At 38.0% G+C, this 72,089-nt stretch overlaps 1 protein-coding gene and 1 long non-coding RNA gene across 2 annotated transcripts; both read right to left on the reverse strand.

Annotated features, from left to right (window-relative positions):
- Positions 1 to 4,955: 4,955 nt before the first annotated feature.
- LOC140145352 (uncharacterized) lies at positions 4,956 to 16,010 on the reverse strand. The gene is made up of 3 exons (XR_011858025.1): positions 15,796 to 16,010; positions 7,013 to 7,191; positions 4,956 to 5,616 (listed from the first exon to the last, which is right to left on the reverse strand). It is a non-coding gene; the product is annotated as an uncharacterized lncRNA (long non-coding RNA).
- A 14,877-nt stretch (positions 16,011 to 30,887) lies between these two features.
- Positions 30,888 to 34,275, reverse strand: LOC140145353 (uncharacterized). Its single transcript, XM_072167104.1, has 2 exons — positions 33,710 to 34,275; positions 30,888 to 32,202 (listed from the first exon to the last, which is right to left on the reverse strand). The coding sequence occupies exons 1-2, from the start codon at positions 34,273 to 34,275 to the stop codon at positions 30,888 to 30,890; spliced, it is 1,881 nt and encodes a 626-aa protein (XP_072023205.1).
- Between the last annotated feature and the right edge of the window lie 37,814 nt (positions 34,276 to 72,089).

Genomic DNA, 72,089 nt, shown 5'->3' on the forward strand with positions numbered 1-72,089 from the left:
AGATTCTGGTGTATTTAGTGGTGGGTCATTTTTAATTAGACTGGGCTGGTAGGTAATAATTCTGAAACATGCATGGAATGGAACTAAAAGTGACCAACTGACTGCTATTTTAGAGTCTGAGTTAGGGCTTAGGTTACAGGTAAGGGTGACATTTAGGGTAAGGTTTATGGATTAAAACTAAGTTGCTGTATTTATTGACTAATAACCCTTCAGTTGATAGCACTTTACACTGCATGATCAGCAGTGTGTCTGCTATCTTCAGTAGATCAGCACTCTCCATCATCCTAGGCTATTTAAGGCACTTAATTTAATGCCCATGTGACCCATCCTGTCTACAAGCTGTAATGTCAGCACCCATCTGGCCACGGGGGCATTAAATTAAGTGCCTGCATTTAAATAGCTTAAGATGACTGTAATATCTAATATCTTCAGTAGATAGTACTTTGTGTCTGCTATCTTCAGTAGATAACACCATACACTGTAACTTATCGGTGGTATATCTGTTATCTTCAGTTGATAGCACTTCATACTGCATGATCAGCAGTGTGTCTGTTATCTTCAGTAGATAGCACCATACGGTACACTGTTATCTTCAGTTGATAGCACTTTACACTGCACGATCAGCAGTGTGTCTGTTATCTTCAGTAGATAGCACTATACGGTATGTAATCAGTGGTATATCTGTTATCTTCAGTTGATAGTAGTTTACACTGCATGATCAGCAGTGTGCCTGTTATCTTCAGTAGATAACACCATACACTGTAATCAGTGGTATATACGTTATCTTCAGTTGATAGCACTTTACACCGCATGCTGATCAGTGTGTCTGTTATCTTCAGTAGATAGCACTATACACTGTGTAATCATAGGTCTGTCTAAATATGAAATTACCCACTAATAAATGCAACAGAATCCATTTCACATGGGTCCATCTCCCAAAAGCTTGCAAAAAACATCAAATGTCACAGAATATCCAAGTAGTTGTGCTTCTGTGAGATTTTGGTCCTCAATTATGCTCCAGGAACAGCTGCTGAGTGCTCCAGGAAGAGCTGCTCAGAGCATGAATAATCTGGAGTAATATTCTAAGTCCAACATGCTCCAGGAGCATGTTTTGAATGCACAATGCTCAAGGAGCATGTCCAACATAATATGCTCCTGGAGCAGTGTGCATTCAAAACATGCTCTTGGAGCATGTTGGACTTTGAATATTACTCCAGATTATTCGCAACTGCTCTTGGAGCATAATTTTAGGCCAAAATCTCAAAGAGATTTTGGTCCTAAATTATGCTCCAGGAAGAGCTGCACGGAGCATGAATAATCTGGAGTAATATTCTAAGTCCAACATGCTCCAGGAGCATGTTTTGAATGCACAATGCTCAGGAGCATGTCCAACATGCTCCAGCAGCATGTTTGAATGCACACTGCTCCAGGAGCATATAATATGCTCCTGGAGCAGTGTGTATTCAAACATGCTCTTGGAGCATGTTGGACTTAGAATATTACTCCATTGGGCCAAAATCTCACAGGAGCGTGGAACAGTGCCTAATTTGCATGAATCAAAGGCTGTTTATGCAGGGGTAACATTTCTGAGTTGGTCAAATTTCGTTAGAAACCATGTCAATGTAGTCCTTGTCATAAGGATAATTTTAGGTTGACCTATCTCAGATGTACTGTTATAGTGGAAAAGGTCAAATGTCAAAATTTGGATTCCACAGGGGGAACACACATTTAAAAATTCTCTCACGCTGATTTTAATAAAAATGGTCTCAGATTGCTCTACTTGCAAAAACAGTTAGAAAAAAAAAGAAGTTTACCATATCTCTGGTGCTTTGTTACCTTAGTAACATGGGCAAAAAAGATCAAAATCAATTGAGTCCTGCATGTTGATATTGACCTATTTTGACCTATTGATACCTATAGAACAAAACATCCAAAACAATGTATTGGATGAAAAAAGGAGCATTTTTCAATTGTGGACACCAGTGGACCTCAAAATTTGACCTTTTTGCCTATAACTCGGGAACTGTATGTCGGAGACAGATCAAACTATACTTTTTCTGAAACCTTTTGATGAGAACAATACATTGATATCGGGTTTAACAAGATTTAACTAACTTCTAAATTCCAATTGTGTATCCAGAACTCAAAATGTTGTGTATGTAATAAATAAAATAATTCCCAAAATTTACTTATGCTTGTTTGTATTTGGTAGTTTTTTTGATAACTATGTACTATATCCATGTAGGCCTATACCTATGTATAAGGCTGTATCAAAATGATTATTACCCAAGTTTCAAGTACAAGTATGTACAAGACTGCAACACAAAATAACCCAATTGTGGATCAATATATAAACTTTTGTCATTTCAAGAGAATTCTATTTTGCAAATATCACAAATATTTGTGTATCAATCATTTTGATACAGCCTGTAGTATAGCCTCCCACATATAGTAGTTTTTTTTGCCAGAAATTGTTTCTTGCTCATCCCAATTTAGCCCTCCCCATGGCACATAAATACTGTAAAAGTGGACATTTTTACAGAACATTAATATTTGTGCTTTTCCCGCCCGCTTAACACACATGCCACGTAAATAATAAATGCTCGAATAATTATGTTCATTCATGTATAGGACTGCGAGAAAACTCACAAATTTAAAAAAGCCGCTATCCCAAGGTATTTCAAAACTGTCAAAGCACAAACACTACATGAGCTTTAATAGATTGCGTGAAAGTTCCCACATATGTCAAAGTTTACGTCACAGACCAGAAGTTTGTGGAATTTGGTAAATACGATAATAAATATCTGTTGTGCAACAAATTTAGATAAACAATTTTCTGACCATGGGTAGCAGAATGGTCGACTGTAGATCTGTTGGATAATGCTTTTTCAATAGGAAATGAACTTTACTGCTTGGATGATGTCACGATGAGGTCAGCATTTATTCCATATTGAAAAGCGTGTTCCGACAGATCTGCAGTCGACCAGCCTCAGCCTTGTAGTGATGGCTGGCAAAAGGAAATGGGGAAATGGTGCTTTATTGATACGCTTATGTACATGTATGATGAGGCAAAATAAATTCACACCAAAAAGCAGGTTATTGTTCAGGAAATTAATTCATTATTTAATAAATATAAAGTTTGTTGTACAAAAAATTATTGATCAGGATAGACTTCTTTAGAAAATATAAAGTTTGTTGTACAAAAAATTATTGATCAGGATAGACTTTCCCAATCAATCAATCAATTTTAATCAAACAGCAATACTGTTTCAAAAAGGTGCCCGTTTTACCACTAAAATTTTTGATTAATCAATATCTGATCATGATACAAGATACACCTTAGCTATATATCATTCAATCTGATCCACTCAAACCTATTGTTGCAATTTTATTGACACACTTTTTGTAAATTTGGGACCCCCCCCCCCCTTATAAATCATAACCCCCTAGGTTAACAGCCTGAGACTCCATCACTAGTTCCTATTCTAGAAAAATATAGCCCTTTTTGCTAAATGAAACATACCTAAATCCTAATCCTTTACTTAGTTCTAATGAAAGTCAAATTTTAATATTTTGGTCAATTTTTGGCAATAAGGGCCAAAATAATGCATGTTTATGGCATTTTTCATAGGCTGTGACAATCCGAAACCCAAAGACTTGTACTAAGACTAATTGCATTCTTTTTTTTAGAAAACAGATTTTCTGTTCTTTACCATAACCAAATAATCAACATTAACTTAAAATATTTTAATTATGAGCTCACTCTTAGTCTGTATTAAAGATTTTGAATACTTAGACTCCACCATGTCTTTAGAATTTGTGACTAAAATTGACAGAAAATATGGACAATTGCATGTTTTGGGCTAATTTCCCCTCAAATTGCCACAAAAAAGATTGACTTTATTGTTAGAACTAACTAAAGGATTAAAACAGGGGAATAACCAAACTATAGCAAAAATTGATAAATGGGGACAAAATTTTGGGGTTTGGGGACCATAAATAATCCTGGCTACACCTCTGGATTTATTAGGATTTAGCAATGTTTCAATTGGCAAAGATCTTGTCTTTAATTCAAAAAAATTAGTGTTGTATTTTTCTGGAATCTGGAGTAATTGCAACAGAATCCAATCCATTTCACATGCATCCATCCCCTAAAAGCTAGCTCACATAAAAAAATTAAAAAGTCTATGAAATTCCCAAGTAGTACCTACTTTGCATAAATCCAGTATGGTCACTTGTGCAGTGGTGAAATAAACTGAAATTTAAAGTTTTTTTTTAGAGTTCTAGGTAAAAAGGTGGAAAGTCATATTGCACACATACGTGATAGACACGCATACACCCACCCCTACACAGACATAAAATGTGTCTGAAGTTTGTAAAAATTAAATAAATAGATACATCAAAGTAAAGATAATTTGCATAGTTTTGTAACATAGATATACTAGGTCATGATGAGAGGAATACATTGGTATTTTTTTTTTTTTTTTGTATGACCAACATTGAAATGAAATTACACCCTCCTAATTTTTGTGTGAGCAAGATGCATGCATGGGAAATTATACATATCAAGGGTTCAGAACCAGAAAACCGTGAATGTGTCCCGCAACAGTGGCGTAGATTTCTTTTTGACGTGGGGGGAATTTGTCTTGAAGTATAGTGAATCCAGCAGTCCAGCACCTTTTGGCGACAAAAGAAGTTTATGGTACAAATGCGCGTGAACATTTTTGGCATATTGAAGCTAAACTGGTGACATGTGGTATAAAAGTGGAATACATGCACGCGAAACGCGCAAAAATTAGGGTTTAGGTTAAAATTACCAAATATGAGGTTAATTAACTCTCAGAAGTAGGCCTACTTTACCTTACCATAACGTAGGGGGGGGGGGGATTTGAACCCTTGCCCCCCATGAGAAAGGTAATTTACCTTTCTCATGGGGGCAGGGTTCAAATCCCCACCCCCCTAGTTATGCCACTGATCTTCTAGTGTTCTGGTGACTTGTGCTCATTTTGTGGAAGCAGGTGACTGTGGGTTAAGGCTTTCTGGCTCTCAAAATATGTCCTTTACCTAAGGCAGTCGGTGCCCCAGCCCTGCCTCTACATTATAAAATTATCTATCTGTGTTTGTGTGTGTTTTCTTCACTTTTGAGAAATTGCCTTGGTGCCCTTCTCAAATTTTCAACAGTTGCCATGATGCCCTCTTGAAATATTACAAAGTGCTTTGCTGCCTTGCCTTTTCAGTGAACATCTAAGGCAATTATCAACTTGCCCTAAAAAGTTGCCGTGCCCCTTCAGATCCTTAATTCGAGGGCTTAGGGCTGATGTCTCAGTTCCTGGGGGCAGGGTAGTTCAATTGGTTATTACTATGGAGGGTCAGTCACATCAGCGAACTGGACCAGGTCCCGGCACCAGGTCTACTTCATCAGCATCAGAAGCTTCCACGTCATTGATGGCCGACATAATCATAAGGTCCTGCATTTTAAGTCATCCTGGCTGATGTTGAAAAGAATGCAGCAAACAACAATGTATCACATGCACTCTCTAATACCACAAGCAGGGAAATTTTCTCTTGAGCTGATCAATCAGAACTCAGGTGGATATCCATGGTGGATCTATGACTCTGAAAAACAGAGAGAGAGAGAAAGAGAGAGGGGGGATTATAACCTATTTACAAAAGGTGTTGACATTTTCAGTATAACATTGGCACACACCATAAACAAGTTGACCAAGTACTGCATTTTTTGATTCACATCAAGCTTCTCAAAATAGGTCAAGTTAAAAATACCATTGAGGCCTATTGACCTGCACCTATTGCAACACATGGAAAGTGAAATATCCTAGATTTATTCATTAAATTGTTAAATCCTATCTTTATTTGAATTGTTGTATGAAAACAAACATTTTGATACACCTTTTGTCCAAATCAGAGCACTCTGATATTTTTGACCCCTTAGACCAAAAATGTGACCTTTGACTTTCTCTGCTATAACCTAGGAAGGGTACATCCTGTCAAACTAATAACTACTAGTATACATCATCAGATCGAGCAAGAAAGAGCTTGGAAGTTGGAAGTAGTACTACTGTCGCTGTAAAAAGCGGTCGTATATTTTTTAATTTGCTTGCAATGCAAGGATAACAATAAACAAAAAGTCATTAAATAAAAACATATATCATAGGCGATTAGGCGTAGATCCCGGGGGTGATAAATCCCCCCAATATTTTGCCTGGGGAATTGTCCATACAATCATCCCCCCAATGTTGACACCTGTTCTGATCAAATTAACCTCATATTTGACCATTTTAGCCCCCACAGTGCACATTTCTTCGCACTACTCAAATTTATTCCATTTTTGTACCATATTTCAACAGTTAAGCTTCAAAATGGCATGAAATTTTTCACTATCCGGATATAAATTCCATTTACGGATTAGTGATTACCCAAATTTAAGTTATTTATTTTTTTCGGGTTTGTAGTGGCCCTGGACCTAGAGCTAAATGCTAGGATAATTCATTGTTGACTTATTCATTCATTGAATTTGTATCAATTTTGAAATCATTAATAGAGTATGACATATGAGTACAAATTTATTCAAATGACATAGGCCTACATTTTTTTTTAAATAAGTCAGCCATGAAAATTGGATGATCCTAGCATTTAATTAGCTCTAGGTCCAGGGACACTACAAAGCCGAAAAAATAAATAACTTAAAAAATATGTTTGATACGGGTACCAGGTTACCCGCCGAAATTCACCTCAGGTACCCGAATACGTCATTACCCGATAGGTCACAGCCTTAAATTTCATTGTATTTGGTTTATTTTAAGGAGATAAGATTCATTCATTCATTCATTCATTCCGTTTACTGTTCAAATGAGTGATTCCCAGGCCTCCCTCAAGTAACTCCATGACACATCATACAGTGCTACAGACAAACTTGAGCAGAAAATATGACACAGGCATGCTTGTCTTCACACCCCCCCCCCCCCCCCCAAAAAACCATAAATAAATATATTACCTGTTGCATGTATTCTTTCTCTGCTTCTGTTTTGAACAGAAGTCATCATCCTTGATTTAAAGCATAGCAAGAAGTCCCTGCAGATGTTCATTCTCAACAGCTCAACTGAAATACAATGTACTGTCATCATGCTGGTTCTGGTTGACCATGATTATGCCTGTCGTTGATGATACTGTTACCTGTATTCATGAAATTTACAGGAAATTGAATATTAAATACATGGTAGTACACTCTGCACTGAATCCCTTTCAACAAAGAAAACAAGCTAAGGCACCGTTCACAAACACTTGTAAGGGGGGCTGATGCAAAAAGGGCCCCTGAAAATTGTTGACCCTCCTAAGGGGGGCCCTGAAAAAAATTACCACAAATTTTCCTGGAAAAATCTAGTTTATATGCTTTTCTATGGGGTTGACCCATAATTTTCATGTCAAAAAAGGGGGGCCTGAAATGTTTGAGGTCTGTAAAGGGGGGCCCAAATATTTTTCATGATGACATTTTTTTTTTTTCAGGCCCCCCCTTACAAGTGTTTGTGAACGGTCCCTAAAGATCGTCCAATTCACAAGATTTTTATCCCACAAAAAATACTTTGCAAATGTTGCTATCCGAGCCCTGAAGTGCATGAACTTACTTATTATTTTACACCCTGTATCACCTCTTTAGTTACTCATTGCATAGCTAACTAACTACAGACCACTTGACATCACTGTTTATCAACAAAGTCTATCGATATGCCCGAATGAGCCGCTACACTGTTCAATGGCTTTCCTGTACTATATGAAATGTGGCGGGCGATTTAAAAATGCAGGTGCCCTTAGCAGACTACGATGCGTACGCACACTGCAGGGCAAAGAACAATTGAAATTGCCATAATGCGCGCGCATACTGCCGGGCAATGACGTCAGATGCCAAGTGGTCTATACAATTTATTAAAGCTCATAGTGTAACCTGTAACAAAATTAGATTTCTTTTGAGTTGTTTCATTCAATACAAGTACTAAATAGCAAATGCAATAAATTATCAATTTCAAGTAAAACCAGGGTTTTTCATGATATCACACTATATTTTTCCTTACACACCCTGAATATCAACTTCCATTTTGCACAGTTGCATTGCTTGGAACATAAGCTTTCCAAATATGTATACTTTTGCTGTAAATGGGTCTGTAGTTTTAAAGATTTCAATAACTTTTTCTCATAAAATGAAATGAAACAAAAATAGAAGTAGGAGTATCAAAATTTAGTGAGGCCAAAGTAAATTGTTTGGTTGCCCTTTTTATGATTTTTTTGAAAATTCAGTTTGATCATTTTTGTGCAAATTTCTCGAAGTTGGTCGACATTTAAAAAAAATAAAAAAACGGCTCCTAGATATTTTTATCTAGTTTTAAAAATTAACAAAACAAAAAATTTTTTTGCCCAAGAATTGTTTTGTTACGTTGCACGAAAAAGAAGTGGACCAAAAACCATTATTTTGGGGATTTTGGGCCAAAAATGGCATTTTGGCCCAAATTTGACCTCACGTATAAACTTATCAAGTCTTTGCCATTCTAAATATGTATACTTTATATACTTCAGACCAACAATTAAGCAGTTATGAGACCAACCTTAAGGAAAAAAATGGTGTGTTTTTGGACTGAATTTAAATGTAAATACTTTGTGGTTTTTTTTATCAAATATGCATTTAATAGATAAAATGAGTGAATAACAATTATAAAATGTCCTTAGTACTGTCCAAATTTAAGGTTGATGCTTCTAAAAGAGTGATTGAAAAAAAAGCCCAAGCAAAATTTTTTGGGTCGGTCTCTGGAGTCTGAGGGCAACCTAACATTTTTTTTGCCTGATGAATCAAAAATTATGACCACCTCAAGACACATGGCAGTGATCGACATATGTGCATATTTGGAATTGCACATGAATTTAAACTCACTGAGTGTAGGGCCTACATGCCCGCATTCAGGTGTGACTTGTCGGCATGCTTGCGGCCTAACCGCATAAAAGCATTGACAATTGACATCACTACCAAACTTGAGGTGAACCAAATTTTACTATGCTGAGACTAGAGCTTGTCTGTGCATACAGACCATGTAGTTGTAGCGACTGTCTATTTTAGTGCAGATTTCACATCACCAAATAATGTCTCTTGTGGGATTCCATCCTGATCTGCGGTGTTTTTACATAAATCAATATTAAAAACCAAAAAAATTGTGCAGATTTTGGGAAAAATTTGTGCCAGGTAATAAATGTAGGCTTGAATCTAAGCATCTGCCAAGATTGGAAAAGATTCTGGGCTTTTATTCAGATTTTTCATGTATTTCTTAAACCGGCTGCTTCTATAGTGGGAATTCCAATTGAATGAACGCAGCTTTTAATAGCATGACGAATATTTGCGTACACTCCGCGATATACGCCAGCGTGTGCAACTGTGCGTGAGCAACGAGGAAGTGAATCTAACCATGCCAACGCACTCGTGATTGGTTAGCATTGTATCCAAGGTTGTGCGTTCGCGTTGTAGTTTGAAATACGCGATATATGATCGCGGTTGGATCGAGTACAGCTATTGAAAGCTGCGTTCATTCAATTGGAATTCCCACTATAGGTAAAATCACAAGTGCTTCTATTTTGAAAATTGGGTGAAAAAAGTGTATTGCATTTGTGGTCCGGTAGCTCGAAAATTCAATGGTCACCAATATATTTAATTTAGTTTGTTTACTTGCTTGTTTGTTTGTTAGTCAGGAAAACATCACTTTGAAAAATTGAGTCGCTTCGTAAGGTAGGTAGAGGCATTTGAATAGAGGCCATTTTGTACACAAAGTATAGGGAAATTTATTCAAGGGAGAGTACGTGTGTGAGCCTATACGGAAGACGTTTTGATTCAGCAAGTTAGACCTGTGGCAAACAAGTTTTGATTAGCACTTGCATATTGACTGATGATGTGTTTTTGATTGTAATTCATATAATTTATAGCTAAAATTGCAGAAAAAAGCAACATTTACTAGGCTACCAGTGCTAAGGTGAGTTATGGCCCGAAATTGGAGACTTGGAGAAATATCAGTATAGAGGCACTGTTAGGTCAATGCATGAACAGGTAAGCTTACCTTTTGTGGGTGTGTGTGTGTAGGGTAGGCTAAGCTTAATTATGACAGGCAGCCAAATTGGAGATGGAGTAAACATCGGTATGGTGGCCCTGTTATGTAACTGCCTGGATTGGGGGGGGGGGCTAGGCTAAGCTTATGATTTCACCAACATGATCAAAGACCCATGTAATTCAACACTTGTATAATTCGTGCATTTGCCTTTGTGGTCATGTTTTCCCTGCTGCTTCTGTCATATCTGTGTGTCTGTCTTGCTGTCTGTCATAAGTTTAGCCTGCCTACCCCCCCTACACACACACAAAGGTAAGTTTACCTGATCCAAGGCCCGTGTCATGAGCTCCAGCAGCCTTTATGTTTGTTTGTTTGCGTGCATTACCAAATTAACTTCATGTCTCAGACATTATAGGCCTACAGATTGGGATCAACATTGTCAAAATAAATTGATTTTAATTTGTTCCATTACATGTGCTATCTACAGTAGATAGCACATTATTTGAATTTGGCGCCAAGTTGAATTTGGCCCCAAAAATGTCAACTTGTGATCGGTCACTCAAAGTGAAGTTATATAATGTTAATTAGTATTAAAACTCTTAGGAAATTATAAAATCAAACATCTTGAGGTCCGTGAAGATTTCACATCACCAAATAATGTCTCTTGTGGGATTCCGTCCTGATCTGCGGTGTTTTTACATAAATCAATATTAAAAACCACAAAAATTGTGCAGATTTTGGGAAAAATTTGTGCCAGGTAATAAATGTAGGCTTGAATCTAAGCATCTGCCAAGATTGGAAAAGATTCTGGGCTTTTATTCAGATTTTTCATGTATTTCTTAAACCGGCTGCTTCTAGGTAAAATCACAAGTGCTTCTATTTTGAAAATTGGGTGAAAAAAGTGTATTGCATTCGTGGTCCGGTAGCTCGAAAATTCAATGGTCACCAATATATTTAATTTAGTTTGTTTACTTGCTTGTTTGTTTGTCAGTCAGGAAAACATCACTTTGAAAAATTGAGTCACTTCGTAAGGTAGGTAGAGGCATTTGAATAGAGGCCATTTTGTACACAAAGTATAGGGAAATTTATTACTATTGTGCACCCTGCATAGACTGTAGACAATGGTAGAGCTAAGTTCTATGCAGTGTATGGCTATTAGCAAATCTCAATCGATTATCATGGCCCCTGATCATGGTTCTTTCGGTATAGTAGCGATACTACCCAACACTTCAGGTAAAGCCAAACGAACAGGAATGGTTGTGCACATGCGGTTGCTTTAAGGGGTACTACACCCCTGGCCAATTTTGTGCCTATTTTTGCATTTTTCTCAAAAATTATAGCTCATTGGTGACAAGTAAGATATGTATATTATAGGGCAAGGACTACACCTACTGTACTGAAAATTAAGCAAGTAGTTATTGATTTATTGATCAAATATTGGTTTTCCCTCATTTTTTACTGTAACTCCACAACTGTTGTCTGTGCTGAAATAAAATGTCCATTGCAGTAGTTGTAGTCCTTGCCCTATAATATACATATCTTACTTGTCCCCAATGCGCTATAATTTTTGAGAAAAATGCAAAAATAGGCACAAAATTGGGCAGGGGTGTAGTACCCCTTAAAGCAATGTGTGATTTGCATCAAAAATTAAATAAATTCCTATATCTAAATGTCAGTTTTCATTGAATAGCTACTGATCACATTGACCCCTTTTAATTTCGAGCCAAACAAATGAGGTAAAACGGAGAGAGCGCAAATGAGGTAAAACGCCTACAGTGCGTGAATTTAGCTCACCCTATAATTATCATCATTATCGGGAGCTTCACACAGCTGATGGGATTCAAACAAGACATATTAAAGACAAATAGCAGGGCTTGCCGTTTAGATTTTAAAGGCGAGTGGTTATCACTCGCTAGCACTTGGGTATAAAAATAAAATAGAGCTTCGGTCTTAATACGGTATTTATGTATTTATGTTGAAAGCGCGCTAAAATGTGTGACTTTTTCCGCTTAGAGAGGGCACAGACTCGATATAATGCTGAAATGGCTGATTCGATGGCTGATTTTGAGAGATTTGCAGCGAGTGATATTTAGTGTCTATGGCGAGTGGAAAATCGCTCACTAGAAATCGAGTTTGGGCGAGCGGTGGCGAGCGAGAGTGATCGCTCACCTCAAACGGCAAGGCCTGAATAGTGATATACGACAGCGTTCAAGCTTTGACTTGCGTTTGGCGGACAGAATGGTGGAAACTTAAAGTGAAAGATATCCTACTTAAAGGAACATTTTCTAGGGTGACATTTTGTGCAGAAACTGAATCTGACATAAAAAATGCATAATTATCAACTTGAAAATTTCCCCCATAGCAATGTACAGGCATATTTCTGCCCGAAGTCCCCAATTTGGAGCAAAAATTGGAGCAAAAAAAATAAGTCCTTCAAAATGGGGATACTCAGGGCTAAACAAAAAACATGTTGCTCTAGAGGGAGGCATTGGTAAGGGCAACATGTCTTTTGTTTAGCCTCAAACCTCCCAATTTTGAAGGACTTATTTTTTTTGCAAAATCTGTGACTTTTTTCATGCCCTCAAAATCCTTAGGGGTGGGGGTAGCATTTTCTGTAGATCTAGCTTACTTGTTTGTTATATCACCATTTAGCTAATGAAATACTGAGCAAATAAACACTTAAAGCATCCCTATAGCTCATACCATTGTAGAGATATGGCGTTTTCAAATTGAAAATGATGCGAATATTGTGTATTTTTCTAAATCAATTGTCACCCGAACCCTCAAGTTTCTACCCCTGCTACAAAAATAAAGAAATATATGGATCCCATTCAATGCTTTTAATATTTTGTACCCTTGATACACAATTAGAATAGAAAATTAGGCACTATTTGATAGTTTTCATGTTCATATACTCACAGGAAATCTGCAAGTCAAAATTTTTGTCACCCCAAAATGGCCATTTTCGGCCAAAATCGGACCAAAAAATGATTTTTTTCTCAAAATCTATAAAAGATAGGGAGTTTTAAGTGCCAAAATCTGAAACTAGATGACATTTTACCCTTGGAAACATATAAACATTCAAGAATTTTGGTTCTTTTCACCCCTAAATACTTTTTTCACACGTGTGTCTGCCAAACGTAAGTCAAATCTTGAATGCTGTCATACACACAGTTTATGCGTCAAGTTGACGTACAGCGCCTACAATAATGTATAATCTTGCCAATCGTATTATTTATATCATGATTATTGATGGAGCTACACGCAGCTGATGGGATGTACAAACAAGACGTTCTACCAAGGTATATGCATACAGTTTAACATCACTTATTCAATGATTCAATATACACACGCAGGAGACGTATTTATTCAGTACTCGATCGATGAGCTCAGAATAAAACCGGGGCGACCCCAGGGGCGTAGCAAGAGCATCAGGGGCCCATGGACAAGGAGCAGTACGGGCCCTTTTAACCAGGGCGGGATTTAGCCTCATGCTTATGGGGCCCTGGGCCAGGCCACACTCACGTGCTGAGGAAGGCATCATGCACTCAAGTCAGTGGCCAAGTTTTGGTTTAACTAAAGGGGACTAACATATTTTGTTCAATTCAATTTCAGACTATTTTTGCCCCAGATCAACATAAATTTTGCAATTTGAATGCGCGCGAAGCGTGGAAAATTGTACAATTTTGCCTTATTTTGACCAAAAACATGCTGTTATTGGGGTTAAAAGAAAGATACACAGGGCAATTTTGGGGCCTCCAAAATTTGGGGGCCCAAAATTGCCCTGGACCCGGGCCCATCTGGCCCAATGGTATAAAAATCCGGCCCTACTCTCTATTATCAGCCCTTACTTAATTTTCGCTTTTGTGCTCGGGGCCCCTGAACCCTCGGGCCCATGGACTTCGTCCACCCTGTCCCCCCGCTTGCTACGCGCCTGGGCGACCCGGTTTAAATAAATGATAAATTTTAATGTAATTAAAGCACTCAAGTTCAGGCTTTATAGTCGTTCACAGGGCATGTACACCAATGGCCATTAGAATGGTGCAAAAAGTAGTAATTCAAAAAAAATTGAGGGCGTTGCTGTGGAGCAAATCTCACATTATGGCTTTAATACCTGTAGTGTATAGTTGGTTGCTTGATTCTTGAATTCTTTGGAGTCTTGTATTGTGGTGATGTGGTAGGGTAGTTTGTTCCAATCTTTAACTGTTCTTGGCCATAACGAATAATTATAGCAATCCTTGTTTAGGCCGTGTAAAATTAATATTTTGGTTCTAGTCCCCTTTCCTCCTCTTTTTTTGGGATTTGTCAGATTTTTTTTTTTTTTTTTTATAGATTTTTCAATTTTTTTAGACTTTGGAATGATTTATGAAATTTTCATACATATAAATAAGTTTATTAGAGAACAAGCATCACTTCCAAGTCTTTTTGTGAAACAATAGGGGGTTTATCCCTCAAAATATAAAAATTGAAAAAAAAAAAAAAGGGCCTCATCGTTTCCTCGAGCACTGTTGGAGAAGACCGAAAACTACTGACAATGCTAATTTTACATTGAAAAAAAAAAAAAACAAAAAAACACCTCCCTCCCTCATCAATTCATGAAAATCCTCTGGACGAGAACCAAAACATTAATTTTATACGGCCTTATCAACCAGCAGGGGCAGGAGACCCTCTCTAGTCTTGTGGAGGATGGTTAACCCACTGACATGACTGAACCTATTGGCTGTTCTACAATCTTTCAAAAATCACCAATCCTGAATCCTAGTATAGTAGATCTTTTTATTTTGTAGTCATTCATAATCATTACAACTTTTATTATTTCCTTTGTGAAAATGTATACTTTCATAATACTAATCATCATTGCATTGCGGCAGTCATATACATGTGACATGATGTACAGTCGGACATGACGGACTATTCTGTGCTGTGCCTGTACGTACTATGGGGTGAGTTCGCAACGCAAACTTAAAAAACCGGGCAAAACAGACACGTCATTTATCGGTATGACATTTTCGTATTGGTGCTGCCCTATTTAAGTTTGCACTGAAGTGCCATCTCAATTTTGGTGCGCCGAATTTTTATTTATTCTGGATAAATAAAAAAGTATTAATTACAATTTCAAGCATAGTTGTTTAGGCAAGAAGTACAAGAAGCTGCGTACTTAATATTATGATAAACATGCAACTATTTAAGCCACAGGAGCCTTGTATTTTTTAGTGCAAACTCTAATTGAAATCATGCAATGACGTTGCACTAGCTTTTTGTATACAGATCATCCCATACCGTACTAGCAGAGCTAAGTACGGTATGCCCGGGTTCCTCGTACTACTATGGGGTAGGCCTACTGACTGTACTACCATGCATAATGCATGGTATGCCAGGCGGCTTGGGCCCATGCATGCCAGGATCTGTGATGCATAGACGCCAGCCACTACCATGACTACTTGTAGAATAGTGAATGCCGTCGATTTCGCCGCGCATGGCTTGTTGCATTTCCATTATCATGTTATATTTATCACTTATTTATTTGTAAGCTTACATCGGGATGCACTGATGTATTGTACTGACATTTGACAGTGTCCCTGAATAATTTCATGATTTTATTCAGTTCGGTGAAATTTACTCAGTTGATTATTTGTATGTACTATCAGTCCCGGGTATCAGTCCCCCAGTGAATTAATCTGGAATATACATGATTATTACTCACAAAATTAAGAAAACATCATCCGATCTCCGGTTGTTCACGATCGCATCTCACTTGTAAACAAAGTGAAACTCCCACCTGCTCCCATTTCCGGCAAGAAATTGTAAAAATCGCGGGTGAAAGTGCGTTCGAATTTCGAGGTCACGCAAATCACACAAATTATTGAGAGGTCATCGGTGTGACATTGTCGTCAGAATTGAAAGGTGATAATGCGGGTCTCTGATTGGTCAATCGGCGAGTGTTGCACACCCTTCTCTATTTAATATGCGGAAATAAACACTACTTATGAATAATATATCATTTATCGATCATGAATATGCATGTTATCATGATCCGATTGCATCGTATCGTGTTTTGGGCGTTTACTACGTGTATATAGTGTCGCGAAAATCAGAAAAGTGGTGGCGTTTCGGAAGGATATTTTTCTCAGGGGGAGAGGGGCAAGTAAATGAATACCATTATAAAACGATCATTTACGGTGGAATTAACAATATTCAGTTTGTTGTGTCTTTTAATTATAAATTTATTAAAACATCAGAAAGAGTAAAAAAATCAGACAGATTCACACATAATATTTGTTAAAAACGTATTTTATTTCACACATTGTACAAATATCACAAACAATACAAGAATGCCTACAGCTCTTGATCAGTCTACAAGCCACCAGCAGAAGACTTCAAGCCCCCTCTCTTCACTTCTAACACTGACACCAAGCCATGTATCTTCATCGGCAATTTCAACAGCCACAGCCCTCAATGGGGTTACAAAGAAACCAACAACGATGGAGCTGCAGTTGAGGAATGGATAGACAAACACCAGCTGAGCCTTATTCATGATTCCAAAACGATTGTATTGGATCCAGTTCCCCAAACACAACACCGGCCAATTGGTATCCACGTTAACACCGTAATCTCACCAAACATAGTGCCTTTTCAGCGACGCTTCAATTACTAGAAAGCAGACTGGAACGGATTCACAAAAGAGCTAGACCAGAAGGTGAAGAGAATTACTCCAACTCCAGACAACTATGACACCTTTGCCCAACTAGTTTCCAAGACTGCTCGTAGACATATACCAAGAGGCTGCAGGGTGGAATACATACCAGGCCTTTCCAAGGAATGTGCAGAAGAATACCAATAGTATGTAACCCTGTTTGAAGCTGACCCTTTCGCCGAGGATTGGAAACAACAGCAAAGGGTGCGACAGTTATGGAATCCATCTCCAAAGAGCGTAATAAGACCTGGCATACCCTCATAGAGTCAGCAGACATGACCCGCAACAGCAAGAAGGCATGATCCACCATCCGCAAACTTCAAGGTGACCCTACAACAGCTCCACAGCAGCCCAAAGTCACACCCAACCAGGTTGCCCACAACTGCTCCTGAATGGAAGAAGTGGCAAGAAACATAAGACCAAATACAGCGGAGACCCCGGCTTCACCAAGCCCTTTACTATGCAGCAGATGGAAGCAGGAATCGTCAAACTCCAACCAGGGAAAGCAATTGGCCTTGACAACATCACAACTGAGCAGCTGAAGAACTTTGGTCCAGAGGCAAAGAAATGGCTTTTACAGCTCTACAACACCTGTCGTCGCAGCCACAGACTCCCTAAGATCTGGAAGAAGTCTCACATCATCGGTCTGCTGAAGTCAGGGAAAGATCCATCCATCCCAAAGAGTTATCGACCAATATCGCTTCTCAGCCATACCTACAATCTATTCGAACGCCTCCTGCTCAACAGACTGGGACCTGTGGTAGACGAGCAACTCATCCCAGAACAAGCAGGTTTCCGTCCTGGCAAATCAACAACAAGCCAAGTTCTCAACCTTACCCAGCAAATTGAGGATGGATTTGAGGATGGATTGGTAACCGGGGTTGTTTTCGTCGACCTCTCAGCAGCTTACGATACCGTACCGTCAATCATAGATGTCTCCTCAGCAAAATCCTGGAGCTAACCAAAGATATCCACCTGACGGAGCTCATCGAATGCATGCTTGACAACAGGATGTTCTTTGTTCAGCTTGGAGACAAGACCGGTGGCGAAGACACAGGAACGGACTACCCCAAGGCAGTGTTCTCGCACCTCTCCTGTTCAATATATACACCAATGATCAACCGAGAAGTGAAGACACCCAACGCTTCATATATGCAGACGATCTTGGCATCAGTGTACAACACACCGACTTCACTGTTGTGGAACAGAGACTCTCCAAAGCCCTGGTTGAGCTCACGCCATACTATGAGGAAAACTACTTCCGTGCCAACCCATCCAAGACACAGGTGTGTGCTTTCCACCTCCGCAACCGTGAAGCTAAACGTAAACTGAAGGTGACCTGGTCTGGAACCACACTAGAGCACTGTGAAACACCCGTATATCTGGGAGTCACTCTCGACCGTACACTCTCATACAAGAGCCACATTGAGAAGACAAGGAGCAAAGTTTGTTCACGAAACAACATTTTGAACAAGCTCACTGGATCCAGATGGGGAGCCCGACCAGACACTCTCAGATCAACAGCCTTGGCTTTATGCTACTCTAGTGCTGAATATGCCTGTCCAGTGTGGGGAAGATCAACTCATGCCAAGAAGGTGGACCCAGCACTCAACTCATGCTGTCGACTTATCACTGGATGCCTCCAATCAACACCAACGGAGAGTCTCTAAACCTTAGCTGATATAGCCCCTCCAGATGTACGCCGACAAGTGACCAGCATGCAAGAGCGTGAGCGTCAGACCACTGATATGAAGCACCCCATGTTCAACCAGACTGCTGCACCCAAACGCCTTAGATCCAGAGGAAGCTTCCTAAGCAAAGTTCATCCTCTTGGGACAGTCTCCAAGGAAGCGGAAAGACTCACCCTGTGGAAAGAGAGATCTCCCAATTCACCAGCTATGGGACTACAACCCAGTGAGCAGCTACCACCTGGAGCTGATTCCACATGGCCTGAGTGGCGGTGTCTCAACAGACTAAGATCAGGGGTCGGAAGGTGCAAGGTCGCTTGTCAGAAATGGGGATACCTACCAGAAGGACAAAACACTACCTGTGAGTGTGGAACGGTTCCACAGACTATGGAACACCTGTTGGTCTGTCCACAGATGGGGCAACATTGCACACATGAGGACCTATAGCTGAATTCAACGATTCTGCTCGTCACTGCGTCAGCTATTGGCTCGGGCGCATTTGACCCTGCGCTTGGACACGCTAAGAAGAAGTATGACTGCATAGTCCAATAAAAAGTAACTATTTCAGGTTCAAAGGTCCACTTTTAGGTACTGAACATGACTGCGTGTGTGCAGATTAACCGGCCATTTTGGATTGTCAAAATGGCCGCCATATTGGTATTTAAATAAAAATTCCTTTAAAAAGGAATGGGGCGCCCAATGTGAGCTTGGACGTGATATGGTGAATTCCATGGCATGGTGTTTAGATTTGGTCCCGGGGATTTGGTATCATAATGATTTTTTCTAGGGAATTTCAATTTTGGGGCATATTGTAGTGATGATATTGCTTTGGATATTGAATATTGTTGAATTTCGTTATGCAGGGGGTATATGAAGGATAGTATAGAAGACACAAATAAGTAAGCTCCCCCTGGCAAAATATCTATGTTGACCAAAAGAAAAGTTTTTATGAATGTATAACGTCTGTGATACATATACATCATAACGTCTGTGATACATATAGCCTACATCATCTACTTGCTAATACACTGAAAATCTAATAGAGATGAAGGATAAAAACAATTACAGAACATTCATTCTTCATAAAAGTAGCTATATGGGTATACAATGTTTACAAGATAAGAACGTTAATGTTTTGTACATGAACGTAATCTTTGATACATAGTTGTTAACACACTGAAAATCTGACTAGAGATTTACAATTTGATGATATCCAAAAGAATACTTACTAACTTAGCATTGAAGAATTAAAAAAATTACAGAACTTTCATTTGTTAACATACACGTAACAATGATTAACAATCACAAATACAAACGTAACGTTTTGTTAATAAACATAACACCCTCGACACATCTAGGATCCGCATAATTTGTTGATTAATGTCATAAACAGTCACAAAAGATTTATGGTCTGATCATTTTATCATTTTGGGGGGGACCCGATATTGCATTTGGAAGAACCAGGCTTTTCAATTACTATAAAAACTGCTGGGTACCAAACTTTTTGATACAGCTTGTATAGTAATTTGTTCTAATTTCCATGCAAAAGGAGCCAGTTGCTTCATCCTTAAAACAAATAGGCTACACCATAATTTCCAATTACCCCATGCAGATAGCCTTGATTTCAAGGCGTAAGTGCTTCTAAGATAGTGGTTTCTACACAGATACTACTCCGAGATATTTTGTCATTATGCTGATAAACAAAAGCCACAGTTAATCCATGAACTACTAATGTTTTCATGGTTTTTATGATATTAAAAATAATATAGCCACAAGTCATCTATGGTCAACCACTATGACTAGGACCATATGTCCAAATATGTCAACTGTCACTCTCTCCTTCAGTTTGCACAAGGCGTAAGTGCTTCTAAGATAGTGGTTTCTACACAGATACTACTCCGAGATATTTTGTCATTATGCTGATAAACAAAAGCCACAGTTAATCCATGAACTACTAGTGTTTTCATGGTTTGTATGATATTAAAAATAATATAGCCACAAGTCATCTATGGTCAACCACTATGACTAGGACCATATGTCCAAATATGTCAACTGTCACTCTCTCCTTCAGTTTGCACAAGGCGTAAGTGCTTCTAAGATAGTGGTTTCTACACAGATACTACTCCGAGATATTTTGTCATTATGCTGATAAACAAAAGCCACAGTTAATGTCATTATGCTGATAAACAAAAGCCACAGTTAATCCATGAACTACTAGTGTTTTCATGGTTTTTATGATATTAAAAATAATATAGCCACAAGTCATCTATGGTCAACCACTATGACTAGGACCATATGTCCAAATATGTCCACTGTCACTCTCTCCTTCAGTTTGCACAAACGCCTTGATCATAAGCTAATTGGATTAATCCACCCCTGTATTGAAGGTATAGGAGGGAATTGGAGAACGAGAGCAGCCAATCAGGTTTCAGTTTCTGAAAACAGTGACTATATTGAACAAAGGTCAAAGTTTCCTTGTACATGCACAACCAATAATCAATCAATACTGAACTTGCAGACTACTTCCAGGGGTCTGATGACCTCCAGCAAAAGCTCCCTGTTGGGTTGCTATGACTACTTGCAGAGTGCTATAGAATTACTGTAGTAGCTCAAATTACTACCACTACTATGTTGTTGGAGCATCAATGATTACACAGCCGTGACGTTAGTCACGGCTGTGTCTTTTTTTTACATGTTCTTTCTTCTTCTTCTTCTTCTTCTGTCAATTTTTACATTGCTCTAGCATTCACATGCTTACATCGATTTTGACCTAACTTAGTCACAATGATCATTCACCGTGCACCTACAAGTTACATTAAACTCATGGGGTCAAAGGTCACGCAGAGGTCATAGGGGTCAAAAACGTGATTTCAACTAAAAATGCATCTTCTCCCACAACTTACGTAGGACAGCGACGCCACTAGCACAAATGCATTGATATTACCCAGTGTCTATGTGGTGTACACAGATTTGGGGTCAAAGGTCATTAAGGGGTCACTTCCGGTATAAAACGAAATACCTTCAAATTTTTTTATTAGCTAAACAAACTATAGGGCAGTAACGGTATGTTCACATCTGAGTTGCAGTTACCTAGTGTATAAGTGATATTTTTTTATATGGGTCAAAGGTCATTAAGGGGTCACTTCCGTTATAAAACGAAATAACCTCTAAAATGCATCGTCTCCCACAAATTACGTAGGACAGTGACGCCACTTGCACACATGTATTGTAATTACCTAGTGTCTATAGGGTGTACACAGATTTGGGGTCAAAGGTCATTAAGGGGTCACTTCCGGTATAAAACGAAATATCTTCAAAAAATTTTATTAGCTAACAAAAACGTAGGACAGTAACGGTATATGCACACATAAATTGTGGTTGCCCAGTGTATATGTGGTATTTTTTAATTTGGGGTCAAAGGTCATTAAGGGGTCACTTCCGGTATAAAACGAAATACTTATAAAATGCATCTTCTTCCACAAATTACGTAGGACAGTGATACCACTTGCACACATGCATTGGTGTTACCCAGTGTATATGGGGTGTACACAGATTTGGGGTCAAAGGTCATTAAGGGGTCACTTCCGCTATAAAACGAAATATCTTCAAAAAATTTTATTAGCTAAGAAAAACGGAGGACAGTAACGGTATATGCACACATAAATTGTGGTTACCCAGTGTATATGTGGTATTTTTAATTTGGGGTCAAAGGTCATTAAGGGGTCACTTCCGGTATAAAACGAAATACTTATAAAATGCATCTTCTTCCACAAATTACGTAGGACAGTGATACCACTTGCACACATGCATTGGTGTTACCCAGTGTATATGGGGTGTACACATATTTGGGGTCAAAGGTCATTAAGGGGTCACTTCCGGTATAAAACGAAATACCTTCAAAAACATTTTATTAGCTAAGAAAAACCAAGGTCAGTAACGGTATGTTCATATATGAATTGTGGTTACCCAGTGTATATGTGGTATTTTTTTTTTATTTTGGGTCAAAGGTCATCAAGGGGTCACTTCCGGTCTGAGACGAAAAACCTTCAAAATGCCCCTACTGCTACAAGTAACATGGCATAGTGATGCCACATGCAAATGTACATTGACACTAGCCAATGTCTATGGGACTTTCATATATTTTGGGGTCAAAGGTCAATAAGGGGTCACAGCACGGCTGTGTTCGTGGTCTTAGACCACAGCTAAGTCTAGTTTCATTTTAATTCCATGACTAAAATGAGTGAATGTGATATTGGTATCGTATAAAAAAATGGGATTTAAATCATATTGATTCATAGATTGTATTTAAAATCAATGATTGATTGTAAATTGCGAGGCCTGGCTCACTGGCTGGATTCCTATTTAGGACAGACCATGCTTTTAAAACAAAGAAATCCAAACGTTTCGAGTGGTTGAGTATTAAGATCTTTTAATAAATAATTATAACAGACAAAATACCAATGTTCTGCTCACTGAATTCCATACTAAAATAAAACAAGTGTTTGAATTAAAAACTAATTTCTTTCATCAATTATCATACCAATCATCATTAAAGTCAATAAGACAAAAACATGCCATGATACACAATACTAGAGTTACATGTGTAAAGACCCTATAACACAATCAATTATTGGTCCGAGTATAGTCCCACCCGTTTTTTATGTGAAAATTTTTCACAATTGGGGGTGGGATTATACTCAATTTCAACAAAAAAAAAAAAAAAAATTTCAATGCATTTTGAAATCATTAATAGAGTATGACATGAATACAAATTATCAATTTTCATATTAAAAATACAAAATATCTTGAAATTTTTATTTTTTTTAGGTCAACCATGAATGATCCTAGCATCTAGGTCTAGGTCCAGGCCGGACACTCCAAAACCGATTTTTTTTTTTTTTTTTTTTTTTACAATTTCTGAAATTTTTCGAAAAATGGGGGGTGGGATTATACTCGAACGTGGGACTTTACTCGGACGAATACGGTAATATATTATTATAGAGAAAATTGTTACCTTTTGAAACAAAATGACTACAATCAATCAATCCATCAATAAATCAATAAATATGTTATGGAGATCGAGAAAATGGTTACATTTTGATATAAATGAATACAAAAGCAATAATTGCAACTGAATGTAAAATCAATAAAATACAAATATTTTTTTTTTTTCAGATAAACATGTTTGATGTGAAATTGCAATTGCAATCGTAATCAAACATGACTGCAGTTATGTTACAAATGTATTCTATAAGCTTCTATATGTAGGTATATTAATAATAATCCGGCAAAATGAGTCTTGATGGCGGGTGAATCCATTTATTATTTAAACTATAGGGCCTAAGGCCTACATTTTTAAACATTTTAAATACTATTGGCCTACAACAGAAAACCCATAAAATTATATAAGTTTTTGTTCCAGAGATGATGAGTGCAATTTTAAAATAGTGATAGTGTAATACATGTAGTGTTCCTCAGTTATTTTGTGAACCTGCTTCGAAATAAATGAAAAGATAACAAGACCCAGTACTCACCATTCCAATAATGTTATGACCTACATTAGGGGGGTGATCTCTGAACCACTTTGTGAGGTATTTTTTCAAAACTTGTGGAAATAGTTGTAGTGGCATTGTGTTAGTGGGAAAATGCCTTTTGTTTCATCCGATTCGGTTATTTTACCCCCTGGACATGGGGTCCGAAGATATCGAGCTTTTTTGCATGTTTTAGCACAGGCCATATAGGGCCAATACAATAATTATTTCCATGTTATTTTTGTAACATCACTTGTTATTAAATCTTTTACAAAATGGTATCAATGTATATATCCGAAAGTATTTTCATTCTTTTGATATCAAAAACGGAAAGATCCAACACCCCCACTTGACATCACAATGATGTCATAATATAAAATTTAGATGTCATATTTGTGGGTTGCACCAATTAAACGCATGGAAGGTGGTACGCAATGCTTTTTTTTCCACCACACGGAATAAAGGGTGGTGTAATATTTATGTGTACCCCAGGGTCAATTGTGTGTGTGTGTGTGTGGGGGGGGGGGTGGCAATGATTTTTTGTTTGGTTGAAGGGGGGACAAGCGATTTTTGGCAGGTCGAAGAAAGAGGGGAGGGGCAAGCGATTTTGGCACAGATCTTTTGGGCACCGTTTCTATATTATGCTCTAAAAGGTGTAGGAAAATGTTCAAATATGCAAAATCACTGTTCTGGCATTATGATAAGACAATCTAAGGTTTTAAACTTGGGTTCCCCAAAATCATGTATGTGTAAGGGGGTGGGGGGCAAAGAATCTTTTGCTTTGGGCATGTCAAAGGGTGGTTGAGCAAAGGTTTTTTGGCACGTCGAAAGGGGGGTAAAGTTTTTTTGGCACAGCCAAAGGGGGTGGGATGGGCAAACGATTTTTGGCAGACCATTTTGGGAATTGACCAACCCGGGGTACACATGATTATTGCACCACCCCTTATAAGGAATATACTCTTAATTTCGGCGTCTTGGATCAAGTTTCTACCTTAAACAATATGCCCAAATTTGTGTAGGTGTAAAATGTATAGATTAGAATTGGGTATTGTTCCATATTTGAAACAAACAATCTTAATTGCAATATTTCGGGCCCAAGAACCAAAACTGGGTGCTATACTCTGAAAACATTGGGGTACAAATATGCAAGTTCCAAAGTTGGCAATAGGGGTCTGCTTTAATTGCATATTCATGACTTTCTTGTGATGGCCTTCAAGAGATGTGCATTGCTATTTTCAGAAAAAGAGATTTTTTTTACTATGCTTGAAGAATTTAGGCAAATATGAATAAGTGGCGGATGTATGATTTGTTTATGGATGACATTTGCTGTAATCAAGGAAATCATGTAAATGACTCCATTTCAGTCTAGATTGACACCTGGCAAAATCAAATTCACTACATTTTGACGAAAATAGGAAAAAAATTAGACTTCACACATGTGGCCAAAATTTCTTCCAATCAACAAAATATATAGAAATGAAATGACCCCAAGAGGTCAAAGTTCCATTGATTTTAGTAGTCAGTATAGTATTATATTATGGGTGATAATTGGTTGCGAGCACATTTATAAGGGATCCGCTGAAGGTCGGTAGAACCTTCATATGGAACATGGGGAAAGTAAAAGATAATATTCAATAAAATGGCTGAAAATAACTGAACAATTTCCATGTACATCTTCAAGGTAAAATTGCCCGTCCCAGGTCACTGTTCAACAATTTTACAGATTCTCATGGCCTCTTGTCATGGATATTTCATTAGTTTCCGATATAGGGCCACCTCTCGACCGGAGTAGAGTGGGTGGTTACCCAGGCTGATGTACAAGTTGCATCAACCCTCCCCCCACCCCCCGGTTGGACATTTTTTGTTTACATTTTTTGTTAATCATGACATATTTCGCCACTACCAATGATTACCTACACTGATTTAATTCAATAGGAAATGTTCAAATAATATTAGGGAGTCAAAATGTTTTCCCGTCCCATTTCAACTAATCTTTATAATTAAGAGATTAAAATTCAGAATCCAACCAACCCCTACCATGAAAATATTTCTGAATATTCCATCAGAAACATCAGTGATTCTTATTATTCATTAGTCTGAGAGCACTGAAAACAATTATCATAAGTTAAATCACATACTTTATAGGGAGAGCTTCAAAACACATCTGCCGGTTGCTCGCCAGTTCCCCCCGGTTAGATCCGGTTTGCATTGTTCTAAACAATATGGAATGCGGTTCAACCGCCACTATACTGCCGGTCAAGCAGCGGCTGAGTTTTGAAGCCACCCATAAACTTTAATTAGCTAACATGCAGCCTATATACTGTACATTACAATGCACTAAAATGGCCAAAAACGGGAAAACTTCAGAAGCCATGTCCAGGGGGTAAAATGTCGGAATTGAATGAAATAAAGGCCATTTTCCCACTCACACCAAGTCACTACAATGATTTTCACAAGTATTTTAAAACTTTGGTTCGAGATCACCCCCCTACCTACATGTAGAACGTTTAAACTTTTTTATATGAATTATTTTACACCCAAGCAACTTGAAGTTTTTCCCAAGAAAATAAATAAGAGTCAAAATAATTGACTTATAGCCAAAAACCATCATTACTTAACACTGAAATTTGCATTTCATTTCATAGACCATAGTTTTAATTTGCATCATCACTGTGCATATCTATTCAAACTATATTTCAATCTACCTATAATCCCTATATAAGTCCCTATCAACATGATCAATAAGGGAACAAGCCAAAAGATCAATGACGTCCTATAAACGTAACTAGTTTCGTTTCTCAGCCGTAATCGAGTATTTTTACCCCCTCCCCCCTAAACGAAACTAGTTTCGTTTATACATGTAGGACTAGGGGGGTGATCTCGAACCAAAGTTTTAAAATACTTGTGGAAATAATTGTAGTGACCTTGTGTGAGTGGGAAAATGGCTTTTATTCTGTTCAATTTGGGCATTTTACCCCCTGGACATGGCTTCTTAAGTTTTCCCGTTTTTGCCCATTTTAGTGCATTGTAATGTATAGTGTTGTTAGGCTAACATGTTAGCTGATAATACATGTAGTTTATGGGTGGCTTCAAAACTCAACCGCCGGTTGACCGGCAGTTAGTGGCGGTTGAACTGCATTCCATATTCTTTAGAACAATACAAACCGGGTCTAACCGGGTAGAACCGGGCGGAACTGGCGAGAAACCGGGGGGATGAGTTCTGAAGCCCTCCCTATAAATTAATTGTTTTCAGTGCTCTCAGATTAATGAATAACAAGAATCACTGATGTTACTGATGGAACATTCAGAGATGTTTTTATGGTAGGGGTTGGTTGCATTCTGAATTTTAACCTACATGTATTATAGTTTATAGCTGAAATGCAGTGGGAAAACATCTTGACTCCCTAATCCAACCCCTTCCACAACAGTATTGTTAAGCATTTTCTAATTGATGAAAATCATTGGTAGTGGGCAAATATGTCATGATTTTGCAAAAATAAAATATTTTAATTTTGGGGGTGGGGGGGTGGGTGGATGTAACTGGTACATGAGCTTGGGTAACCACACACTCCGGTTACGGAGGTGGCCCTATATGAGGCCGGAAACGAACGAAATGTCCATGACAAGAGACCATGAAGATCTGTACAATAATTGTTGATCAGAGACCTGGGACCGGCATTTTTACCCTGAAGATTTACATGGAAATTGTTCAGCCATTTTACTGAATATTATCTTTGACTTCCCCCCCCCCATGGTCCATATATGAAGATTTTAACTGTACATGTATACAGATCTTCATCATTAGATCCATTTTTACTCACAACCAGTTATCACCCATGATGTGCCACTCTCCAGCACGGTCTTCTCCACTTGTATGTACATCTTTTGAACACCTGATAACAAGGATGGATGTATAATACTACTGACTACTAAAATCAATGGAACTTTGTCCTCTTGGGATCATTCCATTTCTATTTCGTTTACTTTAAGAAATTTTGGCCATATGTGTGATTTCAAAGGAATGTTCCTATTTTCATCAAAATGTAATCAATTTGAATGTGTCAGGTGTCAATTTAGACTGAAATTGAGTCATAACATGATTTCCTGCATATAGCAAATATCATCCATAAACAAATCATATATCCACCACAATTAATATTTTCAAGCAGAATAAACAACCCCATCTCTTTTAGGCAAATGTCTTAAAGGCCATCACAAGAAAGTCATGAATATGCAAATAAAGCAGATTCCTATTTTACCAACTTGGAAACTTGTATATGTTGTCACAGAATAGCACCCAGTTTGGGTTCATGGGCTCAAAATATTGAAATTAAAATTGTTTGTTTCAAATATGGGACATAAAAAACCCAATTTTAATCTTTACATTTATACAGCTATACAAATGTGGGCACATTTTATTATGGTAGAGACTTGATCCAAGACACCGAAATTATGTGTTTAAAATTCCTTATTAGGGGAGGGGTGGTGCAATAATCATGTGTACCCACGGGGGGCCAATTCTCAAAATGGCCTGACAATGCCCACCCCACTCCCCTTTGGCTGTGCCAAATTATCTTTGCCCCCCCTTTCAACGTGGCAAAAAATCTTTGCCTCCCCCTTTACACATGCATGAATAAATGATTTGGGGGAGCCCAAATTTACAATCTTAGATTATTTTATCATATAATGCGAGCGCAGCGAGCAGGAAATTTTGCATATAGAACCGGTGGGTTCAGTTTGTATTTAAAGGTAGGACGTATGACCGTTCCAGGATTTGAAAATGACCCCTATTTCACGGGGAATCGAGGACATTTGCAGCAATTTTACCCCCTATTTTGCGCGAAATCAAGTAAAATTTGCCCCCAAACCTCCCCTATTTTTATCATTTTGAGGACGCATTTTCATTTCACCCCCTTATTACAAGGAATTGAGGACATTTTTCCGAAATAAATACCCCTATTTTTACCATTTCAAGGACGCTTTTGAATTTACCCCCTATTTCACGGGGAAATGAGGACAATAACGAAAACTGTAGCGGTAAAACGCGGACGAAAGTCCTAGAAATACACCCTATTTTCCATTTCAAGGACAATTTTGCTCCAAAACACCCCTAATTTGGACAATCGCGCAGAATTTTGTCCTCGAAAATTCCGCGGACATTTCTTGAAAAGTACCCCTAATTGGAACCATCATGCGTACACATTGTCAGTGAAGACTGAACCCACCTAGTATAGAACATATTCCCACACCTTTTAGGGCATAATATAGAAACGGTGCCCAAACCATCTGTGCCAAAATTGCTTGCCCACCCCCTCTCGACCTTTCAAAAATCGCTTGTTCCCCATCCCTTTCAACCTGCAAAAAATGCTTCCATTCTTTTTTTTTTCTTCTTTTTTTTTTTGCTTGCCAAAAAATCATTGCCCCTCCCTTCAATTGACCCCGGAGTACACATAAATTTTGCACCACTTATTATACCGTGTGGTGGAAAAAAACAAAAAGCATTGCGTACCACCTTCCATGAGTATTGGTGCAACCCACAAATACGACATCTATATTATGACGTCATTGTGATGTCAAATGGGGGTGTTGTGAGTTTTTTTATATATCAAAGGAATGAAAATACTCTCCGATATACATTGATATAATTTTGTAATAGATCTAATGATAAGTGATGTTACAAAAATAACATGGTAATAATATGGCTAACCCTGTGTAATTGGCCTTATAGGCCTATGCTGAAACATGCAAAAAAGCTCGATATCTTCAGACCTCATGTCCAGGGGGTAAAATAACCGAATCGAATGAAACAAAAGGCATTTTCCCACTAACACAATGTCACTACAACTATTTCCACAAGTTTTGAAATAATATCTCACAAAGTGGTTCAGAGATCACCCCCCTAGTAGGACGTCATCGATCTTTTGGTTTCTTCCCTAACCAATAGCCCTAAATTTAACAACACATCAATGTAATTGATGAAAGAAATTGTTTGATAAACAAGATCAGGAGTAAACATGGTAAAGTAAATTAACTTAAGAGTTTAACATGCAGTTAAAGAATATTTAAAGCAAATAATGTAATATATAATATAACATAATATTATAGATAAGCAAAAGTTCACAAAGGGCAAAGAGAACAGCAACTTTGATTTGGCTATGGAAGATTTAGCAGTGAATATAAGGTACATGTAGGCCTATATGTAAGTTATAACAAGTTATAGCACTCTTTGTGAATCTACATTGTTTGTGTGTAAAAACAATAACCTAGATAAAGAATGATCAGGGGCTGTGCAATAATTATCAGTTGGGGCAAAATTTCAAAATGGTATCCCCCAAATATGCTTTACCCTAAAAAATCTTTGCTCCCCCCATTTTTGCACATGCCAAACTTTATGGATAGCAGTTTATATTTTTAAGCTCTTTAGAGCATTATAATAAAAGGCACTAAGTGAAAGTATGCCAAAAATCAGCTGCACCCTCCCTCCATACCCTACCACAGGGCTCATAATAAATTGCACAGCCCCTTAAAATTGAAGTTGTAATCTACAAACTTAGGATAATCATGTATTTTTAAACAATATGAATATATGCATTATTTTACTCGGTTGGGTGGGAGGGGGTTGTTACATGTTTCAAATATTTTGTACAAATAGATTGAGCCATGTTGTGATCCACACTCTCATCCCCCACACTTTTCTTTCCTTTGCTATAGGATCACAAAATACTCCTCTGATACCGCAATTTAATAAATATGAATAGTTCATGAAATATCATCACCGGATGTTTCCTATACACATGCAAAAAGCCAAATTAGAAGTCAATAGTGTGCAGCTGAAGTCAAACTTGGTTTTTAGTTCCTATTTAAAATCACGTGAAATCAAATTTCAAATGTCCTCTTCACTGCCTTCAGATAGAGGGAGAGCCACACGGGCATATTGGTTCCTAATAAGTTCTGTGAGTTCCTCACAATCACTATCATAATCTTGCAATGATGTGTTCGATTCACCACTTTCTGATTCTGAGCTTGACGAAGATGAATGGTCCTCTGTTCTGAGTACTGGAGCAGTGCAGATCTCATCAATGATGTTCCATATTCTGTGTGCATGTGCAGGATTGAAGAGGGGAAATCTTTCCTGTAAGTCGGCTGCATCATGAATAGTGTGCAATTGGTCTACAATCTGTTGTATTACTTGCAAAGGCAGTCCACTCGCGATACTTGTTCCTGTGTATAATGATCCCTCATTACCATCATCAACAAGTGATTGCTGGTATTTTACTATTAAATTCTTCACTGTTTCTCTTTCCCCTGCCTTTACATCTCTACTATACATGGTCTTTTTCACAGTTTCATTGCTTTCCTGTTCTATGAAGGCACGTTCAGCCCATCCAACACTCTGCATACATAACTCATCATCACCGCATTTGCAGGACCTGCTGCAAAAGTCGCAACAATTGTGTGGCATTGTCGTTGTTATGGCTTCATGTCCATAATGTTCTACCAGCATCTTCCTTCGGCATTTTTTTTGTTCATTCATATATGTCTTTATATCATCGTTGAATTTTCCTTTCCCACGCCCTTTGAAGTTTATAAGAATTGCAAAACTTTGCTTTCCATCCCTCCCCACTCGCCCACTTTCTTGGAAATAGTCATCAACATCGCGTGAAGGTCCATAATGAACAACTGTGTATAGATTAGGTACATCCACCCCCATGCCAAAAGCTGAAGTGCATAGCAGGACCCTTATAACTCCATTCTCCTTAACGAAGTCATCAAGTATCTCTTGCTTTCTGTCGATATGTGATACTGCATGGAATATCGCAACGTATTTTTCCAGTTCATTGTTCTTCGTGAGCGCAGCATGTATAGAGCTGCAATTGCTAATTACTTTGCAGAAGACAATAACTTTGGGCAATTCTTGTTTTTTGTCCTCTAGTTCATTGGCAAGCCAAGCAAATCTGTCACCCAAATTATCAGCTTTTGTCCAGACCACACTATATCTGATGTTTGTCTTCTCTGGCGACAACTCTACAACATTGTAGTCTACTAGACCGGTGCCATTGATAATCACAGTTTTGACAGTCGATGAAGCAGTTGCTGTCAACACAACCAATGGAGTCGTGGACTTAACAAATGAGCGTAGCTCTGCAATCCGACTGTATTTCTTACGAAATGCTGCAGTGTTCTTGTTCTTGTAACCCCTGCAACAGAGAGAGAGGGAGGGAGAAAGATTACAACATCATTAATTATAAACATTGCACATAAGTTAATAGATTTATTTTGTTGGCAGGGGGTGGGGGAGGGGAATCGGTTTATTATTATGACATTTAGTTCGCGAACATCAAGTCTGCACAGAGCCTTAATAAATTAAGTTGGAAGTTTTCGTGTATCCCAGCTCATCAAACTTGAAGTGATTGACATTACTAGAATACTAGACATCCAATCACAAGCCAGTATCCAAAATTGATTCTACATTAATGCAATAAAACTATTATTATCTTATAATAAACGTTAGTACCCTATTGTTAATATGCAGGATTGATCAATGTACTTGACCATGTGCTTTAAAAAAGCAGGGATATAAACATCAATAGATATTGATTTAGCATAGGCCCTATACTTTTGTATTGAGGTGTGACCTATAGGCTATAATAAGTACACGCTGTGCCATGTAAAATTATTTCATTTTTGTAATTGATTTCAGCTTATTTTATGCAATTTGTTTAAAAACAATTTAGAGCAATTTTGGTTGGATTTAGGTGAGAAAAAAGGGGTTTTCTGGGTAGCCAAACCTTAAAAATGGTACATCAGGTACATGTACGTTTTACTTTTTAAAACCAATGTAAATGACCGTCACTTTGAGAGTTGAGTCCCACTGTGACCTCATCCTCACTATGTGACATGAAGATTCTATTAACATCTTCTGGAGCCCAATATAAGAATTTCTAGCAATAATTATTACAAGCATGACGAATAACTTAATATGCAAATTTATTTTACTTGATTCATAGATGGAAAATATCCTTTTTTAAGTACAATTTTGTGAATGTCTTTTGAAAAATTATCCCTTTTTGTGTATTTCGAAAATCATGTTTTTTCTGCAGATCAACCCCCCCCCCCCAACAATACACTGTACACGGAGTGTGGGGGTCAGGAATACATCACATTATGGTTTTGAAGAACACACAATTACCATGTAATATTTGAACTGCTCAATAAAACTAAATTTATTATGTGCGCTTTCTTTATATACAAACCCCTTCCGTGACAAAAGCACCGATATTCTAAGGGCCAGTGTTACAGAGTATAACTTTTAAGAATACATGTATAAACAAAAGTACATTCAAAAAATGAATTTGGTTCATATGCAATTACAAATATGATTACATATTAATGATCATTCACCATGAATATACATGTAGAGTATTTGAATTGGCCAATAGACATTGAATGGAAATTGGAACATGTATAGAATGCTCTAGTATGAAAAGTTAAAAGACCAGAATTGCTCTTGTCATGAAGAATTAGAAGTAATATTTCCTCTTGTACTATAATGAATGAGTTTCCCAAGTTTTCTTGAGCATCGCGGTATAGATTTAGCAGTGCGTCTTCTTAAACATGGTTTCAATGCATGACATATTCTGTTAACATGGTTAATGGTTACAAATTTACACCGCGCACCATGAATCAGAAAAACTTTTAACTTACCATTTGGCTACACAGTGTCCCTCATCAATGAAAATCCCACATACATTGCTTCTGTAAACTGGAGTCGATAGAAGGCCAGTTCCCGATTTCAAAAGACTTTCTGGGGTAGCATAGACAATTGAGTATTTCCCTTCACGCAACTTGTTTTTTTCTTCTGCTGTCTTGACAGTGGCCAAGTTGATGGCTGAAATCCCTCGTTCTTGAAGTTTCTTCACCTGGTTTGACATAAGAGCAACAAGTGGCGAGATAACTATTGCGATTCCTTTCTTTTCGATGTGGGATTCAGTTGCGCATTGGCAGTCTTTATTATGTAGGCGATAATCTTCAATAAAAGGTGCAGTTTGATAGATAATAGATTTTCCGTATCCTGTTGGAAGTACCACAAAAGTATCACGTCTTTCAAGGACTGAATTTATAGCTCGTCGCTGTCCATCTCTTAGTTTGTCAGAGTCCATTCCAAGCATCTTCATCGCGTAATGAACAGCAGCTTCATCAACGTTCTCATCAACAGGGGAGTCAGCTTTGCTACCCGTTTCCTCATTGCAAGTACTGCTATTACTATACATGTCGATTCTATAATGGTATTGTAGCGCTGGATTATTATTATTATTAAAAGAAGTTGGTTCCACGAAGAGGTTATACCTAGGATATGTTTTGCTCATGGAGCATATGGAACTGAACTAAATGCCCAGCCGGTTGCTAAGTTATTTGAAAAACACTTGCAATACCATCACTGACCATTGGGTAGATTTTATAACTACTTGAACTGGTAAAGTGGTAAAGAGATAAGCTATACAAATTCTCCTAGCTTATTAATTTGAAAAATTGGGAAAAAGGGTAGCAAAATGGCAATTACTAATACGCGGAAATGAAATTTAGGGTCTGAAATTTGTATGATGGTGTACAGGCCACAATGGGAGTGACACCCCCGGGCAAGAAGCACATCATTCAGCATTTCTAGGTACATGTTATATGAAGAATGGCCGAAGTGCAAGCCATTTTGCTGCACTTCTTTTCACTTTGAGCATACTATATATCTTCTTGTACTTTGAATGTTTTTTCTTCCTTCAGAATCTTCATTTGGGTCTTCATGACATAATATTAATACAATAATACATTGTAGAACAAAATAATAATAATGTCAATAATCTTAGATAAACCAGAATTGAAGATGTAATCTCAAGTTAAAACTTTATCCTCTTGTATGTTCAGTTGAAAACTTTCCTATCGGAAACTTTCTTGACAGTGTCCTTCATCCATGTATGTAAGGCGATCAAATCCAGGCGACTGAAGGGATCTTTTTGAAAGTCCGGCAAGACATGGATTCTGCGGTTGGTATCATCATCTTCGAAGACTTTCTCCTGGTGCAGTACATCCACAAGTGACAAGATGTCACTGCTCACATCGACATGGCTATGCGTGCCTGAAGGAGTCTTCAGTGTTGTCTCACTGTCGATGCGTGCAAGGATCTGCTCAATCAGCTGGGCTGCCTCCCCGACTCGCTTGATAGATGTGTCTGAAAGCTTTCCTTGAAATCCTCGACATTCCTGCTTGATAGCCTTGTTCCTGTGCTCGTTCTCTCTGTCCAATTCAACGTTGCTGTCGACCTTACCCTGGTTGTTAACAAATCTGTTCCACGTCAGTTGGTGGGCAAGGCGTGGGGTGAGTAAGCATTTGAGTTGAATCTGAAGCCGAAGACAGTGGAAGGCATATTTGTGCTTGTTTGCGGCTTTAAAATGCAGTGTGAAGAATTTGTATAGACGAATGATTCTTCCACCATCTCCGTGTCGTCTTGCATCTGTGAAATTGTACGCGAGGAGACACATCCCAAGCGCCGTCCGGCAGTAATCCGCAATTGTTGCATTCTGGTGATTGCTATTTGTTGGAAGCTGCACAGTGGGATGCTTCTCCTCCAGATGTTTCTTGAGGCCTTTCCTTGTTCTGTAAGTCTTCTGGCATGCTTCAGCGGGGCATTTAATCGCCTCCTCAACATGCAATGCATCCGGCTCATGTTGGATTGCATATTTGTCAATGAGCTCTCCCACCTTCCGCACAATATAGTTCTCCTTGGTGGACTCTTCGCTGTTGAACATGTGTTTTGTAGGCTGCGAATTGATATCACTCATCCCAAAGAAGTCAAGTGCAGCTGTGAGGATCAGGGCCTTAACATACCTGTCAATTAGATCTTCCACAGCATAGAAGTTATCTAATGGCTTCTTTGGGATGTTGGTGAGCTTCCAAAATGTCTTCGCAGCATACAGAGTGCCAATGTCTCGACATCCACTCGCCTCTTCACTGTATAGCTGCTTGAATATCCACTGGGAAAATATAAAGTGAACAAAATCAATAATAGCAAATAATTAAATATAATCCAATTAAAGCCATATTATAACATTTTCATACAAAATAGATTAGCATTTCTTTGCCATAAAATGTTAGTTTTTACTGTCAGATATATCCCCTTTTATTTTTGAGCCGAACAACTACGGCATAGCAAATAAAATTGGAATTTACTACCAGCGCATATGTCGCCAATACGTACCACTCCTTCGGTCATGTTATGGTACGGCCCTTTGTTGTGTAGATCACCGTCGCGCACGCCATGTACGTAATGTGTGTTATGAACATCGTGTATGCGTTGGACTATATAATTCCATCGTAATAATAAAACGCTGATTCAGGCGTTTTATTCAAAATCTCGGATTTTGACAAAACTACAGCACCTAGAGTCTTGTTTTTTTCTGGGTATATTGGTTTAATAAAGTACAATATAATCGTGTAAAAAATGAATTTTAAAAAATCAGTGAGGGCGTCCTCCTCAGCAAATGTTATAATATGACTTTAATATGTGCAGTTATCTTTTTAAACTAATTTTGCAATTAATTGCTATTGATTTATAAGATTTTGTAGCCAGTAATAATAATTTCATAGATCATTTCCTCATAGTTATTCAGTAGTACCAACTTGCTTGAAATCCTTAATTGTTTAATATTGTTGATTGTTTTGGCAAACTATCACCATCGATCCAATGCATGTAATGTATGTGTGGACATGGGAAGCGGGGAGGGTGGTTGGTGGCTGGGTGCTAACTCAACTCCTTAGAAAATGTCACCCCCCATAAAACCAACCAATCCCCAAAGGAAAATTTAAACCTTTAAAATTAAAATACTACCCTCTCCCTCCCATGGTGTAAAATTAAAATTGGCACAGTAAACACAAAATTTCACATATATTTTGGGCAAACCTAGTGTAAAATTGAAAATTAATTTTGGGCTAAAATAGAGTACAATTGAACATGGAATTATAAATAGACAACAGGATAAAAAATATGCTTATCAGGAATTGTTTGTCTTTGCCCCCCCCCCCCCCCCTTCAGACACCAGTCCTTGACACGCCACTGAATATATGTAAAATAGTTGCCCCCCAAAAAAAAAAAAAAAGTACAATGACCACACTGCAGAGCATAACTTAATGCATAGCTGGACAGTGAGAAACAGCTATCTTTATAGGTTTTAAATATTATAATTGATACAAACATACAACCAATATTATAATAACTGCTAACCTCATAAAAGTTTCCAATAGCATGGAAATCAGCTATCTGTGGCAGGAGTCCGGCCCATCGTTCTTTTGGCTGTGAATCACGTCTCCCCTCCTGGCTGTTGGACTCTCTCTCAGCTGTCAGCTGGTCTCCAGTACTGAAAATTTTAACAGGATCATTGGTGTTGCCAAGTGGGTCGTACCCCTGGAGGTGGTCCAATATCTTAGCGATGCCATCATTTGTATTTTCACTTTCAGTAACGACACCTAAACCCACCTGAAAGTGGAAAAAGCAAACATGCATGTAAGTTACTTACTTCAGGTGAATCAGGAGACATAAGCCATAATGTTTCCACTTTTATCCAATTTTTCAAAACTAAAACTGTGGTATTCTTATGAATAGTAACGCATAGATACCTATCATACCACATGCTTAATTTATCTTGCTAACTCTTTTTTCAATGCAAATGGTCTGCGGCTCCTAACCTTTTCTGTGAGTTTTCGTATATCATTTCCACAGGCCATGCAGTTCTTAATTATTATTAATGGATATAGATAAATATCAAAATAAATTATACAAATGTACCATTTTGCCAACAGAAGCTGTTAATTGTGGACCTCATTTTTTTAAAGTGTGCTCCTCGATGATCTAAAAAGGGAAGGGGGGGGGGGGGGTTGCAAACAAAATTTTCCAAAGCATGTAACATTTACATCTAGGTATCCATCAATGTGTAGACATAAACAGCCAAAAAGGAAGAGCCACATCCACGGTTTGAAGTATTTGACTAACATGTACATCTTGCACACACAAAATTGTCTATTGTTGACCCCCTTTTTTTCACCAAGGCTCGCTGTGTAACAGCTGCCTAAGATGTACCGATGGCCATGAGAGGGGACACCATTAACCCCCTAAATGGATATGCCACTGAGTGTCAAAATTCGCCTGTACCTTATTTATAGTCAGACTCTGCGCATGGAAGAAAGAGCAATAAATGTTGACTACTGAAAATGCCAGAAGTTGCCAGCCCGGTTGCCAGATGGTGCATAAATGTTTTAGTAGTAGTACTCACCACTTCAGATTTCTGCTTAGCAAGATGGCTATATTCGTGGTCAATGTGATCTGGAAAACTCTTGAAATCCTCAAAGGCAGGTATCATATAAGTAATAATCTGTCCTGCAAGGATCACCCATTCCTCACGCAACTTCAAATTATCTGCATGGTCAGGCACATATGCAGAAAGGGGAGTACTTTTCACATCACCAGCAGGTTTATCATCAGGATACTCATTTCCAGAGACCTGTCAACAAAGATTTAGTATTAATTATTGAACCAATTCATAACTTCAAAACAATTACATATGACACAAATTTACAATATACATTGGTTGTTAAAGCAACAATTTCGCATGGAAATATATCAAGTAAAATGCACACAGTTTATACGTCAATGATTCAATAATACACATGCACGCGATGTGTTTACATGTAGCTAGCACCACTGAAAAATGGCTGATTTACATATAATTGTAGCAAATCTGGGTTGGTCGCACTAGTAAAACTGTATTTTCAATCACCTTCAATCATATTTTTCCAATGGTATACAACTTATTAATTGTCAATATGTGTCAACTTTAAAACTCGTGCATGTCAAAAATGACTGAACTAATTTCACATCATGTTCATGTATTTTTATTTATGTGTTATGTTGAACATAAATTCATACCTTGTTTTTTACAGCCAGGAAGTTGAAGTAATGAATGTTTTTTTTCCATGTTCGGTTGTTTGGTGCCGGGGTTCAGTGTGAAATCAATGTTGTCACCAACAAGCTGATATCCTGGATGCATGTTGGACAGCAGGGTCTGTTTCTCCTTCAGTAGCTTATTTCTTTGCAAAAAATCTGGGAATTCATGCACACCCTGGTTGATTTTTGCCTCCAGTTCTCCTATCTCTCTATTCATTTTCCTAAGATTTAATGTGTCATTTTCTACACTTGCTTTCCAATCTTTAACATCTCTATCAAACCCAATGCCAAGAGTCTCTTGCCTCTTTATTGTTGTATTATATGACACATACAGTGATCTGGCTTGGAGTCGCATATGAGTCAGTTTGGTTGCACCGCCACTTTTAAGCTGAAGACCTGTGATGGTGGCATGGGCTATCATGTCTTTGTTGCGACATTGGAGAAGTGTTCCAGCGGCGGACATGATACCAGGTAGAATTCAGTTGATGCATAATCTTTTCGTCTCTTTCTACCTTCTCTGTTTATAGTCAAGGATGGGATATTGACTGCTGCTGCTTGGAGCCCCCTCAAAAAGGTTGGTGCCTTTGCCTGCAGTTCATTCTCTTGGTCTTTGAATGACCAATTCTGAAAGAAAAAAAAATAAGCATTTGTTCAAACAATGCCATGTTTAAAATAGTTCACTTTCACGTTTTCATTATTATCTGAACCACCAACATGCATATAAAAGTATTTGTGTAACAAGGCACCCCTCCACCCCGACACACATCCGCCATGAGAGACAACTAGTAACATGGAAGCATTAAGTTCATGTAACATTTGCCTAATTTGTTGTTATCCATTTTAATTTTGGCAGCAGTATTGTAACAAAATAGGTCGTCCAGAATAGCATTGCTATGACCAAGTTCAATTTGGATAAGTAGGATTTGATTGTTCATGTGACAGAACTTTTAATTTCACCCTATTCTTCAAAATGACCTATGACCTCAGTGTTTCTCAATGGTTTCACTTCTGTTTGGATTCTCTCCGTCCTTATGACAGACAATCTTACTGTTCTTGATGGAAAGTGTTTATGATGAGATAGTGGAGATTGAATGTTGACCCCATAACACAAATATTGATACACTTAAAATGAGATTTGATTGAAATAAGATTTGTGTGAACATTACTGAACAAAAAATATTACCTTTAGCGAATCAGTGTCAGCCAAGCGGAACTTGGACTTGTTGTTGGTGCTGCACAGGTCCTCACATTCTGCAGTAATTTTGTCAAACACCACCTGTTTGAAATGAAGCAAAGAAATATGTGAACATACAGACCTAAAATTAAAAAAAAGACTTCTATTGAACCATTCCATGTCAACTCCAGTGAAACCAATGTCAGACATTTTGCCCCACCATCAACTTCAGGTATGATGAAAATATGTTCTTTGACAACATTTCTGAGAGATAGTGTCTTGGAGTCTTGATGACTATGCTTTAAAAACATCAAAACCTCTTTACGTTTCGTTTTTGATAATTTAATTTTGACAAAACGAAACAAGGTTTTGAGAGACCCATAACTTCTTAAGTAGTTTTAACTACTTAAAAGATACACTGTTTCTGAGGCCAGGTTCTGTTTTTCTGGGTAAACGTCACCCCAGTTAGTACTTTTCAGCATAACATCTTTTTCGCCAGCCCATTCGCGGGCTGGTATATATTTCTGGGATCGGGTCTGTTTGCTCAAGAGATTAACTTTTATTGGTATTGGAATGACTTTTTTTTTTAAATTTTTTTGCGGTGGAATTGTTAAAAATTATTGTAATTCGATTTGTCCGGAAAAGTAAGTATGTTTTGCCGTTTCAACGAATGAAAACGAGTGAGTATTACCAAAGTTATGTTTGAATTAATATGACTTTAAAAGTTTTAGGTATAGGCCTAAAATGTAACAATAATAGTTAATATACAGCATCATATGGTCAGCAGAAGAAAATTACATCACCTATGATCCGGGGTCCTTGACCACTGAACAGCGTGATATCATGTTGATAACAGATCTAAGAATCAAAATCTTCATCATATGGACCATATTGGTGTCAAAGTAATTATCTATCCTATCCTGTGTCGTTTTATGGATAAAAATGACTCAAAATGCTATTGATGAAATAGTTGCTTTCATAAACATCAGTTTTGTCTTTTCAACGGGAAAATCCGATGCAAAATAAAGTTTTTAGGGCCTAGCTATAATATGGGCATAATTTATGCATGTGGGCATAATTTATGCATGTAGGCCTGTAGTATTGAACAATGTACCCATTTGACATGCACTTATAGATAAATAAATTGTCTTACTTTATTAATTTAATAACTTCTATGTTATAAATAAAATGACACATAACGTAAGTGAAGATACTTTCTATCTTTTTTATTTGATTCATAAACTTACAGTCAAAACACACAAGAGTGAAGATTGAAGTGAGTAATCAGTCCTTTATAAATGTGCTTGTCACCATCTATCATATAGTAAACTATACATTGCGAATTAATATCAAATTATTTTAAAATAAAATGTACATGTAAGGTGAGTTTATATTATGTTATATGGCGAATTAAAGGAGTATTTCGTGATCCTAGCATCCTCTTTTTATGACATTTTTCAGTAGATATCCACAACACAAAAAAGCTTATTCTAAAAATTTCAGTTGATTCCGATTTTGCCTTTACGAGTTATGCATGATTATGTGTAGACTAACAGCGTGTTTATACTGAGCGTACGGCTTTTTGACCCGCTAATGTTCCGGGAACAAAATACCGATCATAATCCGGCCATCGTTACCCAGCTTGTTTCTACTGAGACCTGTAAACCGGAAGTACGGAAAACAGATTTGAGGGTTGTATCCTAAATTTAAAATGTCCACGCATGGCAGCTCATGGCATATATGACCTACAATCACAATTTAGTGTTTTCGTGAAATCCAAATTGCATTAATTTACCAGTGGATCTAGTAATTGGCTATTATGATAATTAATATTATAACCAACTCATTAACTATAAAGAAGTAGGCCTAGACTAAGTAAAGTCATATCCATTTTACTTCATCAAGTTCATGCGAGTCACACATGTGGCCAGTGTAATATCAGAAAGAACTACATTATAGGCCTAGGCCCCTACTGAACAAGTAGAATATAAAAGCTCATAAATCGCGTTATTTTTGCAACACACATGACCTCGACCCGGCAACCGATCACACGGCTCGTTTCTACTGCGCGGATTACACGCTTTGACCCGGCATGATCCACCTCAAGAGGTGGATCACGAAAGGCGTGCACATGACCCGGCATGACACGGCAACCGATTACCCAAATCGTTTCTACTGGGCTTGTTACCCGGTATGACCCGGCACGGCACGGCATGGCACGGAATTTGGCCCTCAGTAGAAACACGCAGAATATGTTGTAATTTCGTTCTGGTATACCAGAACGAAATTCAAATTTCACGATTCCTTTGCTAAACGAATTAATCTGCAAGAAATATTTTGTACATAAACATTATGTAGCCAGAGGTTTCCAGTGATATAAAAATCTCAACTTTTTTTGAGAAAAGTTGGGGATGATGCTGTGGATCACGAAATGCCCTTTTAACTAAAACCTGCAGTCAGTGCAGTGTAGTATTTGTGACGTGGTATATCGAAAGCAGACACTTTTGGGCAGGATCGTAAATGGAGAAATAGCCAAAAATCTACCCGGGGTGATTTTTTCACGATTTGGGTTTATGATGTTATTAATGTGCAAAATATTGTCTGATCGTTTCAGACCGGAATAAAACAGGCATCTTGTATTTTTGAGACATTTTTCAAGGTAATTCCTACTCTCAACATTGTCAATAATATTTGTAAAGGCAGCTTATCTATTATTAATATTAAAGGCCCATTCAGTGATTTGCTCATCCGGACGATCGTAAAAATCATCAAAATGTTGGTACCGTACCTTTGTTATTACATAGATGTGCTAAGTCTGCAAATGGTTCAGCCGAAAGCCGTGTAGGCCTATTTAAGACAAAATAAGACATTTTACACGAATCTGTATTTTTAGATACTGACAGTATCTAAAATTAGCTACATGTATTTGAATGGCGGGGCTTAAACTTCGTCAATACTGCTGTTTTCTTCGTTTTTTTGCCAAATTTGGCATTTCAAAAATACCAAATGACAATTTGAATGACTTAGGCCTATCCTTCTCTTTTAAGCAATTTATAAACAATTTTAATTTTTTACTCTTGCGCTGGGATCACTGAATGGGTCTTTAAGAAATGTGGCGTATCATGTCAAAAACAGAGGAGGCTTTCACATAAAGAGCTATTTTGCTCCACAACGCCGTTTTCCCCAATAAAATCGGACATTCCTAAGCGAAGATATTGAGTTCGTAAGTTATGGTATTAAAAAATTGGAAATTGAGATATCGTGGGTAAAAAGCTGAAAAGACAAAAAAAAAAATTTAGAGAACACTAATGAATTAATAATAATGAACAATAATGAATTAAAGAGTTGACATGAGATTAGGAGTTAATGTTTTCTGCAGTTTCAGTGTACATGTTCTCACCGTTGATGGTTTGGTGGACTGTCATGTAACATGGATGTAGTAAGCCGTGATCCTAAAAATGCCTTTCACATTGACCAAAACTAATTACAAGACCTCTTCTACATTGAGGCTGGCTTTCAAAGTCAAAATATAAGTGTCCCAAAACCCTACTAATTCAACGACGGGAGTTGACATGGATTGGCTCTATTGCCTTTTTCGGCTTCCAAATTAAAAAAATATTTTAACCATTTTATTCATTGGCAGAGAAAAAAAAAAACCATAGCGGTAATCCTTCGTTTCAGCTGATTTGATTATTTAGCATATTTTTAGGGTTGTTGTAAGTTAGCTTAAGATTTATAGGATTATGATGAAGGTTGGAATACGGTTAGGCTGGGGTTAACATTTTTGTCACTTTTGGCCAAATAATAAAAATGTACTACTTTTGTGGATGTTGTAACAAAGACGGTAAAAGTTTAATACCTTGAAAAGATAGCATCATTTGGATTTCTTAATTGCATTGCATGTTTACAAGAATCCTTATATTAATCACCATCATCATGGTCATCATTCAATTAACCATCATCACTCATTCATGGGAACCCAAAGCAGTGGCGTAGCTAGGGGTGGGCAGGGTGGGCGACTCGCCCACCCTGGAAAAATCTGGGGGAAATTTTGGAGATTGAAGGGGGAAAAAGGAAGGAAGGAAAGGGGGAAAGAAAAAAGAAAAGAAGGGGGAAAGATGGGAAAAAGAAAGGAAAGAAAAGAAAAGGAAGAGGGAATGGGGAAAGAAAGGGTAAAGAGGGAAGGAAAAGCAACAGAGAGGAAACCTGAATAAATAAAAAAGAGGGAAATGAAAAAAACAAAAGGGATAGGGGAAGGAACGGGGAACGAAAGAGGAAAAAACAACAACTTTCATGTGTATTGTGCGAAACAATTCATGCACAGGGGGAAGGAGTATATAGGGAAGAAATTGAAAAATATGTAGGATAGGGAATTTAAGGACGGGAACGGAAAGTGATTTGGGGGAAGTAATTTAAGTGAGTGTAATGGAAGGGGGAAGGAATGAGAGAAAGGGAAGAAACTGATGAAGAATATGAAGAAGACGGAAAGAGAAAGAATGAAAAAAAGATAGATTTACTTTAAAATAACCGTATAAACCATAACCATTAACCATGACCCCCCATCCCCCGTTCTACAACTGATAACTATATTTTATGGACAATTCCATGCCAAAAGTGCCTTCTGGCTGGGAGGTTCCTTTTATCAAGTAGTATTTGTACATGAAGTTAGAATTCAAATTATTTTAAGAACCCAATTAAAACTGAAAACATTCTAAATGACACTTGATGTTAAAGATTTTTTTTTTAACTGCAATTACAAACATAGCAAGACATGGTATAAAATTTAACTTGTAAATATCTGTTGGCTTACTTTGGAATGGAATTTCACATGTATTCCAGCTTTTATTTCATAATTTTCTGAGCTTATGTAAAACACAATTTTTCTTAGATTTTAACCAAAATGTTATGGCAATGTCAAATATTTTATTATAAATCAAAAGGTTTAAGCCTTTAAACATTATTTTACTGGAATTTAAGTTGCTTCTATGCCGGGCTTCTATGCATGATTTCTACAGAAACATTATATTTAAGTGGTTTGAAATTTTGACCCTAAAAATCAAAAGTTACACCCTTTACCATGAAATGATCGTCTATATGAGAGTTAATTTTTTGGACGCAAAGTAGAAGTAGGCCTACCCCACAATCCAGAAAAATACAGAACTCAGTTTTTTGGATTAAAAAATATTTTCCAGTTTTGCTAAATGAAACATAGCTCAATCCTAATCCTATAGGTAGTCCTAAATGGCAATGTAAGTCACATGTTAATATTTGGTCAATTTTCGGAAATAAGGGCCAAAAACATGCGTTTTTAGGGTGTTTTTCGACCTTTTCGTATTCTGTGACAATCAGGCCCAAAGACTTAAAGAAAGACTAACTTCAAGTTATGCATTCTAATTTTTAGAAAACACATTTTCCAATCTTTTTCATAACCAATTAGCAAAAATAACATATAATATTAAAATTATGAGCTAACTCTTAGCGTATACTCAAGATTTTTAATGCCTTAGACTTGTGCCAAGTCATACAATTTTGTCCCTACAATTGTAAGAAAACATGCAAAATGCATGTTTTTGGACCATTTTACCTCTAATGCAAAAATATTAAAATTTGACTTTTATTGCCAGAGTTAGGACTAACTAAAGTATTAGGATTTAGCTGTGTTTCATTTGGCAAAACAAGATAAAAAAAATTTAATTCCAAAATATTAGTGCTTTATTTTCTTGGAATATGGAGTAGCTATTGCAAATCGTTTGAACACTATGGATTCATATTAGGCCAAGTAAAATAAAAAACATGTTTCACGTCCGGGTTTTTGAAAAAAAAGGAGGAGGGGACTTTTTATTTTTATCGAAAAATCAGCGTGAATGCCCATAATTTGAGCTGTTTTAGAGTACTATACAATAATGCCTGGAAAAAGGAGGAGGCCTCTTTGAACTTGTTCTGAGAGATAGGTCCCTCTAACTATCACAAAACCTTATAAAAGTGTTTCTTGTATATTAGCAAGGCTATAGAAAGCATCTTTACTTCATAAACATATTGTTTGAAAAGTTATAACTGAATTTCAAAAAATTAAAATTAAATTGAAGAAACCTCAAAAAAGGAAGCGGGAGGGGACGTGAAACATGTTTATTTTTTTATTTGGCCTTATGAAGTAGACCATATAGGCCTACGTTACAAAATTTGCAGTTGACTACAATTTTAAAAAAATGCATTTATGGGTTTACATTCTACAGCATAAACAAATCACTTACCTTACACGGGTTACACGTCGCTAGTCATAAGGGTCGCTAGTCATAAGGTTCATAAGTCATAAGGGTCGCTAGTCATAACGTGTAGTTTCCTATACCATGAGTTCGCTAGTCATAAATAAAACAAAGGGTTCGCTAGTCATAAGAAAAAGGGTTCATTAGTCATAAGGTCCGCTAGTCATAATAGGAAAAAAGGTTCGCTAGTCATAATAGAAAAGAGGACCGCTAGTTATAATAGAAAAAAAGGCTCGCTAGTCATAATAGAAAAAAAGGACCGCTAGTCATAATAGAAAAAAGAGGCTCGCTAGTCATAATAGAAAAAGAGGACCGCTAGTCATAATGCAAAAAGAGGTTCGCTAGTCATAATAAAAAGAAGGACCGCTAGTCATAATGAAAAAAAATCACGGCCGCTAGTCATAATATAACAAAAGGACCACCAGTCATAATAGAGAAACACGTTCGCTAGTCATAATATAAATTTAGGACCGCTAGTCATAATAAAAAAAAGGATCGCTAGTCATAATAAAAAAAAGGACCGCCAACCATAATACAATAGAAGGTTCACTAGTCATGACAGAGAAAAGGGTCTGCTAAGCCAGAGAATTAGAACTAGAGCTGTTTGATGATCTCTGCATGCTCTTTGACCTCAACTATTATACAAATATTGTTATTCTCAATTAGGTAGCTTTTTTATTTTGTAAAAACAATTTGATAACATTAAATGTCGGGTTATACAAAGGTCATGAATTTTTTTGAAATATTTGTATGAAAACACACTACAACAATATTTTTTAAATGATTATTAAATGTTATTGTAAAATATTTTTGCAAACATTTTTTTATAAATATTTTGATTACACTTGAATAAAATTATGTTAGAATATTTGCAGTAATCAAAAAATATTTTTGAATGTTATGAAAACGTTTTATACCCTTTATATAACCCGACAGTTAAACGTTTTCCGGTCACTTTTTTCGGTTTCATCCGAGGTCACCCAGGGGTAATCTGAGGTCAAATTAAAAAAAACTTTAGTATGGGCATGAAACTTGGTGGGTACAGTCAATATTTAAAGTCAAATTTTTTGAAGGTCATTTTGGGGTCAATCGAGGTCATACAGTGGTCATCTGAGACCAAATTACTTGGTACAGTCAACATTTAAAGCCAATTTTTTTGAAGGTCATTTTGGGGTCATGCGGGGTTATCCAGGGGTCATCTGAGGTCAACTTACTAAAAACTGTTGTATGGACTTGAAACTTGGTACAGTCAACATTTAGAGACAAATTTAAAAAAAGTCATTTTGGGTCATCCGGGGTTATCCATGGGTCATATGTCGTATGGACATGAAACTTGGTCAGTCAACATTAGATTAGTTAGATTTTTAGAAGGTCATTTAGAGGTCATCTTAGGCTATCCAGGGGTCACCTGAGGTCAAATTACTAAAAACTGTTGTATGCGCATGAAACTTGGTGGGCACAGTCAACATTTAATGCCAAATTTTGCCACGGTCATTTTGGGGTCATGCGGGGTTATCCAGGGGTCGTCTGAGATCAAATTACTAAAACTGCCGTATGGCACGAAATTTAATGGGTACAGTCAATATTATTTTAGAGTCATTTTTGAATGTTCATTTCGTGGTCATCCGAGGTCACCCAGGGGTCATATGCGGTCAAATATCTAAAATTTGTCGTATGGACACGAAACTTGGTGGGTACAGTCAGTATTTAAAGTCAATTTTTTGGAAGGTCATTCGGGTGGTCATTCGGAGTCTTCCGAGGTCACCCAGGGGTCATCTGAGGTCAAATTACTAAAAGTGTCGTATGTGAATGAAACTTGGTGGGGACAATCAACATTTAGAGTCAAATTTTGGGAATTTCATTCTGCGGTCATCCGGGGTCACCCAGGGTCATCTGAGGTCAAATTACTAAAAAATGTCATAGGGGAATAAAACTTTGAGGGTACAGGCAACAAATTTTTGAAATGTCATTTCGGGTCATTTTGGGTCACCCAGGGGTCATCTGAGGTAAAATTACCAAAAACTGCTGTATGATCACAAAACTTGGTAGGTATAGTTAACATGTAGAGTCAAACTTTTAGAAGGTCATTTTGGAGTCATCCGGGGTCACCCTGGGTTCACCTGATGTCAAATTACTACAAACTTTCGTATGGGCATTTAGAGCCAAATTTTTGGAAATTCATTTTGGGTTCATCCGGGGTCAGCCAGGGGTCATCTGAGGTCAAATCTAAAACACAGTCAGCATTTAAAGTCAAATTTTTGGATGGTCATTTTGGGGTCATCCGGGGTCACCCAGGGTTTATCTGATGTAAATTACATACCTGCCAACATTGAAAACCTAGAAAACAGAGTACATGGCGCCCGTAGTATCGCCTCTGACGGCCCGGTGGGGGTCGAGAGGGCGAAGCCCCTCGAAGCTAGATGGTTTCTACACTGTAACATCCCTTATAAGCCGCTTCACAGAAGACGCATTTTATAGAAAAACAACAATAAAGAACAAGGTGAAAATGAAGCCCTAGGCTTTTATACACTTTGAGGAGGGATTTATACTCCATATCTAGCAACAATTTCAACACATATTTGATGACTACAACCTTTGAAAAAAATGTGAAAAAACATTCTGGGACCTGTTTTTATAAGTTTGAAAAATATGCTTCCTTCACACAGAAAATGTGCTTTTAAAAATGCAGTTTCCTATACTTTTGTACATAACGATCATTCGTTGAAGCGATTTTTTGGCTTTATAACAAGGCCTACGTGACTGATAGGACATTGATATGATGCACAACAAGGCCTACGTGACTGATAGGACATTGATATGATGCACAATACAAAGGTGAAAATGTTTTAAAAAAATCAATTTTTTCCTAATTTTTTCAAAGTTTTTGGTGACTTTAGAGAACCTCTAGACCTATTCTGAAGGTTTGCATTTGAGGAGGGATTTATACTCCATATCTGGCAACAATTTCAACACATATTTGATGACTGCAACCTTTGAAAAAATGTGAAAAAACATTCTGGGACCTGTTTTTACAAGTTTGAAAAATATGCTTCCTTCACATAGAAAATGTGCTTTTAAAAATGCAGTTTCCTATACTTTTGTACATAACGATCATTCGTTGAAGCAATTTTTTGGCTTTATAACAAGGCCTACGTGACTGATAGGACACTGATATGATGCACAATACAAAGTTAAAAATTCAGAAAAAAAATCTATTAAAAAAAATGTCAAAGTTTTTGTTGACTTTCGAGAACCACTAGACGTATTTTGAAGTGCTAGGATCATTCACAGTTAATTTGAAAAAAAATTGAAAAAAAATTACCGTTTGTTATCCTTAATATGGAAACCACTAACTAATGTTTACCTCATCATCTATCACATTATTATACATGTATTGGTTTTCCATGCATTTATAATATGTGCTAGATGAAGAGGTAAACATTAGTTAGTGGTTTGCATATTAAGGATAACAAGCTGTAATTTTTTTTCAATTTTTTTTCAAATTAACTGTGAATGATCCTAATACTTCAGAATAGGTCCAGTGGTTATCCAAAGTCGCCGAAAACTTTGGAAAAGAAATAAAAAAAAAATTAATAAAAAATGAAATTACTCAAAATTGTCGTATGGGCATGAAACTTGGTTGGTACAGTCAACATTTAGAGTGAAATTTTTGGAAGGTCATTTCAGGGTCATCTAAAAATCCGCCTTGTTTTTTAATGAAATCGGCCAAAAACATTTTCTGCACAGGGTCGTTCCTATACAGGTGAATGGACATGAAAAGAGTGTATTGCACGAGTATAACGTGCGATGTAAATTTCGTGTTAGTTGAGGCTAGAAATGTAATGAATCAAAGAATGACCACGGACTCCATAGTGGTCCAGAATTCAAACCCCTCAAATGACGCAATTAATTGCTGTCTTCTGAAGATAGCAATACCAATTGCACTGACCTAAGTGATGATCACTGACCACAAAGTGACTACGTAAATAGCGCCCTCTGTTGTTGTAAACATTTGTTAGAGGAGCAGGGCTGTCAACTTTTTGGAATTGCTTGGCGTGAGACACTAGTGGCAGACCTAGAGCAGTAAAAAACGCCGCGCTTGCGCGGCGCAAGGGGGTATCTGAGGAGGGATGTGCCCCCTGAGACGTAAGAAACTTTTGCAAAATGAAGACCTAATTAAAGCGATTTGGTGGGCCATTTTTGCTGCACTATAATAGTGTGTAAAATTTTAGTTTGTAAAAGTGGTAAATTTTTGTTGGACCATGAAGTCTTTTGTGGACAAGTTTTCCCTATTTGTAAGCCTATATATTGTGTTAAACATTCATTGTCAAATGTCGAAAGTAAAAACAAAAATGGGCGCTTGTTTTTTCACTACGCAGGGGGTGTCTGAGAGGGACGTCCCCACCTGAGAAGTTGGAAAATTTTGCAAAATGAAGACCTAATTGAAGCGATTTGGTACGTGGACCATTCTGGCACTATTTATTTTTAGTGTGTAAAATTTTAGTTTGAAAAAGCCGAAAATTTATGAAATGACGATCCATGAAGCCTTTCGTGGACAAGTTTTCCCTATTATCGTAGGCCTATATATTGTCTTAAACATACATCCTCCAATTGCAAATGCCGAAAGTAGAAACGAAATGGGCACTTGCTTATTCACTTACGCAGGGGGTCTGAGGGATGGTGCCCCCCCCCGGATTCGTCCACCCTCAGAAGTTGGAAAATTTTGCAAAATGAAGACCTAACTGAAGCGATTTGGTGGACCATTTTGGCACTAATAGTGTGTAAAATTTTAGTTTGAAAAAGCCGACAATTTATGAAATGACGACACATGAAGCCTTTCGTGTTTTCCCTTTTATTGTAGGGCCTATATATTGTGTTACACATTATATACATTGGCAAATGTCGAAAGTAGAAACAAAAATTGCTACTTGTTTGGCCCCCTTTACAGACCTCAAAAATTTCAGCCCCCCTTTTTCCCAGAAAATTGTCATTTTTTTCAGGCCCCCCCTTAGTAGGGTCAAACAATTTCGGGGCCCCCCCTTTTTGCATCAGCGCCCCCCTCCAACAAGTGTTTGTGAACGGTCCCTTAAGGGGGTACTACACCCATTGATTTTTTTTGCATTTTTTGCATTTTGTGAAGAAATTACAAAAAAAAATTGGACAAAGTGGTATGCAAAATGAAGGGGCAAATCTTCTCGTTTTATTGGTGGCATCGGTATCAACGTAGCTTACATGTTTTTAAAAGTATAAGCCAAAAGGTGGTACATCACTGATGATTTAAATTCACTTCATTTTTCGAGATATGGATATGTGTTGCTAACACGTTAGGGAAATAAAGTTGATATGTAAAATGGGAATAAGTGGTTCCTGATTTCTTTTATGACTTCATGAACGTGGTGCTCCACAACTATCAAAAAAGGAACTGGTTAAAATGCTTCTATTTTCAATGTTGAGCTATATTTTGTATTTTTAACTTGCGACATTATTTCACTGAAACTTAATTAAGCCACAGGTAACAGGTTACCACAACCATACTACAGCAATGTTGAAAAATTGTATTTCTTGTCACCTATACCACCATATTGGGTAGTTTTCCGTAAGCTTAACTTTTATGATTTTGGTAACTATTTTATATTTATTTGTGAAATCTATCTCAACTAGGCATTCTAAATTGTACTCACCATTTACATCCCAAGGTATATTAGTATATCCACCTTGCACTTCTCGATATATATCCAGTTAAAGCCAGAATATCAAAATTATTCCTCATTATGATATCACAAACTCTCACATGTGTATTCAAAATTGATGCTTAAATTTGACCTGAACCAATTGACCTATAACCTGACATACGGTGACCTAATAGCCTTTTCTTCTCCTAACAACACATTATAATATTATTGACTAATGACTATACATCCATTGTGTAAGTGTTTATATATTTTGCATGCACCACTAGATTTTCTATAGAGAGTATAACAAAGGATTTAATGTATTCTATTCATGTACCCTACTTGAACATGCTGAATAGAATAAATCATGGTTTGTTATGAAACACGCATCTGAGTAACTAGGATACAGTAAACAAAATATATATAGGGCTAAAATGACTTACTACAATTGTTTAAAAGCACTTTTTTTCTTCTTTTTTTCATATTTTTTTATTTCACATGATCCGTGCATATCCCAGCAAACACAAAACGTTTCCAAAACGTTTTGAATTGGTTTTTATTTGGTTTTGGTATTTTAAAACGTTAAATACACGTTTCCAAAACGTTTTGATAAACATCGAGTTATCTGATGGCAGAATAGTTCAACCAAAACGTTATAAAAACGTTCTAATAACGTAGACCCATTGCAGACAAAATACTCACGAAAAAAGCAAATAAAATCACAATGTTCATAGATCGTTCCATTCGACTGGGGTTCCACTATATAACCAATTAGGTGGATATTAAATAATTATTTAATATTTATTATAATAAGTAGGCTATCGAATCAACAAGAGACTTGCATTTTATTTTTCTGTAATTTATTTAGGCCTACTGTACGTTATTTGCATGAATGATGACAGATATGAATAAAAAACGTAAGCAAATTAAAGTAAAAAGTACCGGTAAATTTACATTGCTTTATTTTATAAATCAACTTTCAAAAGATGTAACCATGGTAACGCACGGTCTCGATTTCGTAAAATAATGAACCGGCGGTTAGTCTCGGTCCCAGACGGCTTGTGCTCCTCGTTACTCAAGGAGCACACGCCGGCTGGGACTAAGACTACCCACCGGTTAGTGCGGTTTGTGTGTTTCGAAATACTAGTAACAAATTGTAACCGTTTTGAACATGCATCAACGGATATATCTGTGAATCTCAATTGCTGACTGTTTACGGTGGAATTTAATAGGCCTAGCTAACCTTTAATCATGTTTATAGATCAAAAGATAAACGTGTATAGGCCTTTGATTTTGTAGACAAGTTGCAGCTATGTTTTGGGCGAAACATTTGCGTTTTAATGGAATTACTGACATATGATTTTAGTCTGCACTGATGGCGAGCAATGGTGACTACTACACAGTACTATAGTACTAGTATCCTTGATCTCAGTGACCTTATACTTGACTAGCCTATACGTGGTTACTGCTCAACTACTATATATTAGCTGTTCAAATTTGATTCTGGTGTGGAGAAAGCGATACAATTCTACATGTATTTTTTTTTTTTTTAATGATAAGTGTTCCAGCTCCAAGAGTAAAGTATAACAGCATTAGGTCTACTCATTTAGGTAAGTTTTTTCAGTTTTAATTGAGGCCCTTTTATTTCTTAATTCTGTAAATTTTAATAGCATGACATGGTATAAATGTGCCATTTGTTTCTGATTATAATCATATATAATATTCACGCTAGTTGCCCATTGCAAGTCTCTTGTTGGTTTATATACTGCGCCAAAAAGTATCCTTACACTTGGAAGAAAAATAGATAGCGCATCTATTAAATAAATAAATTTACCCAAATATGGTTTAGTTTTAATTCACATGTTCCGTTCAGTTCAGTGAGTTGTAGAATTGATTTTTTCCAAGTGTAAGGATACTTTTATAATTTTAGCGCAGAATACATTTACATTAATGTATTTTAATATCACATTTAATATCCTAGCTAAGGTTGGCTTTCATATTTTGGTTATCCGAATCATGCTGCCAGCTGCCGGCAAGAATAATCGATGCAACAGGACTGGACTGGGACGCTGAACATGTCTTGATGTCGAAGACATTGGGGACATGGAGTTATACATTATCTCATGGTGTACATCTTTTACTTTCATGGTTAATGTATTTCTTCATGGTTTCATGTCTTATATACTACACAAGAGATCGAAGTGTTAACGTCATAACCATGATAACTTGGACTACCAAAGTGATGCGGTTTATTAGCATTTGGAAAACGGTCTGATAACGTTTTCAAAACGTGTCATGCAAACGTTATTGAAACGTATTTAGAACTACGTTTTAAAAACGCAATATTGAAACGGTTTTTAAACAAAAGTGAAACGTAATATTAACGTGAAAAAAACGTAATCAAAACGTTTCATGCAAACGTTATTGAAACGTATTCAAAACTCCACACATTTACGTTTTTAAAACGCAATATTGAAACGCTTCTTAAACCAAAGTGAAACGATTTTTTAACGTTTTAAAAACGTATTTTGGCTAGCTGGGATATCGCCTAGCTATAAATGAAAAAATATTTATTTAGACCAATCAAACCAATATATGGGTGTAGTACGCCCTTAATTCATGTTATATTAAGATATGTGCCTTAAAATAAAGTAATACTAGTATTTTTATTAGTTGAAAACCGAAGTGAGGTATGGGGCTGGCTGGGGTGCTACGGTATGTTAAAAAAAGACCACTAAGGCGACGAAAAAGAAAACCTGTTCTACGGGCGGACGGACCTTTGAAGTAGGGTCGGTCGGTCGGGCTATTTTTTTTTCTTTCCTTTTTTTTGGGGGGGGGATGACCCACAAAATCATCAAAATCTGTTAATATTTGCAATTTGGGAAAATAAAAAAAAAAGTGTTCCTGAAATTGTCGGAATTTGGGTCGGTATTCATTTGTACAGGAAATTTGTTTCCCAATTTGTTCAAAATCTGGGTCGGTCGGGCCCGTAGAACAGGGTTTTCTTTTTTCGTCGCCTAACCGCGAAATGTGGATATCCAAATAGTTTGCTCCGGCCCGCACGGCTGCAAAGAAGCACTAACCGCGAAATATGGATATCCAAGAGTCTTAAACTATAAATTAGCCCCTGAAAGAGGGCAGGGCTTGAAGAATGGGGGAAATTATGGGGTAAAAAGTATAAAAAAAGCATATAGGTTATGGTTTAGGGTTAGGGTCTACATGTTTTTAGCGTCATATGGGCACGGGGGGGGCACATGCCCCAATCGATCTGATATTTTTTTTTTAATCCCATAGGAAAATTGTCGAAAAACGGCCTGTGCCCCCAAATCAGACCCGGTGCCCCCAATCATGGTCGGTGCCAACCCCCATGTGATGACCCACGCTACGCCACTGGAGAGGAGAGGAGAGGAGAGGAGAGGAGAGGAGAAGGGGAGGAGAGGAGAGGAGCGGGCACGGGGGCACGTGCCCCCAATCGATCTGAAATTTTAAAAAATCCCATAGGAAAATTGCCGAAAAACGGCTTGTGCCCCCCAAACAGACCCGGTGCCCCAATCATGGTCGGTGCAACCCCCACCCCCCAATGTGATGACCCACGCTACGCCAGAGGAGAGGAGAGGAGAGGAGAGGAGAGGAGAGGAGAGGAGAGGAGAGGAGAGGAGAGGAGAGGAGAGGAGAGGAGGAGAGGAGTCTACCTAGCCTACCTCTCTCCCTTTCTCGATCCCCCTTTCATATCCTACACCCATATAACCCAACGTCCCGTCTCAATCTCGCTCTCTAGTTCGTACTTTTTATTAAGGCTCCTTTTTTTTTATTATGACTAACGGTCCTTTTTTAAAATCATGATTAGCGGTCCTTTTTTTTTATTATGACTAGCGGTCCTTTTTTTTATTATGACTAGCGGTCCTAAATCTATATTATGACTAGCGAACGTGTTTCTCTATTATGACTGGCGGTCCTTTTGTTATATTATGACTAGCGGCCGTGAATTTTTTCATTATGACTAGCGGTCCTTTTTTTTGATTATGACTAGCGAACCTCTTTTTGCATTATGACTAGCGGTCCTCTTTTTCTATTATGACTAGCGACCCTTTTTTTCTATTATAACTAGCGGTCCTCTTTTTGTATTATGACTAGCAAACCTTTTTTTCTATTATGACTAGCGGTCCTTTTTTTTATATTATGATTATTGACCCTTATGACTAGCGGTCCTTTTTTTATATTATGATTAGTGAACCCTATGACTGACGACCCTTATGACTAGCGACCCTTATGACTGACGACCCTTATGACTAGCGACCCTTATGACTAGCGGGTGTTCTGACTAGCGGGTGTTCACCCTTACACGCACTTTCCATCATATGCCTATTACTGGTTTGGTTACTGATCTGTTGTTGTAGAGGGTCTACATTCTCTGTATAATTAAGTGCCATTGCCATTGGGACCAATCTTGGTGTCGAAATTGTAGACTGTATTTCTGAAGTTGATTGAGACTGTGACATCTGAGAAATCAAAGATTTTTGGCCTTTCTCGGTGGACTTTCTTTTGACATTCTTTTCGTGCGTTTAGCTTGAACGTGTCTTTTGTAGTTAGCGATAAGCTCACGTCGTTTCACATTAATCATATCATTTTTGTAAATGGTTTCAACACTTCTTGCACAAACATTACAAATATAATTTGATGGATGTTGGTGGTATATCTACTAACTTGGATAATGTGCTCTCAAGTTGAACATTTGTGGGCAAGAATTTGTAAGACTTGTTCCTTTTCCCTGTTGTAGGATCTACTGTGCCCACATCACGCTGGCAAATCACACATTTCTTTTCTGTGTTCACAACTTTCGTCGGTGTTGGTATTTTGGTAGGAGTACCAAAAGTCTTCGGTCGACACGATGCCATTTCAGCTCAGCGACTGAACTAATTCTCATGAATGAATATGACTATTATCTGCATGAAATGTTACATGACGATTATCTGAATAAATTTACTAATTCACCAAATATTCAGAGTCTATGATGTATGTAAATCCATGTACAAAAAAAAGTTGACCTTCCACCAAGTATCAACTTTATGTGGAACAGGTGTGACCCTGTGAAGGATGAGCTGAGCATATGGCTGAGGTCAACTTCCCCAGGCCAGGGTATATTGATTAGCACTGTGCATGCACAGTGTACAGTGTTAATTCAAAGACACACAAGTTGTGAGTACATCATGTTTGGGTAGTTCCATTTTATCTTTGGGTATCATTACACTATATAATACATTACTGAATTTACTGTAGACTTATTTTCGATACTATTATATATAATCATAGTTTATTACATCTTGAGAACCACCCTGTGCATATTTTCTTTTAATCTTTTCATGATTGAAAGTTTCATAGCACCACAATTAATACATTATTACACACATAAATATGGAATTGTCCAAGGTGTGACCATGAGCTACCATGGTGTGACATATACAGGGTTCAAAAGAACTAAAATTACAAAACATTTCTTTGCATAACTTGACGTACATTTGGTTCACTTGAACAATTTCAAAACCTGTGAATAGAGGAATCTTTTTGCTACCCTCTCAATTTTCTTCTTTTTTAAAATCACTTTTGTTGGTCGAAACTTATCACATTTTCCAAAAATGATGCTTCCAGAAAAAGTTACTTTTCAACATCCTATACATGTAATGTACAAAAACGTTGTCGATATCAACGTGATCAATGTTTTGATTGATTTAATTGTTAGTTAATTCTCTCAAATTTTATGTATCCGATTACTCAGTCACCCATGCAATCATCTTTCAGTATAAAACAATAATTCATTGACATGAATTTGGACATGAATGGGATTTTCAGTCGGTGTTTCAAACTTTCAATACTGGAAAAAATCACTATAGGAGTAGAAATAAGGTTTGTAGTGTGATGCTTACTTCTTTCGTTAGCTAGAAGAGATGAAACATTTACTTGCAAATGGTAGACTGAAACAGTAGCAAAGGTCTATAGCAACGGCTGTCTTGAATAAAGGCGTACATGACAAAGACAAAATGGTCAACAGAGATTGGAGGTTGGAAGTCAGCATCCAGCCAATTAACTGCATGCCGCCAATCTCCTGTGGCCACGTCATGAGTGTTACACCTTAATCCAAGAAAGCCATCATTTTAAATCAAAAGGCAAGATGCTTCAACCGACCAAATACAGGTAAATACTCACACTTTTGGTCAAATGTATGCGTGCAGAGCTCATTTCTCCTTCCTAGTAATTTTATCATTTTGAAACAACTGCTGATTAAAAACTTCAAAGAAAATTTGATTTTACGTCAAAATTAAGTTCAATAAATCTTTGTTTTGCACTGAATGATGGTTGCATGTGTGCCTAAAGGATTGGAGACAAAAAGGTAAAGGAAAAAACCAAGAATTGAATCAACCTTAACATTAATATCGAGAACGTTTTGTACATAATGTGGTAAAGTGCAACTTTTTCTGAAAGCATCCTTTTTGGAAAATGTGATTATTTTTGACCAAAAATATTGTTTTTGCAAATGAAACAACTTTGGGAGTGTTGCAAAACGATTCCTCTATTCACAGCTTTTTGAATTTTTCAAATCATCAAAATGTATGTCAAGTTATGCAAAGAAATGATTTGTAATTTTAGAGGGGGAGTTATTTCTTTTGAACCCTGTATATGGCCAGATAGGGTATTAGGTGCATGATGTAATGATGTAAAAATAGCTGGATCATTATGTAATCAATTAGCTTGCTTACAAGTCCTTTCGGACAACAGCAAGAACTCCTTGAAGGCATGTCACTATATAAAACAGCTGGAGGGGAGGGAGAACATATCACACCTATTAATCTTCAGCACTTAAAAAGAGATTAGGGCAATTAGCAAAGATAACTAAAGATTATTGGCACACGACAAATATTATAGTATAACCAGCATGATCAGGGACTTTGGACACTGGCTGGGTATACATGTACCAATGGATAGAATACTAAGTAATCTGGTATGTATATAGGCCTATTCTCGTAGGCCTATTTTAAAGATGTTAAAGAACTGTAGCTTGGCGATGGAGTGGCCATATAAACGAAACAAAAGAACAAGATATCATATCACAGACCTCAGGCCCGAAAGGACTTGAGCAAGTCTAAGGAGAGAGTGGCAGTTGACATATTTGGACATATGGTCCTAGTCATAGTAGTGGTTGACCATAGATGACTTGTGGCTATATTATTTTTAATATCATAAAAACCATGAAAACACTAGTAGTTCATGGATTAACTGTGGCTTTTGTTTATCAGCCCCGGGGGTCACTCCCATTGTGGCCTGTACACCATCCGCGATAATGAAAACGCGTAAAAGGGTCGTTTTTCGTGGGTAGGCACGATACGCGCGTATCGCGTTTAGGGTGTCAAAAACATGAAAAATTGGAAAAAAGGGTAGCAAAATTGCAATTTCTAAATACGTGGAAATGAAATTTAGGGTATGAAATTTGATGTTAGGACTGAAATCCCTGTTTAGGGTGTCGTTTTAGCCAAGGGTTAAATCCTTGTTTAGGGTGCTTTTCAAAACTTGATTATCGCGGATGGTGTACAGGCCACAATGGGAGTGACCCCCCCGGGTTATCAGCATAATGACAAAATATCTCGGAGTAGTATCTGTGTAGAAACCACTATCTAAGCACTTACGCCTTGAAATCAAGGCTACCAGAGAACAGCCACGGACTGGAACTTTCTTCAGCCAGATCCAGACATCTCGCCGTCCCTCAATGCTGTCAAGTCTGCATTGGGGGCTCCGCAGCACTAATATGCCTCCACCGAGAGCTGCTTTTTATCGCACATCGCGCTGTACATATATAAACATGCTGTTTTTGAAGCTGCGTTCCTGATCCTTTGTACATGCGCAACTTGAAGTGTGCCTGTCATCATGCATTTGATGTTACACTTACCGTGGAAGAAGAAAAGAAGAAGATATATTTGATTGAAAGTTTTAACGGTTTTTTTTGTACTATTTTGGTTATTTTTGATGAACAAAAATGGTAATACATTTCGTTGATTGATGTTACATACTGCAGATAGCATGCGGTCGTGCGTCTTGAAGTCTCCACCCAAATTCGACTCAAATTAAATGATGATATCTCTGCCAAGCAAGAAGTTATTGGCATGCTTGTGGTCTCATGTTATTGCTAAATAAAATGCATGTAAAAAGAATTCCGTTACCCTTTTTAATACTGACACCGTGCTTCGTAGAATTCTGAATGGGCAAGGTGGCGGAGGTGGGGGATGTGGAGGTGGGGGAGGTGGGGGTGTGGTACACACAAACTCTATGGGAGTGATATTTTTAGTGCATAATCTGCTTCTGTAAAGGCTGTAAATTTGATTTTGACTATATTTAGCATCTAAAAAGACTTAAATATGACCTTACAGCTAAACAATTCTACTAATTGTTTTTTAATTATTTATGATTGGTTTAGTCTAGAAAATACAAACTTTTCCATACACTATTAAACACTGTAGTATGTAATGCGGATGTCTTCATTTATCCTGCCATATAGTTGAATCATTTTCTTACGATCCGTGACCATTCATAGCATACCTCTGTTTCTCTGTGGATTTGACTAGTTGGACATATTCTAAGAAAAAATAGCTCCTATGTCCCTCCCAAAAATGGCGGGAAAATCTATTTATAGGTCATTTTTCAAAATGGCCGCCGGTGACATTTTGAAAAACATGAATATCTATACACCATGTTCTGGATGGGCTATAATGACAAATAATATGCCGTTTTCCACTATCTTTGGCATTCCCAACCTTTTAAGATAAAATTCAAAGTGTTGACAGGTCATCTTGACCTCTAAATCCAAGATGGCCGCCAGTTTCATATTGAAAAACATAAAAATCGATATATCATGAAGTGGATAGGCTATAATAACAAGCAATGTGTCGTTTTCAACTATATTTGGCATGCAAAACCGTTTAAGATCATATTCAAAGAGTTTGGGGTCACATTGACCCCTAAATCCAAGATGGCCGCCAGCGCCATATTGACAAAAACATGAAAATCTATATACCGTGAAGTGGATAGGCTATACTGACAAACAATGTGTCATTTTCCATTATTTTTGGCATGCCAAATTGTTTTTTTTTCATATTCAAAGTGTTTCGGGGTCATCTTGAACCCTAAATCCAAGATGGCCGCCAGCGCCATATTGAAAAACATGAAAATCGATATATCATGAAGTGGATTGACTATAATAACCAACAATGTGTCGTTTTCAACTATTTTTGGCATGCAAAACCATTTAAGATCATATTCAAAGAGTTTGGGGTCACCGTGACCTCTAAATCCAAGATGGCCGCCAGCACCATATTGACAAAAACATGAAGTGGATAGGCTATACTGACAAATATTCCACTATTTTTGGCATGCCAAACCTTTTCATGTCATATTCAAAGTGTTTGGGGGCATCTTGACCCCTAAAACCAAGATGACTGTCTAAGCCATGTCGAAAAACATGAACGTCGATATTTAAGATGTGACATTGACCCCTAAATCCAAGATGGCCGCCATGTGATGGAGAACAGAACAGACACCGAAGAGCTACAGAGCAACCAAGAGACTGATAAACTAGAATGCATGCTGAAAGATCATTGCCCTGTAAAAGACAGTTTAGAAAAAGTAGAGAAATGGGAGAACAACAATGGAATGGGATAAAGGACCTAAGGGTTTTCATATGCATCCTACTTGTTGTACCACGATGTCTAACACACACGCTCACTGCCAAGCCACAAAACGCAAGCACAAATCTGAGAAATAAAAAAAAAAAAGCTGGGATGTCCGGTCAGCAATCATCTTTCTCAGGACCTCCTCCCAAGAAACTTCGTTCAAGTATTATAGGTGTTCTGCATGATAAGGCAATGTGCGTCCACAAAAGTCTGGTAACCGGGACAAAAACACTTTTGTTACTTTTGACACAAGATGCGTGGAGAAGATTCAAGGCACACACTATCTACATTGCAGATGAGGATACAAGAGAGCGGTTAGATACGTTTATAACGTCAATCCCAAACAGGCAAACAGCCTTTGGCTTGGAAATCAGATACCACCGTCATTGCTGGCGTCAAAATATCAGCAATCAGGCGAGAGATAATCTCAGTGAAAATTCAGAGCATCTACAGCATGTTTACCTTCGGGAGGCTCAAGCTTTGTTCTTCCAACATATCCAACAAGTCATATTTAAAGATCGTGAAATACGCACCCTTGAAGGATTGCTCCAACATTACATTCGTATTACTTCAAACCACGGGCACTTTTCCCAAGTAAGGTCCAGCTACCTCAAGGAACTTCTGATCAAAGAATTTGGAAGAGACATAGGATTTCACGTACGTATTCAGAAGAAAGTTAGTGAGCTTGTGTATGATACAAGCACTTCCGATACATATATCGAGGCCGCGCTGTTATTACTGGGGATGTGAGTAACGGATGACCAGTTGTCAAGAACAGGTCATCAAAACAACCACTGTTCCTTGGCCCCCGTATATAGATGAGGTGGAGCAAGCTGAAAACTTGAGTGAGCTTATACTAAACTTCATTACCTGGTTGAAAAAACCTAACACAGGTCTAACTGATGACAATCTAAAGGTCCGATCAATTGCGTCAATCGTAGGGAGATCGTTATTTACGACAGGGGAATGGGCATTTTGAGGGGAACCCGAATTTTTATTTGATCTTGAGGTGGAAACGCAAAATTGTTTGTTGAACCAGGAGGGGGGATTGTTAAGTTTAAAAAGGGTGAATCTGACAATTTTTAGTGGATGCGAGGGGGAAAGCAAATTTTCAAATTCCGCCCTTGTTTAAACTAATTACTCAATTTAAAACTTAACAATCCCCTCCTGGTTCAACAAAAAATTTCGAACCCCTCTTAAAATAAATCAAATCGGGTTCCCCCTTCAAAATGCCAACCCCTGTCGTAAATAACGATCGCTCCCTAAGATTGACGAAATTGGGTTTTCATCAGCTGAACCTGTGTTAGGTTTTTTCAACCAGGTAATGAGCTTTAGTAGGAGCTCACTAAAGTTTTCATCTTGCTCCAACTCATGGACGTACGGGGCCCAAGGAATAGTGGTTCCTTTAATGACCTGTTCTCTGAGTCGTGTTGCGACATTGTTGGTCATCTGTTACTCCCAGTGATAACAACGTGGCCTCGATGTATGTACTGACAGCTCTTGTATCATTCACAAGCTCACTAACATTCTTCTGAATACGTTCGTGAAATCCTATGACTTTTCCAAATTCTTTGATCAGAAGTTCCTTGAGGTAGCTGGACCTTACTTGGAAAAAGTGCCCGTAGTTTGAAGTAATGCGAATGTAATCTTGGAGCAGTCCTTCAAGGGTGCGTATTTCACGATCTTTAAATATGACTTGTTGGATATGTTGAAAGAACAAAGCTTGTGCCTCCCGAAGGTTAACATGCTGTAGATGCTCTGCATTTTCACTGAGATTATCTCTCGCTTGATTGCTGCCATATTGACGCCAGCAATGACGGCGGTATCTGATTTCCAAGCCAAAGGCTGTTTGTCTTTCCGCTCTCTTGTATCCTCATCTGCAATGTAGATAGTGTGTGCCTTGAATCTTCTCCATACATCTTGTGTCAAAAGTAACAAAAGTGTTTTTGTCCCGGTTACCAGACTTTTGTGGACGCACAATGTCTTATCATGCAGAACACCTATACTTGAACGAAGTTTCTTGGGAGGAGGTCCTGAGAAAGATAATTGCTGACCGGACATCCCAGCCTTTTTTTTTTTTGATTTCTCAGATTTGTGCTTGCGTTTTGTGGCTTGGCAGTGAGCGTGTGTGTTAGACATCGTGGTACAACAAGTAGCATGCTTATGAAAACCCTTAGGTCCTGTATCCCATTCCACTGTTGTATTGACATGCTGAAATCAAGGCCCTTCCATTGTGAAAATGTGTGTTCTCCCATTTCTCTACTTTTTCTAACCTGTCTTTTACAGGGCAATGATCTTTCAGCATGCATTCTAGTTTATCGGTCTCTTGGTTGCTCTGTAGCTCTTCAGTGTCTGTTCTGTTATCCATCACATGCTCTTAACGTGCAACTTTCCTGAAAGAACAAAGGTAACACTTTCAAAATCTATAGTATAAGTAATTGAGTAAAAATAAGTATTGGCCTCATGTGTGTCACATCTTAAATATCGATGTTCATGTTTTTCGACATGGCTTAGACAGTCATCTTGGTTTTAGGGGTCAAGATACCCCCCAAACACTTTGAATACGACATGAAAAGGTTTGGCATGCCAAAAATAGTGGAATATTTGTCAGTATAGCCTATCCACTTCATGTTTTTGTCAATATGGTGCTGGCGGCCATCTTGGATTTAGGGGTCAAGGTGACCCCAAACTCTTTGAATATGATCTTAAATGGTTTTGCATGCCAAAATAGTTGAAAACGACACAATGTTGGTTATTATAGTCAATCTAATTCATGATATATCGATTTTCATGTTCTTCAATATGGCGCTGGCGGCCATCTTGGATTTAGGGTTCAAGATGACCCCAAACACTTTGAATATGACAAAAAAAGATTTGGCATGCCAAAAATAGTGGAAAACGACACATTGTTTGTCAGTATAGCCTATCCACTTCATGGTATATAGATTTTCATGGTTTTTTTCAATATGGCGCTGGCGGCTATCTTGGATTTAGGGGTCAATGTGACCCCAAACTCTTTGAATATGATCTTAAACGGTTTTGCATGCCAAATATAGTTGAAAAAGACACATTGTTTGTTATTATAGCCTATCCACTTCATGAAATATCGATTTTCATGTTTTTCAATGTAAAACTGGCGGCCATCTTGGATTTAGGGGTCAAGATGACCTGTCAACACTTTGAATTTTATCTTAAAAGGCTGGGCATGTTAAAGATAGTAGAAAACGGCATATTATTTGTCATTATAGCCTATCCAGAACATGGTATATAGATATTCATGTTTTTCAAAATGTCACCGGCGGCCATTTTGAAAAATGAGCTATAAATAGATTTTCCCGCCATTTTGGGGAGGGACATAGGAGCTATTTTTTCTTAGAATATGTCCATCTAGTCAAATCCACAGAGAAACAAAGGTATGCTATGAATGGTCACGGATCGTAAGAAAATGATTCAACTAATAGTCAAGTATAGATTTTCTGAAGGGAAATTGAATGAGGAATATAATTATGGACTTACTTTTTTTGGTTTGATTTGAGGCAAAATGTTTCAGTAAAAATGTCGAAAAAAAATCTAACATACTTTGGAACACATTTATTCCGAGATTATCAAACAATTACGCGCGCGATGGCGTAGTGCGTATTAAAGCAATATTATAACATTTTCAAACAAAATAGATTAGCATTTCTTTGCCATAAAATGTTAGCTTTTACTGTCAGATATATCCCCCCCCCTTTTTTTTGAGCCGAACAACTACGGCAAAGCAAAGAAAATTGGAATTTACTACCAGCGCACATGTCGCCAATACGTACCACTCCTGCGGTCATGTTGTGGTACGACCCTTTGTTGTGTATATCACCGTCCCGCACGCCGTGACGTACTGTGTGGTATGAACATCGCGCCGTGTATGCGTTCGACTAATAATTCCATCGTAATAATAAAGCGCTGAATCAGCCTTTAATTCAAAATCACGGATTTTGACAAAACTACAGCACTTAGAGTCTTGATTTTTGCAGGGTAGGCCTATATTGGTTTAATAAAGTACAATTTAATCGTGTAAAAAAGGGAATTTAAAAAATTCAGTGAGGGCGTCTTCCTCAGCAAATGTTATAATATGGCTTTAATGCATACGTAGTAGTGTGCATTACGCACGCGGTGCCGACGCGCGCGCCCGAGCGGACAGACGGACGGACGGATTCTCTTGTAAATAGTGGCCGGTATTCACAAAAGGAGACTAACTTTAGTCCTGGACTAAATCGGAGGTTTAGTCCAGGACTAAAGTTATTTGGTATTCACAAAAGTGGACTAGGCTTAGTCCTGGACTAAAATGATGCAAAAACGGCACCAAATTTAGTCCACTGCGAGGGCACGTTTAACTTGTGGACTAAGCGGTGACCGGTGGCTGTGAAATAGCAGTTTTGGGCACTTTTTTAAGCATTTTGTTGAATAAAAAAAATGTCAGGGGCAAACAAAGTGATCAGAACTTTCAAACTTACTGCAGCTTTGTAAATGTTATGAAAGGTCGCCTTGGAACCTACGTAAATAAGTTTATAGGCCGAGTTTAGTTCACCAAACCGGGAATCGGGCCGCGAAACTACAAGAAAGGCTGAAATTTCCAGGGAGTATTGTGATTATTTGTTCATTTTGTTTTATTTAAAAAACGAATTTGGACATCATCTGTGACGAAACATCATTAACATGTAAATTAGTAACGCCCCGCCCATCAACAGTTCCCGGAAGTGCTTTATAATGCCCGTAATTAATTGGAATTTTGACATGTAGCCATACCTACCGCCACATTATTCGGGTAAAAATGCCCAATTTTCCATCTAAAAATGCATTTTGTAGATTTTCGTTCGTGTAAGATTTAACGGAGACTGTGGTCTGCAAAGTAATGAAGAATAGACGTGAATTTGTAGCCAGGTATGCCGTAGCCAGAGCTATTTTCAACCTTAAATTTTCATGCCACGTAAGCTTACGCATGTACGTATGCCTATTGAATAATTATGTATTTGCCATACATCATGAAATGCTAGCCTACATAATACATGTATAAACAAGTCATGGTGTAAAGGTAAACACTGGATCACGGCGATCAGAAGGACATCATGGTTAGGTTAACTAGGCTAGGGTACACTACAGTCTGATTTAGACTCCATTTCGCAGCGCGATGCGATGACATCGATATCGCTGATGCTGCGATACTTCTATGAAATCTGAGCAGCCAGGTTTTCACAAGCATGCATGCTCGACAAGCAGGCATTCTCATCGTTCCGTGGAAATTTTGTCGGCGATGAAAGTTGAACTTTCTTCGCATTGCGCTGCGATATCGTGGCCATGCTGCATGCATGCATGCTTGTGATTGGCTGCTTGAAAATCAAGGTCTGCAGAATGACTATAAAAAGGAGATGCAGACCCCACATGCATGACATGAAAACATCGAAGCATCGTGCAATGAAATTAAAATGAACATTTTATTTCCTTGTGTGATGCCGCAATGGTTTAAAAGCAAAGCTGCGATGTGTTGTGGAGTCTGAATCGGACTTTAGGGATGTCCTTCTGATCGCCACGATCCAACGCTTAAAGCCCGATCCTGATTCCACATCGCAGCGCGATGCGATGCTGCGATGCTATAAAACTTTAATCTGAGCCATGTTTTTACGAGCTCAGCGGTGAAAATTCTCATCGCGCGGTGGAAATTTTGGTCCGCGAAAAAGTTGAACAATGTTCAACTTTTTCGCATCGCGCTGCGATATCGCAGCCGTGCACGCTTCTGATTGGCTGCTGGAAAATCAAGGTCGGTAGAATGACCTTAAAAGGAGATGCAGACCCCACATGCTTTTAAAACATCGCAACATCGTGCGATGAAATTAAAATGTACATTTTAATTTCATCGCGCGATGCTGCGATGTTTGAAAAGCATCGGAGCATCGCATCGCGCTGCGAAGTGGAGTCAGGATCGGGCTTAAAGCCTGATCCTGACTCCACTTCGCAGCGCAATGCGATACTTTTCAAACATCGCAGCATCGCCCAATGAATTCATCGCGAGCATGGTTATGGTACAAAATGAACATTGCGCATTGTCATTGGATTTGGAGTCTCGTCAGAACAGAACTGGGACAGTGACTCGACAATGCAATTTTGATCTGGTCTTCGACAAAAGGCCACAACTTTGCGCTTTATAGTTAATGCACACTACTAGATGCTAGATTCCATTGCCATATGTATTGTTTTTAGCACGATCAGCTTTGATATTTTTTTTGTAAGGGTTATATTATGTTAATGTTGAAATCTGGAACAAATTTAGTTACTTTGATGAGTCAAATGTATTTTAGATGCAATCGCCCATCGTTTATAGTTGTGTTTATTTCTGAGCTTCACAGTGTCATGCTTCAGCGATTTCAGCTATATTTCGAATGCACTGGTCTCTAGCCTCGAATGTTATCAGTGAGCAAATTTGTGGCTACAGTAGACTTTTTGAGCAAGTCAAGCCCTGTATGGAAGTCGATTGACAGAGACGGGAAAATTGTTGTTTAATGTTTTTGTCAACCATGAATGTTCGTCATATTAACTATTTAGCATAGGTCCAGGGACACTCCAAAACCAAGAAAATAAATAACATAAATAATAAAAAATAAAAAAATAAAAAAAACAACAACATTATGCTGACTCTCTTACCTGGGTAGTGAAATCTTGAGCTATCTTGGTTGGGTACCCGAAAACTGGACCGAAAACGCATGTCTTAGCGGTGCCTCAACAATGGCAAGATGGGCCATGAACATGAGCCTGGATCTTGTCAGGGACTTCAACATGGGGCCAGGACTTTGTAGGGATTCACCATTCAAAGAGTTCATCCTGTTTGGAAGTCAGTGGACAGCGACTAAGTCACTTGGGAAACTTCACCGTGCGCCGGGATTTAGTCGGGGACTTACCATTCGATAAAATGCCCTGCCCTGTGTAGAAGCTGACAGGGCCTTGTGTTGGATTTGTAAATTTTCAAAATTAATACTGTCCATGTCCCTGTAATAGGCCAATAGTATTAGCTCATATATCATTAAAAGGTCAAAATTTCTCATAACAAGCTGATTTTTTTTCAGGATAGGTCCAGGAATATGTATAAAATCAAATTCCAAAAGTCCCCGAGAATCCCCTTGTGCTTCCTTCAAAATCAAGATGGCGTCCAAAATGGCCGTCATTTTCAGTTTTTATCATAATTTTTCCCCCAGACATGTTAAAATCACAAACAAAGCATCTAAATATATGTTTTGAGGTACAAGGAATGTTTTAAAAACATTTGAAAGAGGTTTCAATTGAACTTTTCGGTAAATCCCATAAGCCTTTGCGAGTACACCTAAGAACTCGTCATTCTGCGTCACGCCGCTCCGCGCCGATGCGCACATCGTTTATCGAACATCGTTACTGCGCATTGCAAGTCGGCGTGACGTCAAATGACGAGTTCTCAGGTGTACTCGCAAAGGGTTATGGGATTTACCGAAAAGGTCAATTGTCCTAAGTAGCCAAAATCCAAGATGGCGTCCAAAATGGCCGCCATTTTAGTAAGTAAAATTAGTTTTCAACCAGACTTGTTAAATACATATACAAAATATCTCACATAGGTTTGAGGTACAATGGATATATTCAAAATGTACTCGAAGGATTTCAATACCTAGATATAAAGCCAAAATACAAGATGGCGTCCAAAAATGACCGCCTAAGAAGTGTTTAAGATGTGTTAATTGGCATTGCAGAAAGTTTGAAACTCATGATTTGTAAGCAGACTTATAATGCACATCATCCAAATTCACTACCATTATTACCATCATTATTTTACAATATTGATTCAGTGCTTTTACCCTGTGTACAAAACAATAGTTACCATTATTTTCTATTTGCCTCCAAACTAGCTGAGCTCATGCCAAGATGACTTAAGCCTATGTTCACATCGGTATCCATGTGATGTAATGCAATCAAATGGTATACCTTAAACTTAATCAACTTGCACTGTGTCTCCAGCATTAATGTTCTGCAATGTTGGTTCGGTCTCCTCCTCATTGTCCCCAACTAGTATAGGTGCTGTGTTGCTGCAAGACTGACCACAGCATTGGCTGCACATCAATGTACAGAAGAGTAGTTTCTTGCAGCTGCATGTCATGTTGTTGCATCTTGTTTGCATCCACATGATACCATGTTGAGCAATGCGTCTGGTGCAACAGCGAGTTCTGTTTCTACTTAAACAAGAATTCCATCTTGTGATCTCCATTCCCCGTCAGTTGGACTTGGGTTGTTCCCCATCCATTCTTGAACCGTGAGGAAAGTGCGGAATGAGTGCTGTTTTGCAGCAGCACAAGTTGGGGGTAAACTCGCGAGCTCAAATGAAGAGCTAAGGTTACTGCGACCAATTGCCCGTTTGTATACAGTGTGGCGGTAATCATTCAATGAACCATTGCTAGCCCCATACATCTTCAGGATGAAGCTCTCCCCTGCTCTCTGTACCTCATCATGCATGCTGCTGGCATTTGTAAAGGTATCTAACAAGTCATATTGATGTTTCTTGTTCGGGGTTTGCGCTTTCCTCAACGATAAATGGCTGAGACTGTGTCACAGCCTGTAATAGCGTGAAGAGACATCAAAGCAGGTAAAAGCAGAATTGGGAAGATGTGGGTGCAATACATCAGACATGTGGCCCTTTACTATATTCGGCATTTCATTAGAGCTGAAAGAATGTTGAATTGGAAGCTCCACCTCTACTGCATATTATCTCTCTTAAGAGAGATGATGCCTCACTTCTACGCTGCAGGGCATCTCCACTATGCCAAATCTGCAAGGTTGTATTTACAACAGATGGAGTCTTTGGGGAAAAACATGCCCCCAGATGAGTACCAACTGTTCACAGACAAGGGATATTTCACCATCCGACGTCTAGATTTTTTCTGCGGTGGAAACTTCTCTGACCAAACCATTGAGCAGTTTTTTGTTGTGGACTTTGAAGACATCAGGGGGAATGACATATGGTCGCGGCATCACAGATAGTACATTAACCAAGTGAGTCCACGCACTTTCTCGATGTGCCCCAGATTATGATGCTTTAGAGCAGTTCACGGGTGTTCATACGGGAACATAGGGTATCGTAAAGTTTTTGTTGGTTGGTTGAACGCACATCCCCCTTTGCTGGGTATGGACGGGATCGTCTGGTACGTGTCAACTGGGACTGTAGCAGATTCATCCGCTAACTGTGATAGAGCGGTGGAAGTTGGCACGAAGTCAGCAATAGAAAAAACGGGTACGAAGTTTACAGACATTGCCTAAGGCCGAAATGACAAGGTTACTATGATTGGAACAAAGGACAAGATGGTGCGAGTTAGGGGACAACAAGTAGAAGTGAATCCGACTCTATTATTTAATAGAATCACATGTGTACTGAACAACAGCTCTGAGATAGCGTCGTTCTTTACGTACGAACTAGGTCCTCAGCCACCTTCTCTCTTTGAAGATGACCTTATGCATAAATCGCCAAAGAGTTCCCTGGGCCTTCTGTTGAAATCGTTCACTGAGCATTCCAAGCTGCCAGAGAATTGTCTCTTTGTAGTAGATGGTGGTTACCTACTTCGACATGCCATTTGGCCACATCCCTCCACCTATGCAGGCATATGTCAGAATTACACATCACACATGCTAAAGCATTATGGAGCACACCCGATTGTTGTATTTGATGGATATGGCACTTTTCTCACGGTTCAAGAATGGATGGGGAACAACCTAAGTCCAACTGACTGGGGATGGAGATCACAAGATGGAATTCTTGTTCCAGTAGAAACATAACTCGCTGTTGCACCAGACACATTGCTCAATTTGATATCATGTGGATGCAAACAAGATGGCTGCAATAACATGACATGCAGCTGCAAGAAACTTGAGACTCTTCTGTACATTGATGTGCAGCAAATGCTGTGGTCAGTCTTGCAGCAACACAGCACCTGTACTAGTTGGAGACAATGAGGAGACCGAACCAGCATTGAAGTAGCCTTGATCAAGTCTTTCTCCTTGCCCTTTCTCTATTCATGCTATTCTTAGGACCCATGGTCGAAGTATCATAATACTGTAACTGGATTCCCTCAGATTTTTAGTCCAGTCAGAATTTTTGTGTAGGACGAAGGCAACATGAGCTAGGGAGGAAGTATACCTTGTGGGCATGGTGTGCATTTTGCTCAAACACTACCCCTGCAGTGCACAGTATGCCTGGGGTAAAGTATGATAAGAAAGTCCACTATCTGGCAATTCAA

This window comes from Amphiura filiformis, unplaced genomic scaffold (genome assembly GCF_039555335.1).
Source record: "Amphiura filiformis unplaced genomic scaffold, Afil_fr2py scaffold_231, whole genome shotgun sequence".
NCBI classification, from domain to species: Eukaryota; Metazoa; Echinodermata; class Ophiuroidea; order Amphilepidida; family Amphiuridae; genus Amphiura; species Amphiura filiformis.

Coding starts and splice junctions, on each gene's coding strand:
- LOC140145353 (XM_072167104.1), bottom strand. CDS start 34,275: ATGTATAGTAATAGCAGTACTTGCAATGAGGAAACGGGTAGCAAAGCT. Junction 32,203..33,709: donor GGACACTGTGTAGCCAAATG/GTAAGTTAAAAG, acceptor TCTCTGTTGCAG/GGGTTACAAGAACAAGAACA.